The sequence below is a fragment of the Zeus faber genome (genome assembly GCF_960531495.2).
Source record: "Zeus faber genome assembly, chromosome: 1".
In the NCBI taxonomy this organism is placed as follows: domain Eukaryota; kingdom Metazoa; phylum Chordata; class Actinopteri; order Zeiformes; family Zeidae; genus Zeus; species Zeus faber.
The window spans coordinates 4425356-4497444 of NC_137193.1; the positions used below are offsets into that span (position 1 = coordinate 4425356).

Below are 72089 nucleotides of genomic sequence, written 5' to 3' on the forward strand. Positions count from 1 at the left end.
CCTTCTATGAGCCCTGATCTGAATCCTATTGATCATCTACTGAAACATGCAGTCTGGAGAAGGCACCCCCCAAACCTGAGACAGCTGGAGCAGTTTGCTCCGGATGAGTGGGCCAAACTACCTGTTGACAGGTGCAGAAGTCTCATTGAGAGCTGCAGAAATTGCTTGATTGCAGTGATTGCCTCAAAAGGTTGTGCAACAAAATATTAGGTTAAGGGTCCCAACAAAATTGTCCATGCCATTTTCATTTGTTTTATTGTGTAAACTATTCTGTTGAAACAAAAATCAAAAGCAAAGTCTAATTTATATTAAATATGGAATAAACAATGATGGATGTCAATTACTTTTGTGAATTTCAAGTTATTTTATAGAAAATTGTTGGTTCTTTTTTTTAGCTTGCATAGATGTGGCAAAACCACCTATAATGTGTTGCACTTTATACTGTAAATATTATATGATATTTGATTTGTCAATTTTGATAAATATATTGATATGATAAATGTTATACTCATTGGCTACATTTCATATTCACAACTTATATCATAGCTTATATTATTTCATATATATTTTGTCATATTGTTTATTATATATTATTTGCTCCATTCCTTTTTTGCACACATAGGCCTACAGAGACAGCACAGCGCCCACATACATTCTGCAACTGTAGTTGTGTATGTACTTTGTTGTTGTTTGTACTTAGTAGTCTAAATCATAGCTTTAAAATAAATTAATATTTATTATGTGGATTTCTTCATCCAATCTGTTATCAACACCAAATATCATTTCTCCCAGTATAAAGAGAAGACAATAAATGTGGTTTTACCACAACATCTATGGGAGCCCATCAGGATCTAGTGGAGCTCGAGCAGAAAAGGACGATGGAAGATCCCCCTCCCCCTCAGAATGTATTACCTACTAAATGATTACTAATGAAAGAATGTGGTGTCAATATAAATCAAAGTTTGCCTGGTTCCAGACCTGCTCTGTGCAGCACAACTCGGGGACTCAGTGCCGTGTCCAGTAACTCGCGTTGACCATTGTTTTCTTCTTGTAAACGAGAAACTTTCTCCTCGTATTCTGAGATGTTTTTTTCAAATAATCCTAAAATCTCCTCCACTGCCGCAGCCAGAGGACGGCTGATGTCTGCTCTCAGGGTTTCTAACCTCCACATCTTAACACCACGATGGACAAACTACTGCGGGGAACATCAACAAGCTAAAAATATAACTGCTGAAAGCAATGCATGGGATGCAGTTCAGTCAGAGCAATTGCATCAATCGCAATGACGACGCCTCAGATTCATACACTGCACACAGATACTACATTAGATGATGATGTCACAATGCACTCTGCTTCCCGACTCCCACGTTCCGCTCCATGACTTCCGGTTCCTTCGGCTCATTCTGAAAAATGTTGCTTGTTTTTTTCCTTACTCCTACAGATGTTGTTCAATGTTCATCAAACTTGGACCACAGCATGTCTGGACTGCCCTGAATACAATAAGTTAGTGTAGTGTCTGTGGGTTTCACAGTTTCTGAGCACCAGGGACTTAAAGCCGGAGATTGGCTCAAATAATAATAATAAATATAGCTGCAGGCAGCAAGGCATGGGGTCTGGGTTAGTCGCAGCAACTGCACCAATGTGATTAAAATCCAGAAAACAGAAATCAACTAACGTGCTACTACACAGCATATATTCTACTACACAACTTTATTCTCAAACAAAATATTCTTATTTCCTAATTTCGAATTTGATCTTGAAGTAGTGCTCTTTTCTTTATTCACAAAAACATTATTATTTTAATAATTGAGTAATTTCTGTAATGTATTTTACTCTTGATGGCTCGAATGCTCCTCCGCGTATATCCACTGACGGGTTTACAACAGTTAACTCTTTAGTTGTTTTTCAGACAAAAGATTGAAATGATTGACTGTTTGAATGCGGCTGATGTTCCCTGAACGAAAAGCACACGACTGCCACGACAAGATGGTTCAAATCTTAACAGATGTTGAACATGTGAGAGACCCCACACATTTATCATGATCAATTTAACAGTTTTGTTCCAATAGTGTGTGGAGTGTGGAAGCAGATAGGAAATTAACTAACCTTTTCTCTTTTATTATGTTTATCATATGCGTGGTGTATTGTGCTGTACACAACATAAGGGGATGCGTCACACTAGGGCTGTGACACCATTGTGACATATCTTTTATCACATATATATTGTGACATAAATCCCACACCAGAAGAAATTCCTAGTATATGTAAATGTGCCTGGCGAAAAAAAACATTCTGATTATGATTATATCATATTATTCGAGCACGTTTATTGAAGCAATGTTCACTGTGAAGTTGTAGAAATGACTGTTTTTCTCCTGCACTGATGTGGGGCCTCCTTAACCCTTGAATTATGTTTCAATATTTAACCAATCAATACTGTTTCAGCCAGTAATAGCCGGTGCTATAAACATCACCTTAAAAGGTGAGATAAGCATATTTAGCCTCCTGAAAAAGTTAAATGTCACATTGTCATCCTGTCACTGACTATCATTGCACGAAGTGCATTGCACTGCTGCCTCACAGCAAGAAGGTCCTGGGTTCGATTCCCATCTGGGGCGCTGTTGGCACCGTGCTCCGGGCGGGTTATCTCCTAAATAGGAGCCTTTGTGTGGAGTTTGCATGTTCTCCCCGTGCTCACTTGGGGTTTCCTCCACCTACCATCAGTAAGGACCCCCACCTAAAACATGCACCCATCATCGTCTGACCAGCGATAAACACTCGTCACCAGGTCCCTGGGCGCGTCCACGAACGCTGCCCACTGCTCCTGGCTGTGTCCCCCGGAGGAAGGACAAGCCAAGGATGGTTAAACACAGAGGCCTCATTTCACCGCCACCATCCAAAGCATGTGTGTGTGTGTGTGTGTGTGCATGTGTTGTGGAGTGGTGTGTTGTGTTATAATTAAAGATTCTTCTTTAACTTGATCTGATATTTCAGTTTGTTTATCCACATAGGAAAGGTTTCCCTTGATATTACACATTACAAAGCACAAAATTTGCACTAATTATTCATCAAACTGGCCACAATGCTCATAATGTGCATATGTTTTTATTTGCTGGCATGTTTTTTGTATCTAACACATGTAATGTTTGGCTTGCATTGGAGGACGGGGAGATTTTGCAAGTTACATTCATGATGACCAGCTGCCCCAGTGACCTCAACATTATGACAAACATCACTTCAAAGCAATATCTATGAATGTATGAATAATTTAATTTAATTTGTTTTGCTTAACAAGAAAACACATTTGAATGACTATATAAAGCATCATAAAGCACCAGGTTTGTGTTGTCCAGAATAATCCTCTCCATTGACTGTGGTATGAACAGTTCAAAGGCAGGTTTGATGTCATGAACTGGTGTAACTGACCATCTGGTACTGTGTGTCCCAGTCTGATACCGTAGACTCCAGTCTGGTACTGTAGGCCACAGTCAGGTACTGTAGACTCCAGTCTGATACTGTAGACTCCAGTCTGGTACTGTAGACCACAGTCTGGCCCTGTAGACCCCAGTGAGGTACTGTAGACTTCGGTCTGGTACTGGAGGGACTCCAGTCAGGGGATCTAGTCTTGTCAGGTCACACTTTATTTATAGAGCGCATTTCATACCAGGGCAACACAATGCGCTTTACAAAGAAATGCAAAAAAGAAAGAGAGAATGTAGTTGTCAGCCAGTCATTACAAAAGAATGCCCCTGAAACAACAGTAACAATAAAGAAACAAAAACAACAATAAAAGCGACTCCAAACACAGTGGCAGCAACAGCAACAGAAAACAACAACAACAGCAGCAACAACAGCCACAGAAACAACAACAACGGCAGCAGCAACATCGACACCAGCAGCAACAACAACAGCAGCAACGTATGCGCAAAGACGTCACCGGAAGTGGTAGCTTTCACCGGAACCGGGAAGGTTACTCAGGTTAGAGATGTTTAAGTCGAGGTATAAGGTGACGTTAAGTTGAGGTAGAAGGTAAGCGAGAGTTAAGTTTAGGTATAAGGTTAGCAGCACCAAAAACAGCACCAGCAGCAGCAGCAGCAGTGACAATACCAGCAGCAGACATACAAACAGCAGCAACAAAAGCAGCAACAGCGCACAAGCGAAGACGTCACCGGGACCTGAAGTGGTAGCTCTCACCGGAACTGGAAAAGTCACTCAGGTTAGAGATGTGAGAGATGTTGAGTTGATATTTGACAAATCCTTTTTGTACCATACAATAACCCCACCTGAGATATTTCAATTAGGCTAAAGGTTAGAGATGGTTAACTTTTGGTATAAGTTTAGGGATTGTTATGTTTAGGTATAATGTTTGAGATGATTAGGTTAAGGAATAAGGTCAGAGATGGTTAAGTTTAGGTATAAGGTTAGCAGGGGCAATGGCAACACCAGTTAAGGTATAAGGTTAGCAGCACCAACAACACCACCAGCAGCAATGACAACACTAGCGGCTACTGTACCAGCAGCAACAATAGCAGCAGCAAAAACAGCGACAGCATACAAGCGAAGACGTCACCGGAACCGGAAGTGGTAGCTCTCACCGGAACCAGAAATCTCATCTGTATTGAGTCTCAACAGTTCTCAGGGAAGCAACGCACAGCAAAGACGTCACCGGAACCGGAAGTGGCAGCCCTCACCAATTACAAATACATTCCATTTGCAGACGCTTTTATCCAAAGCGACGTACAATTGTTCAAACACCGACGGACCCAGCCATCAGGAGCAATTAGGGGTTAAGTGTCTTGCTCAAGGACACTACAGCATGCTAGCAGGAGGAGCCTGGGATCAAACCAGCAACCTTTAGATCACTAGACGACCAGCTCTACCTCCTGAGCTACCATCCCCCTCACCAGACACTGAGATTCCAACTGTGTGCACCATCCCATCTAAATCCAGTCACGGTGCATGGTAAAGTTTAGGTATATGGTTAGCAGCAGCAACGACAATACCAGCAGAAACAATAGCAGCAACAGAAAACAGCAGCAGCAATAGTAGCAGCAACAGCGCACAAGCGAAGACGTCACCGGAACCGGAAGTGGTAGCTCTCACCGGAACCAGAAATCTCCCCATCTGTATTGAGTCAACAGTGCGTACCATCTCATCTCAGCGTAGAAACGGCTGACAGACGTCAGTCAGTCAGTCATAGACTGTAGCGAACAGCAAGGTTTTTAAGCTGCTCTAAAAAGTATTCAATGTGAGGGCCTCTCTCAGGTCCCTCTGTAGTGTTCCATTTACTTGGGGCATAGATACAGAAAGCAGCTTCTCCTTCTTTAGATTTGGTACGAGGGATAGTATTAACTGTAGCCGCTGCACAGCTGATTTGGGGAGGCCGGTGAATAAGCCATTACAGTAGTCCAATATATTTGATATGAGTGCATGGATAAATTTTTTCGGAGTCTGCTTTTGACAGGAAGCCTCTTAATTTTGAAATGTTTTTTTAGATGGTAGAAGGCTGATTTTGTGATTTGATTTATATGGCTCTTAAAATTTAGATCGCCGTCAATGATTACAGCCAGATTTTTGGCTTCATTCTCACTCTCCAGGGACAGAGAACTAAGATGAGCTGCAACGTTCTGTCTTTGAGCCTTTGCACCAAAGATGAGTGTTTCTGTTTTGTCTTTGTTCAGTTGTAAAAAGTTCTTTGACATCCATGCATTAATATCATTCATACACTGAGTGTGAGGGAGTGTATGGGTCATCAGGAGATAGGAATATGTACAGTTGTGAATCATCTGCATAATTATGGTAATTTATTTTGTGTTTCTTTACAATATGTGCAAGTGGAAGCATAGAGGTTAAACAATAATGGTCCCAGAATCGAACCTTGGGGCACTCCACATACAATATCCACTTTGTTTGACACAAAACCTCCAATGGACACGAAGAACTGCCTGTCCTGTAGGTAGGTTTTGAACCAGTTTAGAACCGGGCCAGATAGGCAGACCCATTTTTGTAATCTCACTAATAAAATGTGATGGTCAACAGTGTCAAAGGCGGCACTGAGATCTAGGCGCAGAAGAACAGATTGTTTTTTTGCATCAGTGTTTATGTGCAGATCATTCAGAACTTTAATAAGTGCTGTTTCTGTGCTATGGTGAGGTCGGAAGCCTGATTGATAGGTGTCTAAAAGGCTGTTTGAGGTTAGATAGTTGTTAAGCTGAAGGTAAACTGTTTTTTCAAGTATTTTGCTGAGGAACGGCAGGTTGGAAATGGGCCTGTAGTTGGCAATAACTGTTGCATCGAGATTGCTCTTCTTCAGGAGTGGTAGACTATAGACTGTAGACTCCAGTCTGGTACTGTAGGTTCCAGTCTGGTACTGTAGATTCCAGTGATTCATTGTAACCCCAATTATGTTGACATTGTCCTCAGTTTGGGACACTTCCTCCTCTATTTCACTGTCATTATCACTGTCTAAGATTAGAGCAGCGGCTCATCTTCCTCCTCTGATTCATTTGGTTCTGAGTGACCGAGTGAGGAAATGGTGAGTGGGACCATTTTAAGTCAGTGTGTTTCCCTCTCAGACAGAAACCAAGTCAATTCCCACAGTGTGGATCTGCACCTGTCTCATGTTATGACTATGAATCATTAGAGAGAGAGAGAGAGAGAGAGAGAGAGAGAGAGGGAGACCATTATTAAAAATAAAGATAAATAATTATAATAAATTATTGTTTTTAATATTTTTATTATTATTATTATTATTATTATTTATTTCATTTATTATTTAATTTATATTTATTTAATTTAATTTCTTTCTTACTGCCCGATCCTAATTGCTACTCAATTGTCTACTTGTCATTATACATAGATTATTTTAAAAATATATGAAGGAAATGAAATCTCTCTTGATTAGCTCATGGAACATTCAAGGGCTACACTCTTCAGTTTTTGGAACAGAGAGTACAAACCCAGAGTTTATGACATGTATGGAAGGACATGACATTGTCATACTACTAGAAACATGGTGTTGGCAGGACACAGACACCCACTGTCCCCCAGGATACGCAGAAATCTTGTTACCATCCCTCAAGCAGAAAAACACCAAAAATGGTAGAGACTAGAGGTGGGGTTATTGTATGGTACAAAAAGGATTTGTCAAGCCAATTAAAACAAATCAAAAAAGCACCAACCCATATCTGGCTTAAATTAAATAAAACCAACATCAAATGTGATAATGATTTATATATATATATGTGCAGCATACAGCCCCCCCAGGAATCTCCCTACTTTAATGACAACTTTTTTGACAATCTTCAAGTAGAGATCAACCATTACAAGGCCCAGGGTAGCATTCTGCTGATGGGAGACCTGGACACCAGAAGCGGATGTGAGCCTGATGGTGGATGCTACTGGCAACAGTCACATCTTCAGACAGCCTTTCCTGTACCTCAACCCCACCACTCCCCAGAGAAACAACCCTGACCGTGTGGTCAACAAAACAGGCAAAGCGTTAGTGCATCTATGTGGCTCCTTAGGCCTGTACATGCTTAATGGTAGGATGAGAGGGGGAAGTGAGAATATACACTGGCAGAATATCTCTTTACTGTCAGAGATATGAAGCAGAGGCAGATCCTGACCAAGTACAGGCTCAGTGAGCACAGTCCAGCCATTGAAAAAGCAGACACAAAAAATCCTGGCTGCCTCAAGAGCAAAGATTCTGTGGTCAGTGTAAGACAGGTGAGATAGAGACAGAGATGCACTTTCTACTACACTGTCAACCATACCAACCCATCAGACCAGCATCATTCATCGCACTGTCTGATGAGTAAAGATGGACGTGCTCCTCGGGGAGGGAGACACAGCCCCCCTCACTGGACGTTTCCTCTTACAGTGTCATACGATGAGCTGTAACCTGCCCTCTACATACTGTTACTTTTTATTTATTTACTTTTATTGTAATTTTTCATGTTATTACTGCTATTATTATGAGGTTCATCTGTTGTTATTGTAAACAATGTTGTTGTTGAGTTATTGTATCTAATGTTGTTGTTGTTGTTGTTGTTGTTGTTGTTGTTGTTGTTGTTGAGTGCTCCTTCCCTTTAGCTTTGGCAATACTGTTATAATAACTGTCATGCCAATGAAGCTGAATTGAATTGAGAGAGAGAGAGACATCCTACCACACGCACACACAGAGTGTTCTCCTTTGTGGTCAAAGTGGCACAAGCATGAAAATGGGGTGCAAAGTGCTTATAGACACAAACAAAAACATCATGATGCCAATGTTCTGTATAGAAGTTTATGACCCCAAAGGAGGCAGAGTCACCTGACCTCAGGCTGAAACTAATACGTTGACCACCCTTAACCGGTGGGAAAACTTCCTCACAGTCACACATCAATCTAAAATTAAATACCATCCTTCAATTAAGTTCACAACGATAAACATCAAATAAACATTCCTAATATTAAGTAACCATTTACATTTCTCATTCTAGAGCAAGGAGACGCTCCCAGCAGCGCTCTTTGACCCGGAAGTAGATCACACCGCTCACTTTGCCACCGCCTCCAACACAGACACGTGACCAGAAGCTCCACGACAACAACAACAATGGCGGAGCGGCTTCAACTCTCCACCTTTTCTGTACGAGAGCGAATATCTGTGGCGGTGGGAGAGCTTCTGTTCCTGTGCGACAAGGTGAAGGTGGGAGAAGAAGTGAGAGACGCGCTGAGCGACAAGGTGATAGCGGCAGGAGGAGACGTTTACAGAGAGTTTGAACGCTCTGTGGTGAACTGGGAGAGCAGACGGAGGCGCTCGGAGCAGGAGATCCGGAGGCTGTACAGAGTGCTGGCTTCCATCCTGAGACCCGGAGTCCAGCTGAGCAGAGCAGGTCTGGACCCTTATAATATATTTTAAAATAGCTTATATCATATCTATCATATGGCAATTAAAAATAAACATGGAGCCATATAAAAAACGTCTTTTCTCAATGGCAGCAATCTTGGTGCTATGTACACTCTGCACTCTGAAAGCATGAGGGAAATTCGAGATATATGTATGAAATGTTATATATGTACAGTCATATGAAATAATTTCTATATGTTGACTGCAGCAAGATGGCAGCACTATTAATGTGTCACGGCTAGTCTAGGACCCTGCCCAAATATCACGATACACGATTTTATCATCGTTCGTCATTGTATTGTCGTTGCCGGTGGGTGCAGTGACGGAGAAAATGGTCCCTATCACGCACGGTTGTGCACAGCATTTTTTGGTTTCATTAAATAAAAATAAATACACTTGTATTTGTTTTATTCTTTGGAGAGACTGTGAACCTTTGGGTGGGTCTCGGAGAAGGGCTCGCAAGGTAAGCGTTGACGTAGCGTGCGCGTGGAAAGGATCTCCCGTTCACCAGTCCATCGGTGTGCATTACAATAACAGGATAAAACATATGGACGCTTACCCTCACTTAACAACCGAGTTCTGTTGCTAATACCAGGTCTTTAAGCCAATGGGTCGATAAGCCAGGAGCAGCGTTATTTCACGGTAAGGAGGCGCGGCGACTGCGAACGCTAGTGTAGTGAATACTGACAGACTGTGGGAACGAGACTGAGACTGAGAACGGTGATGAGATGAGATGCTTGACGCTGAGACGCCGCCCACGCAGATCACGGTATTGTACGCATCGTGCAATACAGAAAGGTCAGAGAGTTGGTTGTAAGTCCAAACGGTTGTTCATGCAAACTTGTCACCTTTCGGCGAAATTCACCATTTTTAAACCAAAATTGGCCACCCACGTGATTCGTGGAAATCCGATGCGAAAACATTGAGGGGGGGCGGAGGGGGAGTTTCAGTCCATCTGTATGTAAATCTTTTAAAATGCCCTGCTGTCACCTGGCTTCGAGAAAATCAACGAGGGCTCGGACTTGGACATACAAGCTGTGTCCCATTTCAGGGGCTGCATTTTAAGACCGAATGCGTCACACCGGAGCGACGAAGTGCTGTCCCATTCCGGAGGCTCCTTCAAATGAGGTCTAGAGATGAAGCCTTGTTTCCCCCCCAATTTTAAGGCTTCAACATTTGCAGGTAACATACGTTTCGTAGCCCTGAAAAAGTCAGATGAGTGACGGAGGGGACGCAAGTTTAGTTCTCAAGCGCCTCAATCCTCCAATTAATTAGGAAAGTGATGATATCAATGTAAGTAAAAGTTTTTTTGATTAGTAAAATTTCGTTGTGTTCAGTAAAGTGACATCAATTTGGTGAGCTCCAGTGACACGGACCCTCAGGGTGAATTAGGCACATAGAATTTGGCGTAGGGCGCCATGGAGGTCAGAAGCGGCTCTGTTGGCAGCTGACCACTACGTCCACTGCACACTTAATTCACGCCACACAACTCAACGTCATGCACTGAGTTGGCGATGCATGCCGGCAAGCACCCACACAACTTCCCGGAATTGTCTAGTTTAGCAATATTGTTCTTGGAGAGTATTACGTTTTTAATTAGTTATGTACCTAGTGGGGCTGCGTTTTGCACTTAATAAATTCATAATTTGTTCTTATTTTTGCGCAGTCTTGTAATTCTTTTAACTTGTGATCAAGTCAACCCTAAACTAATCCTAAAAGTAATCACAAATGAATATTTGGTAACTTACTTTTCAAAAGGGAAACGGCCCCAGAGCATTACCCCAGAATCCCCTAGTGGGTCTGTGTTTTTCTCCGCTCACGCATCCTTCTCACCTTTTTCACCCCTCAACAGTTTGCATGCCTGTTGTTAAACAGGTAGATCGTTAAGTGAGGTGTGTGTGTGTGTGTGTGTGTGTGTGTGTGTGTGTGTGTGTGTGTGTGTGTGTGTGTGTGTGTGTGTGTGTGTGTGTGTGTGTGTGTGTGTGTGTGTGTGTGTGTGTGTGTGTCTATATATATACAGTATATATATATACACATACACATATATACACTGCATGTGTAAACATATATATATACTGTATATATATATATATATATATATATTTAAATTTGTAATTTAATTACGGAAATTAATCAATACAAATCAGTACATTTATTGAGTATTTGAACTCCATCCCTGGGATTGGACAACATGCTACGACCTGTAGCACTCACTCAACATCCATTGATACTCAGTGCACTGAGCGCAGCGGTACTTTATTATCCATCGACGCTGCATTGCTGAGGTAAAATGGGAAGTGGGGGAGTAATGAGCACAAAAATGAGACTGTAATGTTGACATATAAAACATTGGTAATAGAGATGCACCAATTGATCGGCTGCTTTTCAGCTTGATCGGCCGTGACTGGCAACCGATCTATCAGATATATTTTAAAATTTTGTGCACACCTGATGCTGTGCTCATGTTCTCGTAAAAATGCTCCTACTTTATGTATATACTATATATATTCTCAAACCTAAGTACTTGCGTAGTTGATGCTCAAAAAAAGAGAGAAAATGTCGGCTGTTTATTGGATAAATATTCCATCACCTGACAATATTCCAAAATTGGGCAGACTGTGTATCCATCGCTGTCACTGCAGCGGAGCATCTGCTCTGGTTGTTCATAGTGCACCAGCACTGATCGTGATGAAAAGTTTGACTCTTTTTAGAGACTCGATTCTGGACGAGTCACTCAGTAAAACGAGTCGTTCTATTTTATTCAGTTTGTTTAATCCACAGTGAATTCCAGTGAGCAAGAGTGAGAAGAGTGAAAAGAGTCGGTCATTTATAATTATTACTTTTTTATTGCAATGACTGCAATTAACACTGCAATCAGTCACCGTTCCATGTTGTCATTTTTTTATTGGAACTTAGGGACAGTTTCATGTTCTATTAAGTTCATAATGAATAATGAACATTTATAAACACAGTGTCAAAATCAGCAATCTGACTATTGTGGGAACTGTATGTTGCTGTGGAAGTGAGTATGTGCAGCTGTCCTCTCAGGTGAGCGTGATCAGATCACACAATGTATTTGTTATTGACGTACAGCAGATAAACCCAATGAGACCAAATGAAGAATTAAGAAAATGTTCTAATCTAATCACAGATATAAACTGAAAATTATCGTAAGACAATATAAACGTTAAATAGTCAATGTTTTATTATGAACTGAATGAAAATCAGAATCGGTCGAAATTGGAATCAGCAGGTCAGAGCCGCAAAGATTCCATGTTACACTATTGTAGTACTCAAAATATTTTCCCAGGGACGGCAGGTCTGTTTCACTGTCTGTTTGTCAGCGTTGCTCCAGAGCTCCAGCAGCTCTGTCTGTAAAGAGGAGCTTCCCCCTGAGCAGCAGGAGTGGAGCCCCAGTCCATGATGTAGAGTGCGCTCAGTGGTCCCAGCTTCATCAAAACCAAACTGAGGTGAAGAGAGAGGCAGAACCTGTTGCCTGCACCTCAACTGAACAGATGGAAACAGAAGCTGATGGAGAGGACTGTGGAGTGTCAGAAGCAGCCAGTAGCTCAGATCCAGCTGGTGCTGAGCAGCTCTTCTCAAACTGACACTGAAGACAGTGATGAAGGTTTGAAGGAGACCAGACAACCTCAGTCAGGTAAGTTTTTATGTTTTATCCTACCAAGCTGTTGACCAGATGAATGTCAACAGGTAGTAACTTCATCAATTGTTGATTCCCCATTTAATAAAAATAAGGAAAATTATACGAGCACTACTGATATTCACAATACTAATTAAACTTTATTGACATTTATAGATTGTTGAAATCATTGAGTGTTTATTAAAACCTTGTGACTTTCTACTATAAAGGGTTTCTCATGTTAGGTGGGTTTGTACAGATTCTTTATTCAGTTAGTTTGAAATGTAACAGGAGCAGATTTGAGTTTCATTAAATGAGATTTGCATTTTGAAAATAGTACATTTTATAAAGTAATGGACTCTACACAAATATTGCTATGTTCACAGGAACTACATTTCACATCATGCATTTCTGAAACTGACTATTGTAGGCGGCACGGCGGAGGGAAGGAACTGTGGATGAATGGTGAGAGCAGGACAGAAATGTCAAATCTTTGGGACTTGTGGCGTAAGCCACGCAGCCTGGCTGCTCACACTTCTCTCATGGTCGACTGTTTCTACCAAAAGTGACACAACTATAACTATAATACCTGATAATAAGCAGCATCGGTTATATAGACGGGGCTCCTCCTTCGGGAAAGTACCGTGTGTGCCAAATGTACATTTACGTAAAAGTTACACACCAACCCTTGAGGATAAAAAGAGAAATTCAAGGACCTGGACAACAAGGTACAATATGTAGAAAATAAAACCTCAGACTTTATTATTTTAAAGAACATTCGGGGGGAAAAGGGGGATCTGGTGAAATCAGAAAATGAATTAACTTAAATAAATTGATATAAATGGATGGAATAACCAAACTGAAAAAGTGCACAGCACAGCAGTCTAGGAAAGATAAAGCAGATATTCCTTATCTGCTGGAAACACACCTCGCTAAAAAATAACATGACCAGTTGGAAATGATATTCACCCCAAACGTCTTCTGCTCATCACATAGTTCTGCAGGAAGAAGAGTGGCTATTTTAACAACTTAAAAGCTATCTCTCTATAAACACAAAACTGCAATAGACAATGATGGTTGATATGTCTTAGTCTTAGGGGAAAAAGAGAATACCCAAAAGTCAAATACTAGGGCTCCATCCCGGCAGGATGAAACCCTATTGTTGTTTTTCAGATTTTTATTATTATTCTTCTCCTTTCGTCAGTTTCATCCATACCGATCCACATACGGAGCAGGAATTAAGGAAAAACAGATGAGATTTGACTGGAATAGCTGAACGCCGTGCACTGCCGACACGGCAATGTTCAAAACTTGCAGTGGGGTGGTTGAGCGAGATGAGTTTGCGGTAAAAGACGCTTTGACATCATCATCCAACTTGTTATACGTATATGCAGGTTGTGGCTACGAAGGCACATTCTCACTTTCTCTATAATTCACTAAACACAAGCAATAAATCATTCTATACTATGAACAAACACAACACTGGATACAGTCAACATATAAACTGCTCTTTCCCGGAGGCCAGGCCTACTTGTGATGATGAGATGAGATTAATTGATGCATGAATTGATATCTTTTAACATATCATTATCTAACTATTGAATTGTCAAAAGAAAAACTTTGAATCACAGTAGAATATTAACTCATTGATTAAACCTCAAGCCTTGTAATTGTTCGAATCTGAAAATTGAAAATATTTGAAAAATATGCAGTGTTTCAGCAGAAATGTATTATTTTTTTAATCAAAATTTTGCCCACATACATCCACATAAGTCGTATATGTTCACATACGCAGAGTGTATGTAAAAAGTTAAATAAATTTTAAAAAAGACGCAGTATTCTGGAAGACCGTCTCGCTCCCTGCTTTCGGGAAATCTGACTACGCCACGATCTCGCTGGTTCCTGTTTACAGGCCTCTGATCGCGTGAGAACTGGTGGTGATGAGGGAAGTGAAGCGGTGGACGGACCAATCAGAGGCTGCGCTTCAGGACGCACTCGCTGAGGTAGACTGCGACATGTTCCAATCAAGATCAAGTGACGTCAGCGAGTTTACAGATGTAGTGGTGAGCTTTGTGACTACGGTAACAGATAGCATCGTTCCCACGGTGAAAGTTCGGATATTTCCAAACCAGAAACCGTGGGTTGATAAATCCATCCGCTGCGCTCTGAATGCTAGCACGGTCCCTTAAAATGACGGTCTTGTATCCGGAAATATGGACAATTACAAAGCGGCGTCGTACAATTTGCGGAGGGCGGTGGAGGACGCTAAACGGGCGTACAGAGAGACTGTTGAGCTACAGATGGAGCGGGGGGACACAAGAAGCTTGTGGCAGGGGCTGCGGATGATAACAATCTACATGAGCAGCCCCTCCCCAGCCACGAGTGTGGACGCCTCCCTCGCCAACGAACTGAACTCCTTTTATGCGCGGTCTGAGTCTGGCAACAGCACCGCTAGCTCGCCGGCTAATTGGAGTTACACCGCTGGGGATGAGCGCGCACTCTCAGTGTCCGTGCACGAGGTCAGGAGGGCTTTGATCCCGCACCTTGGACCTGTTGCAGTTCGCATTCCCGCAGAACAGATCCACGGATGACGCGGTCTCCCAGGTACTGCACACCACGCTCACGCACCTGGATGGCCGGAAGGGGGCCTATGTGAAAATGCTGTTGATCGATTACAGTTCAGCTTTGAACACCATAGTCCCCACCAGACTGGCTGTCAAGCTGAAGGAGCTCTGACTGAATACTCCGCTGTGTGCCTGGATCCTGGACTTCCTCTCAGCCCGGACCCAGGTGGTCAGGGTGGGGAAGCACATGTCCAGCTCCCTTACCCTAAACACAGGATCCCCCCAGGGCTGCGTCCTCAGCCTCCTACAGTATTTCCTGTACACACATGACTGTGTGGCCAGGTCCAGCTCCAACTCCAAACCTGTCACTCTGGTGCCAGGACAACAGCCTCCACCTGAACGTCAGCAAAACTAAGGCGCTGATTGTGGACTTTAGGCGAGGATCACAATCGAGGACGCACGTGCCCTTGGTGATTAATGGGACTTCTGTGGACAGGGTGAGCGGCTTCAAGTACCTGGGAGTCTACATCACAGAGGATTTAGCATGGACTTTGCAAACAGACACTCTGGTGAGAAAGGCGAGGCAGCGTCTTTACCACCTCAGGCAGCTGAGGAAATTCCGGGTCTCGTGAGGATCCTCAAGTCCTTCAACTCCTGAGCAGTGGAGAGCACCCTGACAGGCAACATCACTGCCTGGTTTGGGAACTGTACTGCTCAGGACAGGCGGGCCCTGTAGAGGGTGGTGCGTTCAGCTGAACGTACCACTGGAACTACCCTCCCCCCCTTGCAGGAGCTATACACCAGGAGGTGTAGTAGCAGAGCCCGCAGGATCATGAAGGATCCTCATCACCCCAACCACGGACTGTTCCAGCTGCTGCGGTCAGGCAAGCGCCTCCGCAGTCACACAGCGAGAACAGAGAGACTGAGACTGAGTTTCTTCCCCGAAGCCATGAGAACTGAGAACCCTTCATCTATTCTATTTTATTTTATTTTATTCTATATATTTTTGTTTTATTCTATCGTATTCCACTTACTGCATTACGTTTTAGGAATCAGTTAGTTGGTCTAGTAGAAATTCTTAGATAGCTACTTCAGTCTAGGACATATTTTGTGTAATCACCGGGTGCGTTGCATTGACATTTCACTGCATAATGTATGAAAGTCTGTACGTATATGTATGTGACGAATAACCCTCTTGAATCTGTAGTACAACTCGTCGTACGCTTTTTCCTTTGCCTTTGCCTCTTCTCTTGTCGCTTTGCTCCGCATCAGTTTGTACTCCTTGTCTACTTTTTTCATCTCTCTGACTTTCCCATTTCTTCTTCGCCAACCTCTTCTGTTCTGTGCTCTCCTGTACTTCCTCATTCCACCTCCAAGAGTCCTTGTCTTCCTTCCTCTTCCCACATGATACACCGAGTACATTCTTGGCCGTCTCCCTCACCACTTCTGCAGTTGTTTCCCAGTCATCTGGTACCCGTTCATTCCCACCTATCGCCTGCCTTACCTCTTCCCTAAAATGCATGCAACACTCCTCCTTTTTCAACTTCCACCATTTATCTTTGGCTCTTCTTTCACTCTCTTCCTCTTCCTGGCCTCCAGAATCATCATACAGATCCAATGCTGCCTAGCAACACACTCCCCGACCACCACCTTACAGTCACTAATCCCTTTCAGGTTGCACCTCCTGCATAAGATGTAGTCCATCTGGGTGCACCTTCCTCCACTCTTGTATGTCACCCTGTGTTCCTCCCTCTTCTTGAAATACATATTTACAACAGCCAATTCCATCCTTTTGGTGAAATCCACCAGCATCTGATCTACTCTTACGACCACTCCCTCTCCCTTGGGGACGCTTTCCACCACTACATCCAACTCACTAAAGAATTCTTCTTTCTCTTCCATCTCACACCCAACTTGGGGAGCATATGCACTGACCACATTCATTATCACCCCATCAATTTCCAGTTTCATGCTCATCACTGTCCGACACTCTCGTCACCTCCAAAACACTCTTGACATATTCTTCCTTCAAGACCATCCCGACCCCATTTCTCCTGCAATCCACTCCATGGTAGAACAGTTTGTACCTCGCTGTGATACTCCTGGCCTTACTCCCCTTGCACCTGGTCTCTTGTACACATAGTACATCTACCTTCCTTCTCTCCATCATGTCAGCCAGCTCTCTCTTTTTACCCTTCATAGTGCCAACGTTCAAAGTTCCTACTCTCAACTCTACTCGCCTACCCATTTTTCCTCTCCTGCTGTCTCCGGCCACGCCTTCCCCCTCTTCTTCTTCTTCGGCCGACAGTAGCACAATTTCCGCTGGCACTCTGTTGGCTAATGGCATCAGTGGCGTCGTTGCGCCTCGAACGATCCGGTATAGAAATCAGATTTGTTGTCCGCATGTTTGATTTAGTATGGTTTTATGCTGGATGCCCTCCTGACACAACCCTCTCTATTCATCCGGGCTTGGGGCCGGCACTGATGATACACTGGCTTGTGCACCCCCAGTGGCTAGATTAAATAATTTTTAACCATTAATGATACCAAAACAATGATTTATTCCGTGCAATGTATCGCATTTGTATATTTATGTATCTTAAATATCTGACCATTTCTGTTTTATATTTTTGGTTATTTGTATATATTTGACAAATTCGGGACTGTTAATGTTTTTATTTTTTAATGCTTATGGTCTGTACTGAAGGGGCTACATCTCCTTCATAGAAGTTACAAAGCTACAGTAACTCCCATTATTGTATGTAATGTAGTCGTGGTGATGCCAGGAGAAGTGGTTAGAAGTAATAATTAATGGTGTTAAAACATCAACATCAACATTAAGTATTTAATGTTAATTTAAAAATTCTTATCTCACTTTGCTTTCTTGGTCGTAGCGTTCAGTGCAGCTCTTCCGTCACTCAAACTACTTTTCTTTCGTCACCTCTGCATCGAAATCAAATAACAAGTCATGAATCCACACTGCGTTGCCTTCTACACTTTGGAGGCTTGTGCTCCTCCATGAGTGACTTTGTGCGTCGTGGCTGAAGATGTTGTTCAGTTGTTGAGGCTTCATCAATCCCTTCTGCAAACAAATATTCCTTCCAGGGAAATAATGAAAAGTATTGAGATGAATGAGATGAACTGTGATACACACACACACACACACACACACACACACACACACACATACACTGTGCCACACCCCTTTTCAGATCGTTTACTGCCATTTTGTGTCTCCCTGCACTGTCCTGAAATGTCTGTTCCCTATTCAACATTCAATGTTAATAATACTGATACTTTTAGCTTCCTGTCACTTCCTCCATTGGGCTGAAGCAGAAACAAAAATATAAAAGAATATTCTTATAAGTCTATTTAGTTTTTTTTATTCCCTATTCCATCTTTCACTTAATGTGTGAACAAGTTAAAACATTTTACTTTATTCTCAAATTGTTTTATTCTCTAAATATACCATGCGTTTAATTTCAACATTTCAACTTTAAGCGCTGAATTTTGTTTATATTCTCGCAATACAATAATATTAACGTTTTAGTAACCGCCCTGATACTCTTCTATAGATAAGTCTCATGGAAAGCTCCAAAAAATTCAACGTTTGGAAAAACCACGCTCCATGAACCCCTGCTTCCTGTAAATGACACTTCTTGCCCAGATTAACGCATCAACTCTCTGCCCGCTCCGTGTTGCCACCCGTGGCCAGCCAATAGAATTCAAGGATGGAGTTATTGCAAGCGGTTTATTATAAATATTAAAGACAGGGATTGGAACTCCACTGGCAGATTAACTCTGTCTTGGAAAAATCGTAGTTGTATATAGAGACAATCCTTTTAATTTGAATTATCAAAGGTGTTCATATGACGGCTGAAAAGACTTTGGTAATTAGGAAGATTTTATTAAAAAGGAAGAATTCCAGAACAAGAGACAAAATAATTTGACCATATAAGTTGTTTTTGTCCAACCCAGTTTCCATTGATAAAATTGGAAATAGGAAATTGGTTTTAATCAAAAAAACATGATATACAATACAAAATACAAAGTATACTACTAACTACTGACAACAAACCATGACATTTTTTAAAAGCACCACATAAAGTATTCACATAAAAGGAAAAGCAAAACGGAACCGCTATTTTATTTCTTGCAATTGAATGATTGAGAGACACTTTTATACATTAGGAAACTATGATTTACACTTTCCTTCATTTTTCCTTTTTTTAATTTTCCAAACCAAAAGTAAGTGCAATATGTCGTATATATTGTATATATTTTAATATCTTTACTATTGCCTGTGATTGGTAATGTGTTGTTAATGAATGAATGAATAACAAGCTGTTAGTTCCCAGTTTAAAGGTGATAAGTGAGGGCGTCTTTTCTTCACGTGGAACATATTTCAACCTAAAGACGGAGGAACAGCCACAACACGGGAAGAAACACACTTTTAATACATTATTTAAAAGATTAAATGCAACATTAAACTCAAATCTCCCAAAATATTCAGGCTTTAGTATATCAAATAACTCAACTGTCCAGCAAGAGATTCAGTGTTTTACAAAAACTGAAAAAGGGAAGTTTCTTTGTAAAGTACATTTCATACAAAAAGGCAATTTAATAAAAGATTATATATAAATTAAAAAATATACCATGTATACTAATATATATATATATATATATATAATATATACTCAATTTCATTTTTTTGGGTCATCAATTTAGAATGTTTATTTCTCTCAAATGATTCATCTTGAACTACTCCAAACATCTCTTGGTAAATTCTTCTCAAAATAATCCTGAACATATCAATAAACTCTACCTACCTAGAATTTAAATAAGCCCAGAAATAACAAACAAAAAAAAAAGGTCAAACGCTTTCCGTGTCGCTCAGAGCTCTATGTTCCCAAAGCATCGACACAGAGGGAGCTGTTTGCTCTCTTTACAAACCTTCCCGTCGACCATGGATCAAGGTATTTCATGTTTTTCCAGACGCCCGTCTCTTCCTTGAAGGAATGCAGAAGGACGGCCTCTCACCACAAACTTCCTCATGCCACTTGGTTCTATGCAGTGAAACTTCTACGCTTCAGCGTGCATCAAGCCGCTGTGACGGGTTGCAAAATAGCGTGAAACTTGGTTGCAGTCATCTGAAGTGTTCATGCAACAGCCAATCAAAACGCTGATATCCCACCACATGACCACCTGCCCTCACGGACTTGTCAGGGAATGACCTCGCTGCTGACCAAGAGAAATGACCGACGGACAGTGATGGAGCCCAGAAAAAGAAATCACCCTGAGCCAAGATTTTCACCTTTGACACTAAAAACAATAGGGTCTTAAAAAAAAAAAAGCTGAACCAACTTCGTCCCCTGTTGTTTGAAAAGTTGTGTCACCGTAAAGTAGCGTGAACCACGTGCAACTTGCAAGTCACAATCACCAACTTACCTGTAGAGTTCCACCGTGTGACGTCGACCAAAAGGGTTTCAAAGCGACGCAGATGAGTAACAGTGACTGAGCAGAGGCGACTGAGAACAAACGATGGAGAATAGAGGACGTTAGAAAAGCGGAGGAACAGGACGCTGCAGCTGTGATGTTGTGAGGCCACGTGGAAGAGACTTACTTTGAGTCAGGCGGTGGATTGAGTTTCTCAGAAAGCTCATAGCTGTTGTCTGAACCTGAGAGGAGCAACAGTCTGTTAGAGTGTGTGTGTGTGTCTGTAATGAACAGCATATTAAACTAGAACTTGTCAGGTGTACGGTCTAGTGGGAAGGAGCATTATTTAACATTAAAGTCTTTGCATTCACTGCTTTTCTGTTGAATCATCTGAGCCTCAATTTCTCCCACAAGACTTGGTGCAACAGGAAGTTAAATTAATATCACATTCCACTTACCAGGTGGTGGATGGTTTGCTGAAACAAAGGGTAAAAAAACAAAAAACGTTGATTAACATTAATTAATATGAGAATAACATTTTTTCCACTCCGCGTTCACTTTGAGAACCTCATCCCTTCCTTTCCTGCTTTCCAGAACAGAGACGATCAGATTCAACAAATCCAAAAGGATTTCATCGTCTCATGTTGTTTCTCTGCTTTCACTGTGGCCTGATGAGTCCAAGTCTGAAACTAATAACAGTGAAATGTTATATTTCACCACCAGTCCTCCATACCAAATCGCAATATTGGTCTTAAAGAATCACAGTTCCATTATTTTACAGAATCGTTCAGCTCTAGTATGTACACACCAACCCGTCTTCGGCTTGTGGCACTTAAGTTATGCCACCGATTCAGTCGTAGCAAACAAATCTTTGAAATGACGGGAGTCAGAAGAGTCATTTGTTCATTTCCTTCACAATTCGATAACTGCTGCCAAGCTCACAGGTGTTCACTGAGTCCGAATCTAGATTTGTGCACGAAAAGAGCAGTGAGTCACGCACTGTGCCTCAAGCTGCCCAGAAATGAGCCCAACAAGCTCCTAAAGTTTCCATTCAGTGAGTGGGCGAGAGAGAGAGCGAGAGAGAGAGAGAACCTACGACTGACAAAGTGAAATTAATCACTGAGGATTAAATGTGTGGCACGGTGGCGCAGTGCATTGCACTGCTGCCTCACAGCAAGAAGGGGCGCTGTTGGCACCGTGCTCCAGAAGAAAGAAGAAACAGTCTTTATTTATTTATCACGCAACACACCACACTATAACACATGCTTGCACACACACACACATGCTTTGATGGTGCTGGTGAAATGGTTCCTCTGCATTGACCCATCCTGGCTTGTCCTTCCTCCGGGGCCACAGCCAGGAGCAGTGGGCAGCGTACGTGGACGCGCCCGGGGACCAGGTGATAAGTGTCCATCGCTGGTCAGACGATGATGGGTGCATGTTTTTGAGGGGGGTCCTTACTGACGTGAGGTGGAGGAAACCCCACGTGAGCACGGGGAGAACATGCAAACTCCACACAGAAAGGCTCCTATTTGGGAGATTACCCACCGGAGCACGGTGCCAACAGCGCCCCAGGCGGGAATCGAACGCAGGACCTTCTTGCTGTGAGGCAGCAGTGCAGCGACTCCAGCGGGTTATCTCCCAAATAGGAGCCTTTCTGTGTGGAGTTTGCATGTTCTCCCCATGTTCACATGGGGTTTCCTCCACCTACCATCAGTAAGGACCCCCACCAAAAACATGCACACATCACCATCGTCTGACCAGCGATGGACACCTGGTACCAGGTCAAATAAAGACTCTTAATATAAATGAATGTGGACAAAGGTCAAGGCCTTTGGCGTCATCCATATTGGAGGGGTTTCCTCCATATAACATGGGTCAGGACCCCCACCAAAAACATGGAAAAAGATCGTCGTCTGACCGGCGAGGGACGTTTGGAATTGGTCTCCAGGCGCGTTGCTGTCTGCTGCCCACTGCTCCTGGTGCTGCCCACAGAGGAACGCATTCGTAGCATGTATGTGTGTGTTGGTTGCTGTCACAACATGGGTGCATGTGTTGTGCTGTGTGATGAATAAAGATTCTTCTTCTTGAATGTGACTGATTTACACCCTGCATTCCACCAAAAGAACCTGAGTTAAATGATTCCTGTGAGAATTCCTTTCCATTCAGAGCTGAACTGAGTGAGTAACTCCTCAAAACCGACTCTCACTGTTCCACTCAGACAGTTTCAAACAGAGTGGGGAGCCATGTTGTTCACATGTCCTTTTCTTAGAACCTGTTCAAACACATGAACAGTAGATTTCAGTGAAGACACAGACAAGGTGTTTGGCTCGGTGGCGTCTGGGGGCCCAGAGTCACTTGTCGCTCTCTAACTTGTGGGAGGAAGTGGTCCGCGGGGCGCCAGGTGCTGGAGGTCTGTTTCCAGCGTTTGATGCTCACCTCTCTCATTCTTCTTCTTCTTCTTGTACAGTGCAACTCCAGCGGCAACAAGGACCATGACGACAACAACAACAGCCGCCACGACGCCGATGGCCACGCCCACACTGGAGGCTTTAGCTTCAACAAAACATCAGGGAAGGAGGTTAGAACACTCTGACACAAAGTCCTACATCAGCAGAAAGAAAAGTGACTTTATATTTGGTATTTAAAGTGTGTTTCACAACATTCTTCTCCTTCATTTATTAATGTGTTGTTTTTCAACCTTAATGTTTAGGAACAAGCCTGGTTTCCATCTGAGTCATTTAACAATTTCATGTTTTGCGTCATCACATGTCGTTCCACGCTCAGGGTCATGTGATCTGACCGTGGTCGTCACGACAACGTAAATGTGATTTAAAACTCATTTCGGCCTCCGACAGATCGTGGGCGTAGCCGCACTTTCGCTCCGTCACTTCTCCAAAATGGAGTCGTTACTCGACCATTTGTCTTCCCGCAGGAGTGTCTGGATGACTTTAGGGAGGCTGAGCTGAAGAGGAGCTCAGGGCTCAGTTGGAGGCTCAGGCTACTTTCCCAGCGACGCCTGATGTCACTACTCAGAGTCACATGTGGGGCGTGTCTCTCCTCCTCCGTCACTTCCCTCCCGCATCTCACCCCGGTTGCTCCTGATCCGCCCCGGCTCCAGCGGGGTGATGATGTCATCCCGGAGGCCGTGGAGCTGAAGCTTGCAGGCGTACCTCCCCCAGTCCTCGGGCTGCACCGACGCCAGGCTCAGCTCGGCACTGATCTGGAAGGTTCCGTCGGGGTTGGGGAGCAGCTCTCCGTGCTCCACCTCCTCATGGAGCTCCTCTCTGTCTCTGCTCCAGAACACCATCACTCTGTCAGGATAGAAACCTGTAGCGTGGCAGGTGACCGGAGAGGAGGGGCTCTTCTGGAGGAGGGACACTGATGGAGGGACTGGGCGGGAGGGATAGAAAAAGAGAGGGAGGGAGATGGAGGAAGGATATGGAGGGTAAGGGAAGAGGAATTGATAGAGAGATAAAGAGGGAGGGTGTTACAAACGGGGCTAGGACGGACCCAAACACACGTCATAGAGACGGGAGGCAGACCGGGTAAACGAAGGATGTTTATTTGACGACGCAGTGGAGGTGACCGGAGAGATCGGGTAAGAATGGAGCAGGGCAGGACAGGGATGATGACGAGCGGGAAGGAGGGGTCCAGGATACGGGTGGAGAGAAAGGGAACAGGGCTGGAAGGACAGACTTGATTGAGGAGAGGAGACAACAGGTTAGGGCAAGACGAACACAAGGAGACATAAGCTGGGAACTAAGAACTTGGAAGCAGCCTGGAGCAGTACAAACTTTGGTAAGTTAGCGACCGTCTGGCCATGGGTGACTGGGGAGCTGGAGAATAAATACTGCATTGATGAAAAAGGTAATAGATCCCAGGTGTGTGGAATTGGCCGAAGTGGCGCTGGGCCGTGGGCTTAACGGAGGGATGGGGAGAGAGAATGGAGCAAGATGGAGAGAAAATATGTAGAAAAATGTCTTGGGTGATCAGATCACAGGTGGACAGCTCTAAGTACGTCTGTTTACACCTGGCATTAGATTGCGTCTCAAGTCAACACTAGTGATCGGATCTCACTTCCCTGCTCCATGCAAAAACACACGTAATTCCTGTCACAGACATCATTTCCATCTGCAAAGACCTTGGTGCGAAGGCAAAATCAAAACAATGCAGACTGGGTCTATTCCTTGTTCACGTTTACAGGTTCTCCTCACTTAACGACCCAGTTCCGTTCCTAGGACCTGGTCTTTAAGTGAATTGGTCGATAAACAAGGACCCGTGTTATTTCATGTAAAGGGGGCGTGGCCATTGGGAACGCGAGTGTAGGGAATACTGACAGACTGCGAGAACGAGACTGAGAACGGCGATGCGCGATGAGAAGCTTGACGCTGAGACGCTGTGCACGCACGCCGCGGTCTCTCCAACAATCTTGCGACGATGATGAGATTCTTTGCTTTGCTCAGCTGCACTTCTTCACCGCTTCATGTCCAGTTTGAGTGCTCAACCGCAGTCAGAGAACGGCTGTGAGATATCCAAGGAGTCGTCTGGATGATGGTCATGACGGGAGATCCAGAAGGGCCAACACGAGATCTAGAACAAATTTAGGTGAGGACCTACTGATTGTGCCCATTAGGTATGATCGTAGGAAAAAGCTTTGAGTAAGCTTATATATTGTATCAATCTAGACCATCGTTGAAGAAGCCCCCCCCCCCCCCCCCCCAGAGAGACATATTGCCAGCCGCGTGCCGCTCATGCTAGGAAGGGCAGCGGATATATTGGTCTGGGACCGCGGGTTAAGTGGCCAATTTTGCAATTTGCAATTATTATTATTATTTTTTAATCAATAATCGTCGACACTATTGAATATATAATTATTAAACTATAGGTATATTGATTACTCTTGACCCCTCTGTAGCAAAGCCCTGAGGAGAAGAAAGTAGAATAGTACTCTTGTTCGCTCTGTAGCAAAGCTTTGAGGGTTGGTGAGGAACATCTGGCGTTGATGTAATAAAATAAAATCAATTAATAACTAAAGCAAAATTGATAATAATAATAAGTAAAGCCACCTGTTGGTCGTGCGTTGTATTGGGACACAGGTTAGGAAATAAAGACAACACTCTCAAGTGATTCAAAAAATATAAATAAAAATACTAATAAATTAAATAAAACATATAGCTTAGCTATATGTTTTATTTGTGACCGCCTGGCGGATGGATCACTCTGGAGCATGTATGGATGAGATGAGTTCAGAGAGATTTTATCAGTGTCTTAGGGTATGTTTCGCTACCTAGCTGATAAAAATTGGAATGAAACGATCGAATGCATAAACGCGAGATAAGCGTGGTATTTGTGTTGTACATAACAAGTCAAAGTAGTTTTACACATGAGTCCTTGGTGTAAAAGTAGCATTATAATGTGAATATCTGGTAGGATTGCTGGGAAGACTTTATGCACTTATCCAGTTTGGCCAACATCAAGCTGAATTACTTGGGACATTTTCTGAACAACGAACAAAGTTCTGTTATGTGAAATGAAAAGCAAGCATTGACTCCTGCTGCTCCTCCCCTCCACTGACGAACATGAAGTGTTTGGCCTCCAAGTACACTGAACGCACAATTGAAAAAAGGTGTTGTGCACAGTTGAGGAGCCGAAGCAACACGTCATTGCGACATTGCAGAAGACAAAACATCATACTAAATGACTGTAATCAGAATGTTTTTCTACTCCAACTGAGAGCTGTGGAATGATTGATCACCTTGAGTCCTGCTGGAAATAGCACCTGTGTGATCAGCATGGAGGTTGCTTCTGTATGTGTTCACAGTCATTAATTTATGAATCTGTTGATAGTACACAGATTATTAAATGTTCCCTTAGTAAAACTACATTATAGTTAGAATATAGTCAAATTTAATAATTTTCCAAAGTTTAGGAAAAGGTTTGAATAGTAAGTAAATTAAAATTTTAAGTAGAAACAGAATTAGGCATAGATTATACACGAAAGTGATTGCCTCATTGATTTGCAAATAATATTTGAGCCGTTGAGACATTGAGATGTTGAAACGTGAAGATGATTTTCTAATTAGGTTTATCCTTACTTATAGAATGTGTTAGTCATGTTTTTTGTTATTATTAAGTGATAACAATTGCTTAATCTGCAGAGCATTATGTATTTTCGGAGTCTCTCCATGTTCGTCTATTTCATAATTTGATTCATGATTTTTGTTTTCTAGTTAGAATTGTAAAATGGCTTCACACGGTTTCAAGAGGTTTATTTGTCACATACATATACATTATTTAATACATATATCAAGTGAAATGTCTTTGCAACGCACCCGGAGGTAAGGACTGTCAATGCTGAACTCATCAGGGGTAAATAAATAAATAAGGTAAATAAATGTCTTTAATACAGTTTGTTTTTCCTGTAGCGGACAGATTAACCTCACCGACCACCGCAGGAGCAATTCTCCAGCAGACTCTACCTGTTCTCTGCAGAGTGTTCTTCCCGTAGGTCAAATACTTCTTCAGCCACCAAGTGCACTCCTCTCTTTGGTGGTACTTGATGTGTTTCAAATATATTTCCACGGTGTCCCATCTCTCTTTGGTGAAGAAAGCCTTTGGTGATGGACCAATCCATGACATTGTCTCCCAGTCAAACACTATCAAGTCTTCTCCATCGTAACCAAAATGAGAAAAACTATCAACGGTGTCAGTCTCATCATCCCACTCACAGCCATATATGCTCTGAAAAGTGTGGCGACCTGAGAGAGAGAAGCAAACACGGTAGTAAACAGAGAGAGAGCCCTGCACGGTCCAACTCTCCTGGACACACACACACACACATTAGCACACAATTTAGTACGGAAAGTTAGTAGGTGAGCATTTTTTAGGATGTACTCCATTGTGTACTCTAGCACGATTTGATCAAATTTTCTATTTATTTCGATTTGAGGCAGAAGCACCATTGAATTGTTGATCTGTTTATTGTTGTGTGATGTAAACATTTAATGAGCGACATCTAGTGTGTTTGTGTGTGTGTGGCAGTGTTAACATCAGTTATTGATATAAAGAGTGTGTTTACATGGGTGTGTGTGTGTGTTTTAATGAGTCAGAATCAGAATCGATAAAACAATTTAGAGGTAAATAAATAATAAACATACCTCCAGTTTGGTTAAAGTGCTTCTTCAAAACGTCAATGTAGTCTTTGAACATATGTTGGACATCCTTTAAGATTCCAGTGTTCCTCTCCCAGTATTGTGGATCATCTGCTGTAACTTTGTCCATCCAGTCCTGTTTGGGTATAACTCTCTGGGTGTTGCTGTCATAGTGAGTTATTTTAACATCGTCAACCATCCCAACAGACACAAACTCTGGGAAGTTTGGAACTCCAGAGGACGCCGTGTGGAAATACTTCAGTGAGTGCAACACTGTTGGAGGGACAGACAAGGTGACATCACATTTATATCAACTTTGTTCTTTACATCAACGTTCCCTGTAAAGCTTTATTTATTTATGTGGCAAATTAAACATTATTAAACGGTTTTGTAAAAACTATAAGTGGCAGAATTTGTCTTTTCAGCCTAGTCCAGATGTGGCGACTGAAATCAAGACCATGTTAAAAGCAACCACATCATCATTCAGGTTACAGTAATGTTTGAACGAAAACAGAAATGTCACAGAAACACATTGATGCAGCTTCATCATCTGTGGCATTAAAGTCTCTTTATTCAAATTTGGGATTTTTCTTTTAAAATAAGACTTGAAATAAAATGAGAAGATAATGTAGAAAAGTGGACAGAAAAGTATTATATAATGAAGAATTACCATGGTAACTGACATCTTACACCAAAACAAAGTTCAATTTGTACTGTTTCAGCTCAAGAACAAGTGGACTCATCTAGTTCAGCACTTTCAAGTGTTTTCCTTCATCTTTGAAGCATCTCGTCATTTCTTGAATGATCTCTTCAATCATCCATCTCACTGGCTTCAGCTGTCAACAGCTGTGAGCACAGCGCCCCCTGCGGCTGCACTTAGTATCGCAGCGACGCTCCAGATCCGCACATAATGAAAGTGAAAGGACTTTGCACTTTGTCCAAGAGACTTTCACACGAACAAGTTGAAATTTGATAAACGGGATAAAAGCGTCGATATAATAACAAGTGTAAAGGCTTTTGGTGTTGAGAGGGTGTAGTGATCAGGGTTGAAAGCCAGTTGGATGTGTTGGATGTGCAGTGTATACGCAGGCAGCTCAACACAGCCAGAGACACATGAACAACCAGACGAAGGAAGGAGAGATTTTCAGCAGGATCTTACCTGGAGACGCAACATCACACAAGACGAGCAAGGAGAAGATAAACTGCTTCATTTTGAATCCTCCCAGCAACAGCTGCTCCTGTGGCACCTGTGACGTCCTGATAAACACTGAACTGTTGCTGCTCCGAGGCTTCCTCGGTCTGACCAGTGTGGAAGCACTCACAGCTTCTACTTACAGCCAATAGGAATTCAATACAGCCGTGACGTCACAGGTTCCTAGGTGGAATGGATGGCTGAGGGTTGTTCCTTGAAAGGAAATGAACAGAAAGAAAGAAATGAAGAGAGAAATAAAGAAAGAAAGAAAGAAAGAAAGAAAGAAATGAAGAAAGAAAGAGAGAAAGACTGGATCCTCTCCATAGAAACAGTGCATTTGTACAGTATTCTGATGTGACTTGGTACGTTCAGTGCAGCTCTACAGTCACTCAAACTACTTTTCTGTCGTCTCCTCTGCATCCAAATGAAACAAGTCATGAATCCACACTGCGTTGCCTTCTACACTTTGGAGGCTTGTGCTCCTCCATGAGTGACTTTGTGCCTCGTGGTTGAAGATGTTGTTCAGTTGTTGAGGCTTCATCAATCCCTTCTGCAAACACATCTTCCTTCCAGGGAAATAATGAAAAGTATTGAGATGAATCTGATGAACTGTGATCAGCTGAGTTCAACTTTATTACATTTCACTGCATATATGTATGAAAGTATATATATGTAAGTGACGAATAAAAATCTTGAATCTTGAATGACCTTTTCATTGAAGTCAACTTTGCTAATTTGGGAAAGTGACTTTGTGTGCCACACCCCTTTTCAGATCGTTTACTGCCATTTTGTGTCTCCCTGCACTGTCCTGAAATGTCTGTTCCTTATTCAACATTCAATGTTAATAATACTGATACTTTTAGCCTCCTGTCACTTCCTCCATTGGGCTGAAACAGAAACAAAAATATAAAAGAATATTCTTAAAAGTCTATTTCGTTTTTTTTATTCCCTATTCCATCTTTCATTTAATGTGTGAACAAGTTAAAACATTTTACTTAATTCTCAAATTGTTTTATTCTCTAAATATACCATGCGTTTAATTTAAACTTAAATCTCTGAATTTTGTTTATATTCTCGCAATACAATAATATTAACGTTTTAGTAACCGCCCTGATACTCTTCTATAGATAAGTCTCATGGAAAGTTCCAAAAAATTCAACGTTTGGAAAAACCACGCTCCATGAACCCCTGCTTCCTGTAAATGACACTTCTTGCCCAGATTAACGCATCAACTCTCTGCCCGCTCCGTGTTGCCACCCGTGGCCAGCCAATAGAATTCAAGGATGGAGTTATTGCAAGCGGTTTATTATAAATATTAAAGACAGGGATTGGAACTCCACTGGCAGATTAACTCTGTCTTGGAAAAATCGTAGTTGTATATAGAGACAATCCTTTTAATTTGAATTATCAAAGGTGTTCATATGACGGCTGAAAAGACTTTGGTAATTAGGAAGATTTTATTAAAAAGGAAGAATTCCAGAACAAGAGACAAAATAATTTGACCATATAAGTTGTTTTTGTCCATCCCAGTTTCCACTAATAAAATTGGAAATAGGAAATTGATTTTAATAATAAAAACAGATGATATAGAATACGAAATATAAAGTATACTACTAACTACTGACAACAACCCATAACATTTTTTAAAAGCACCACATAAAGTATTCACATAAAAGGAAAAGCAAAACGGAACTGCTTTTCTTCACGTGGAACATATTTCAACCTAAAGACGGAGGAACAGCTACAACATGGGAATAAAACACACTTTTAATACATCATTTAAAAGGTTAAACGCAACATTAAACTCAAATCCAACCCAAAATATTCAGGCTTTAGTATATCAAATAACTCAACTGTCCAGCAAGAGATTGTGTTTTACAAAAACTGGAAAAGGGAAGTTTCTTTGTAAAGTACATTTTATACAAAAAGGGAATTTAATAAAAGATTATATATAAATTCAAAAATATACCATGTATACTAATATATATATATATATATATATATATATATATATATATATATATATATATATATATATATATATATATATATAATATATATATATATATATATATATATATATATATATATATATATATATATATATATATATATATATATATATAATATATATATATATATATATATAATATATACTCAATTTCATTTTTTTGGGGTCATCAAACAAACTTAAAAAAAAAAAGGTCGAGCGCTTTCCTTGTTGCTCAGAGCTCTATGTTCCCAAAGCATCGACACAGAGGGAGCTGCTTGCTCTCTTTACAAACCTTCTCGTCGACCATGGATCAAGGTATTTCATGTTTTTCCAGACGCCCGTCTCTTCCTTGAAGGAATGCAGAAGGACGGCCTCTCACCACAAACTTCCTCATGCCACTTGGTTCTATGCAGTGAAACTTCTACGCTTCAGCGTGCATCAAGCTGCTGTGACGGGTTGCAAAATAGCATGAAACTTGGTTGCAGTCATCTGAAGTGTTCATGCAACAGCCAATCAAAACGCTGATATCCCACCACATGACCACCTGCCCTCACGGACTTGTCAGGGAATGACCTCGCTGCTGACCAAGAGAAATGACCGACGAACAGTTATGGAGCCCAGAAAAAGAAATCACCCTGAGCCAAGATTTTCACCTTTGACACTAAAAACAATAGGGTCTTAAAAAAAAAAAAAGCTGAACCAATTTCGTCTCCTGTTGTTTGAAAAGTTGTGTCACCGTAAAGTAGCGTGAACCACGTGCAACTTGCAAGTCACAATCACCAACTTTCCTGTGGAGTTCCACCGTGTGACGCCGACCAAAAGGGTCTCAAAGCGACGCAGATGAGTAACAGTGACTGAGCAGAGGCGACTGAGAACAAACGATGGAGAATAGAGGACGTTAGAAAAGCGGAGGAACAGGACGCTGCAGCTGTGATGTTGTGAGGCCACGTGGACGAGACTTACTTTGAGCTCAGTTCTCTGCAGGAACATCAGGCGGTGGATTGAGTTTCTCAGAAAGCTCATAGCTGTTGTCTGAACCTGAGAGAGGAGCAACAGTCTGTTAGAGTGTGTGTGTGTGTCTGTGATGAACAGTATATTAAACTAGAACTTGTCAGGTGTACGGTCTAGTGGGAAGGAGCATTATTTAACATTAAAGTCTTTGCATTCACTGCTTTTCTGTTGAATCATCTGAGCCTCAATTTCTCCCACAAGACTTGGTGCAACAGGAAGTTAAATTAATATCACATTCCACTTACCAGGTGGTGGATGGTTTGCTGAAACAAAGGGTAAAAAAACAAAAAACGTTGATTAACATTAATTAATATGAGAATAACATTTTTTCCACTCCGCGTTCACTTTGAGAACCTCATCCCTTCCTTTCCTGCTTTCCAGAACAGAGACGATCACGACCTACGACTGACAAACTGAAATGAATCACTGAGGATTAAACGTGTGGCACGGTGGCGCAGTTCATTGCACTGCTGCCTCACAGCAAGAAGGGGCGCTGTTGGCACCGTGCTCCAGCGGGTTTTCTCCCAAATAGGAGCCTTTCTGTGTGGAGTTCGCATGTTCTCCCTGTGCTCACATGGGGTTTCCTCCACCTACCATCAGTAAGGACCCCCACCAAAAACATGCACCCATCATCGTCTGACCAGCGATGGACACCTGGTACCAGGTCAAATAAAGACTCTTAATATAAATGAATGTGGACAAAAGGTCAAGGCATTTGGCGTCATCCATATTGGAGGGGTTTCCTCCATATAACATGGGTAAGGACCCCCACCAAAAACATGGAAAAAGATCGTCGTCTGACCGGCGAGGGACGTTTGGAATTGGTCTCCAGGCGCGTTGCTGTCTGCTGCCCACTGCTCCTGGTGCTGCCCACAGAGGAACGCATTCGTAGCATGTATGTGTGTGTTGGTTGCTGTCACAACATGGGTGCATGTGTTGTGCTGTGTGATGAATAAAGATTCTTCTTCTTGAATGTGACTGATTTACACCCTGCATTCCACCAAAAGAACCTGAGTTAAATGATTCCTGTGAGAATTCCTTTCCATTCAGAGCTGAACTGAGTTACTTACTCAGTTCCGTGGGGGTTAAACGCAGAGGAACAGAGGAGCAGATGAACCATTTCACCGGCCACCATCCAAAGCATGTGCGTGTGTGCAAGCATGAGTTGTAGTGTTGTGTAACAAATAAAGACTGTTTCTTCTTCTAACTCGTCAAAAACGACTCTCACTGTTCCACTCAGACAGTTTCAAACAGAGTGGGGAGCCATGTTGTTCACATGTCCTTTACTTAGAACCTGTTCAAACACATGAACAGTAGATTTCAGTGAAGACACACACAAGGTGTTTGGCTCGGTGGCGTCTGGGGGCCCAGAGTCACTTGTCGCTCTCTAACTTGTGGGAGGAAGTGGCCCGCGGGGCGCCAGGTGCTGGAGGTCTGTTTCCAGCGTTTGATGCTCACCTCTCTCATTCTTCTTCTTCTTCTTGTACAGTGCGACTCCAGCGGCAACAAGGACCATGACGACAACAACAACAGCCGCCACGACGCCGACGGCCACGCCCACACTGGAGGCTTTAGCTTCAACAAAACATCAGGGAAGGAGGGTTAGAACACTCTGACACAAAGTCCTACATCAGCAGAAAGAAAAGTGACTTAATATTTGGTATTTAAAGTGTGTTTCACAACATTCTTCTCCTTCATTTATTAATGTGTTGTTTTTCAACCTTAATGTTTAGGAACAAGCCTGGTTTCCATCGGAGTCATTTAACAATTTCATGTTTTGCGTCATCACGTGTCGTTTCACGCTCAGGGTCACGTGATCTGACCGCGGTCGTCACGACAACGTAAATGCGATCGAAAACTCATTTCGGCCTCCGACAGATCGTGGGCGTAGCCGCACTCTCGCTCCGTCACTTCTCCAAAATGGAGTTGTTACCCGACCATTTGTCTTCCCGCAGGAGTGTCTGGATGACTTTAGGGAGGCTGAGCTGAAGAGGAGCTCAGGGCTCAGATGGAGGCTCAGGCTACTTTCCCAGCGACGCCTGATGTCACTACTCAGAGTCACATGTGGGGCGTGTCTCTCCTCCTCCGTCACTTCCCTCCCGCATCTCACCCCGGTTGCTCCTGATCCGCCCCGGCTCCAGCGGGGTGATGATGTCATCCCGGAGGCCGTGGAGCTGAAGCTTGCAGGCGTACCTCCCCCAGTCCTCGGGCCGCACCGACGCCAGGCTCAGCTCGGCACTGATCTGGAAGGTTCCGTCGGGGTTGGGGAGCAGCTCTCCGTGCTCCACCTCCTCATGGAGCTCCTCTCCGTCTCTGGTCCAGAACACCATCACTCTGTCAGGGTAGAAACCTGTAGCGTGGCAGGCGACCGGAGAGGAGGGGCTCTTCTGGAGGAGGGACACTGATGGAGGGACTGGGGGGGAGGAAAAAGAGAGGGAGGGAGATGGACGGTGAGGGAAGGTGGGCAGAGAGGGAGGGAATCGGGATTGATAGAGATAAAGAGGGAGGGATGGGGAGAGAGAATGGGGCAAGACAGAAAGAAAATGTGTAGAAAAAGAGAATTTAAAAGATTGTGGCTCTACATCAGGGCATGTGACTATATCGGGTCATGTGACTACATCAGGTCAGGGCACTTGTGAGAGAAAAATGCAGATGATAAATTCTTGAATGATGTTTCAAATGGTCTATATAGGACAATAGTTTTTTTCATATGTTACATAGCTCTTAAAATACATTGCCTTGGGGTTTTACTTCCAAGGGGGCATAGTCCTGTAAATAACAAGCTGACCAATCGTTCACAACTGTTTTAGTCGTTATCTCTGTTTTTCTAGCTCGTAAAAAGGCCACACTCATTGTATGCTTTCCTGGCACTGATAGTTCAATGCTTTTCTTTGTTAAAACATGTTCTCAGCTGTAACTAAAGGCAACAGTGAAACACATGGCTAGTCTCAGAATGGGACACAACCTTATGTCTCTAAAGGCCCCTTCAAGTGAAATAGAGCCAGACTGATCAAGACCACTGCTTTGAAGCAGCTCTAAATCTTTCTCTTTATTCTGCAGAATAAATGTCTTTAATACTCAGTTTGTTTTCCTGTAGCGGACAGATTAACCTCACCGACCACGCAGAAGCAATTCTCCAGCAGACTCTACCTGTTCTCTGCAGAGTGTTCTTCCCGTAGATCAAATACTTCTTCAGCCACCAAGTGCACTCCTCTCTTTGGTGGTACTTGATGTGTTTCAAATATATTTCCACGGTGTCCCATCTCTCTTTGGTGAAGAAAGCCTTTGGTGATGGACCAATCCATGACATTTTCTCCCAGTCAAACACTATCAAGTCTTCTCCATCGTAACCAAAAGGAGAAAAACTATCAACGGTGTCAGTCTCATCATCCCACTCACAGCCATATATGCTCTGAAAAGTGTGGAGACCTGAGAGAGAGAAGCAAACACGGTAGTAAACAGAGAGAGAGCCCTGCACGGTCCACTTCTCCTGGACACACACACACACACACACACACACAGTTTAGTCCGGCAAGTTAGTAGGTGAGCATTTTTTAGGATGTACTCCATTGTGTACTCTAGCACGATTTGATCAAATTTTCTATTTATTTCCATTTGAAAAGGCAGAAGCACCATTGAATTGTTGATCTGTTGTGTGATGTGTTTGTTTAAATGTGTGTGTGTGTGTGTGTGTGTGTGTGTGTGTGTGCATCAGCGACATCTAGTATGTGGGTGTGTGACAGTGTTAACATAAGTTGTTGATATAAAGAGTGTGTCTGTGTGTGTGTTACATGGGTGTGTGTGTGTGTGTGTGTGTGTGTGTGTGTGTGTGTGTGTGTGTGTGTGTGTGTGTGTGTGTGTGTGTGTGTGTGTGTGTGTGTGTGTGTCTCTTAATGAGTCAGAATCAGAATCTATAAAACAATTGAGGTAAATAAATAATAAACATACCTCCAGTTTGGTTAAAGTGCTTCTTCAAAACTTCAATGTAGTCTTTGAACATATGTTGGACATCCTTTAAACTTCCAGTCTGTCTCTCCCAGTATTGTGGCTCATCTGTTTTGACCTTGTCCATCCAGTCCTGTTTGGGTTGTGCTCTCTGGGTGTTGCTGTCATAGTAGTCAATCTGCAATTCATCAACCATCCCAACAGCCACAAACTCTGGGAAGTTTGGAACTCCAGAGGACGCCGTGAGGAAATACTTCAGTGAGTGCAACACTGTTGGAGGGACAGACAAGGTGACATCACATTTATATCAACTTTGTTGTTGACGTCAACGTTCCCTGTGGAGCCGAGTATTTTAAAGTTGATTTATTTATGTGGCCAATTCAACATTATTCAACAGGTTTGTAAAAATAAAAATGGCAGAATTATTTCTGAAAGGAAAATAAAACGTTGTTGTCGTAAAGAAACATGTTGAGAGGACAAGCTGTCCTGTCCTGAAACCCTCCCTGCTTTGATGATGGGATGGAAACGTCACACAAACACATTGAGCTTATTTTGACGCAGCTCAGTCATCTGTGGCATTAAAGTCTCTTTGTTCAAATTTTGGGCTTTTTCTTTTAAGATAAGATGAGAAGATAATATAGAAAAGTATTATAGGATGAAGAGTTACCATGGTAACTGACATCTTACACCAAAACAAAGTTCCATTTGTATCGTTTCAGCTCAAGAACAAGTGGAGTCGGCAAAAGCTGTGATGGGGCTTGATTTGAGGCGTCATGACAGTGACAGGTGCTTGATCATCTAGTTCAGCACTTTCAAGTGTTTTCCTTCATCTTTGAAGCATCTCGTCATTTCTTGAATGATCTCTTCAATCATCCATCTCACTGGCTTCAGCTGTCAACAGCTGTGAGCACAGCGCCCCCTGCGGCTGCACTTAGTATCGCAGCGACGCTCCAGATCCGCACATAATGAAAGTGAAAGGACTTTGCACTTTGTCCAAGAGACTTTCACACGAACAAGTTGAAATTTGATAAACGGGATAAAAGCGTCGATATAATAACAAGTGTAAAGGCTTTTGGTGTTGAGAGGGTGTAGTGATCAGGGTTGAAAGCCAGTTGGATGTGTTGGATGTGCAGTGTATACGCAGGCAGCTCAACACAGCCAGAGACACATGAACAACCAGACGAAGGAAGGAGAGATTTTCAGCAGGATCTTACCTGGAGATGCAACATCACACAAGACGAGCAACGAGAAGATAAACTGCTTCATTTTGAATCCTCCCAGCAACAGCTGCTCCTGTGGCACCTGTGACGTCCTGATAAACACTGAACTGATGCTGCTCCGAGGCTTCCTCGGTCTGACCAGTGTGGAAGCACTCACTCCCTTTAGGGAGGAGACATTAGGAATTCAAGGCGGCCGTGACGTCACCGGTTCCTAGGTGGAACGGATGGCTGAGGGTTGTTCCTTGAAAGGAAATGAACAGAAAGAAAGAAATGAAGAGAGAAAGAAAGAAAGAAAGAAAGACTGGATCCTCTCCATAGAAACAGTGCATTTGTACAGTATTCTGATGTGACTTGGTACGTTCAGTGCAGCTCTACAGTCACTCAAACTACTTTTCTGTCGTCTCCTCTGCATCCAAATGAAACAAGTCATGAATCCACACTGCGTTGCCTTCTACACTTTGGAGGCTTGTGCTCCTCCATGAGTGACTTTGTGCGTCGTGGTTGAAGATGTTGTTCAGTTGTTGAGGCTTCATCAATCCCTTCTGCAAACACATCTTCCTTCCAGGGAAATAATGAAAAGTATTGAGTTGAATCTGATGAACTGGGATCAGCTGAGTTCAACTTTATTACATTTCATTGCATATATGTATGAAAGTATATATATGTAAGTGACGAATAAAAATCTTGAATCTTGAATGACCTTTTCATTGAAGTCAACTTTGCTAATTTGGGAAAGTGACTTTAACACACACACAGACACACACACACACATACACTGTGCCACACCCCTTTTCAGATCGTTTACTGCCATTTTGTGTCTCCCTGCACTGTCCTGAAATGTCTCTTCCTTTTTCAACATTCAATGTTAATAATACTGATACTTTTAGCCTCCTGTCACTTCCTCCATTGGGCTGAAACAGAAACAAAAATATAAAAGAATATTCTTAAAAGTCTATTTCGTTTTTTTTATTCCCTATTCCATCTTTCACTTAATGTGTGAACAAGTTAAAACATTTTACTTAATTCTCAAATTGTTTTATTCTCTAAATATACCATGCGTTTAATTTCAACTTAAATCTCTGAATTTTGTTTATATTCTCGCAATACAATAATATTAACGTTTTAGTAACCGCCCTGATACTCTTCTATAGATAAGTCTCATGGAAAGTTCCAAAAAATTCAACGTTTGGAAAAACCACGCTCCATGAACCCCTGCTTCCTGTAAATGACACTTCTTGCCCAGATTAACGCATCAACTCTCTGCCCGCTCCGTGTTGCCACCCGTGGCCAGCCAATAGAATTCAAGGATGGAGTTATTGCAAGCGGTTTATTATAAATATTAAAGACAGGGATTGGAACTCCACTGGCAGATTAACTCTGTCTTGGAAAAATCGTAGTTGTATACAGAAACAATCCTTTTAATTTGAATTATCAAAGGTGTTCATATGACGGCTGAAAAGACTTTGGTAATTAGGAAGATTTTATTAAAAAGGAAGAATTCCAGAACAAGAGACAAAATAATTTGACCATATAAGTTGTTTTTGTCCATCCCAGTTTCCACTAATAAAATTGGAAATAGGAAATTGATTTTAATCATAAAAACAGATGATATACAATACTAAATATAAAGTATACTACTAACTACTGACAACAAATCATAACATTTTTTAAAAGCACCACATAAAGTATTCACATAAAAGGAAAAGCAAAACGGAACCGCTATTTTATTTCTTGCAATTGAATGATTGAGAGACACCTTTATACATTAGGAAACTATGATTTACACTTTCCTTCATTTTTCCTTTTTTTTAATTTTCCAAACCAAAAGTAAGTGCAATATGTTGTATATATTGTATATATTTTAATATTTTTACTATTGCCTGTGATTGGTAATGTGTTGTTAACGAATGAATGAATAACAAGCTGTTAATTCCCAGTTTAAAGGTGAGAAGTGAGGGCGTCTTTTCTTCACGTGGAACATATTTCAACCTAAAGACGGAGGAACAGCCACAACAAGGGAATAAACACACTTTTAATACATCATTTAAAAGGTTAAACGCAACATTAAACTCAAATCTAACCCAAAATATTCAGGCTTTAGTATATCAAATAACTCAACTGTCCAGCAAGAGATTGTGTTTTACAAAAACTGAAAAAGGGAAGTTTCTTTGTAAAGTACATTTTATACAAAAAGGCAATTTAATAAAAGATTATATAGAAATTCAAAAATATACCATGTATACTAATATATATATATATATATATATATATATATATATATATATATATATATATATAATATATACTCAATTTCATTTTTTTGGGGTCATCAAACAAACTTGAAAAAAAAAAGGTCGAGCGCTTTCCTTGTTGCTCTATGTTTCCAAAGCATCGACACAGAGGGAGCTGTTTGCTCTCTTTACAAACCTTCTCGTCGACCATGGATCAAGGTATTTCATGTTTTTCCAGACGCCCGTCTCTTCCTTGAAGGAATGCAGAAGGACGGCCTCTCACCACAAACTTCCTCATGCCACTTGGTTCTATGCAGTGAAACTTCTACGCTTCAGCGTGCATCAAGCCGCTGTGACGGGTTGCAAAATAGCGTGAAACTTGGTTGCAGTCATCTGAAGTGTTCATGCAACAGCCAATCAAAACGCTGATATCCCACCACATGACCACCTGCCCTCACGGACTTGTCAGGGAATGACCTCGCTGCTGACCAAGAGAAATGACCGACGGACAGTGATGGAGCCCAGAAAAAGAAATCACCCTGAGCCAAGATTTTCACGTTTGACACTAAAAACAATAGGGTCTTAAAAAAAATAAAAAGCTGAATCAACTTCGTCTCCTGTTGTTTGAAAAGTTGTGTCACCGTAAAGTAGCGTGAACCACGTGCAACTTGCAAGTCACAATCACCAACTTTCCTGTGGAGTTCCACCGTGTGACGCCGACCAAAAGGGTCTCAAAGCGACGCAGATGAGTAACAGTGACTGAGCAGAGGCGACTGAGAACAAACGATGGAGAATAGAGGACGTTAGAAAAGCGGAGGAACAGGACGCTGCAGCTGTGATGTTGTGAGGCCACGTGGACGAGACTTACTTTGAGTTCAGTTCTCTGCAGGAACATCAGGCGGTGGATTGAGTTTCTCAGAAAGCTCAGAGCTGTTGTCTGAACCTGAGAGAGGAGCAACAGTCTGTTAGAGTGTGTGTGTGTGTGTGTGATGAACAGTATATTCAACTAGAACTTGTCAGGTGTACGGTCTAGTGGGAAGGAGCATTATTTAACATTAAAGTCTTTGCATTCACTGCTTTTCTGTTGAATCATCTGAGCCTCAATTTCTCCCACAAGACTTGGTGCAACAGGAAGTTAAATTAATATCACATTCCACTTACCAGGTGGTGGATGGTTTGCTGAAACAAAGGGTAAAAAAACAAAAAACGTTGATTAACATTAATTAATATGTGAATAACATTTTTTCCAGTCTGCGTTCACTTTGAGAACCTCATCCCTTCCTTTCCTGCTTTCCAGAACAGAGACGATCAGATTCAACAAATCCAAAAGGATTTCATCGTCTCATGTTGTTTCTCTGCTTTCACTGTGGCTTGGTGAGTCCAAGTCTGAAACTAATAACAGTGAAATGTTATATTTCACCACCAGTCCTCCATACTAAATCGCAATATTGGTCTTAAAGAATCACAGTTCCATTATTTTACAGAATCGTTCAGCTCTAGTATGTACACACCAACCCGTCTTCGGCTTGTGGCACTTAAGTTATGCCACCGATTCAGTCGTAGCAAACAAATCTTTGAAATGACGGGAGTCAGAAGAGTCATTTGTTCATTTCCTTCACAATTCGATAACTGCTGCCAAGCTCACAGGTGTTCACTGAGTCCGAATCTAGATTTGTGCACGAAAAGAGCAGTGAGTCACGCACTGTGCCTCAAGCTGCCCAGAAATGAGCCCAACAAGCTCCTAAACTTTCCATTCAGTGAGTGGGCGAGAGAGAGAGAGAGAGAGAGAGAGAACCTACGACTGACAAACTGAAATTAATCACTGAGGATTAAATGTGTGGCACGGTGGCGCAGTGCATTGCACTGCTGCCTCACAGCAAGAAGGGGCGCTGTTGGCACCGTGCTCCAGAAGAAAGAAGAAACAGTCTTTATTTATTTATCACGCAACACACCACACTATAACACATGCTTGCACACACACACACATGCTTTGATGGTGCCGGTGTAATGGATTCTCTGCTTTTGACCCATCCTGGCTTGTCCTTCCTCCGGGGGCACAGCCAGGAGCAGTGGGCAGCGTACGTGGACGCGCCCGGGGACCAGGTGATAAGTGTCCATCGCTGGTCAGACGATGATGGGTGCATGTTTTTGAGGGGGGTCCTTACTGACGTGAGGTGGAGGAAACCCCATGTGAGCACGGGGAGAACATGCAAACTCCACACAGAAAGGCTCCTATTTGGGAGATAACCCACCGGAGCACGGTGCCAACAGCGCCCCAGGCGGGAATCGAACGCAGGACCTTCTTGCTGTGAGGCAGCAGTGCAGCGACTCCAGCGGGTTATCTCCCAAATAGGAGTCACATTCAAGGAGGCAATAGGAGCCTTTCTGTGTGGAGTTCGCATGTTCTCCCTGTGCTCACATGGGGTTTCCTCCACCTACCATCAGTAAGGACCCCCACCAAAAACATGCACCCATCATCGTCTGACCAGCGATGGACACCTGGTACCAGGTCAAATAAAGACTCTTAATATAAATGAATGTGGACAAAGGTCAAGGCCTTTGGCGTCATCCATATTGGAGGGGTTTCCTCCATATAACATGGGTCAGGACCCCCACCAAAAACATGGAAAAAGATCTTCGTCTGACCGGCGAGGGACGTTTGGAATTGGTCTCCAGGCGCGTTGCTGTCTGCTGCCCACTGCTCCTGGTGCTGCCCACAGAGGAACGCATTCGTAGCATGTATGTGTGTGTTGGTTGCTGTCACAACATGGGTGCATGTGTTGTGCTGTGTGATGAATAAAGATTCTTCTTCTTGAATGTGACTGATTTACACCCTGCATTCCACCAAAAGAACCTGAGTTAAATGATTCCTATGAGAATTCCTTTCCATTCAGAGCTGAACTGAGTGAGTAACTCCTCAAAAACGACTCTCACTGTTCCACTCAGACAGTTTCAAACAGAGTGGGGAGCGATGTTGTTCACATGTCCTTTTCTTAGAACCTGTTCAAACACATGAACAGTAGATTTCAGTGAAGACACAGACAAGGTGTTTGGCTCGGTGGCGTCTGGGGGCCCAGAGTCACTTGTCTCTCTCTAACTTGTGGGAGGAAGTGGTCCGCGGGGCGCCAGGTGCTGGAGGTCTGTTTCCAGCGTTTGATGCTCACCTCTCTCATTCTTCTTCTTCTTGTACAGTGCGACTCCAGCGGCAACAAGGACCATGACGACAACAACAACAGCCGCCACGACGCCGATGGCCACGCCCACACTGGAGGCTTTAGCTTCAACAAAACATCAGGGAAGGAGGTTAGAACACTCTGACACAAAGTCCTACATCAGCAGAAAGAAAAGTGACTTTATATTTGGTATTTAAAGTGTGTTTCACAACATTCTTCTCCTTCATTTATTAATGTGTTGCTTTCAACCTTAATGTTTAGGAACAAGCCTGGTTTCCATCTGAGTCATTTAACAATTTCATGTTTTGCGTCATCACATGTCGTTCCACGCTCAGGGTAATGTGATCTGACCGTGGTCGTCACGACAACGTAAATGTGATTTAAAACTCATTTCGGCCTCCGACAGATCGTGGGCGTAGCCGCACTATCGCTCCATCACTTCTCCAAAATGGAGTCGTTACTCGACCATTTGTCTTCCCGCAGGAGTGTCTGGATGACTTTAGGGAGGCTGAGCTGAAGAGGAGCTCAGGGCTCAGTTGGAGGCTCAGGCTACTTTCCCAGCGACGCCTGATGTCACTACTCAGAGTCACATGTGGGGCGTGTCTCTCCTCCTCCGTCACTTCCCTCCCGCATCTCACCCCGGTTGCTCCTGATCCGCCCCGGCTCCAGCGGGGTGATGATGTCATCCCGGAGGCCGTGGAGCTGAAGCTTGCAGGCGTACCTCCCCCAGTCCTCGGGCCGCACCGACGCCAGGCTCAGCTCGGCACTGATCTGGAAGGTTCCGTCGGGGTTGGGGAGCAGCTCTCCGTGCTCCACCTCCTCATGGAGCTCCTCTCTGTCTCTGCTCCAGAACACCATCACTCTGTCAGGGTAGAAACCTGTAGCGTGGCAGGCGACCGGAGAGGAGGGGCTCTTCTGGAGGAGGGACACTGATGGAGGGACTGGGCGGGAGGGATAGAAAAAGAGAGGGAGGGAGATGGAGGAAGGATATGGAGGGTAAGGGAAGAGGAATTGATAGAGAGATAAAGAGGGAGGGTGTTACAAACGGGGCTAGGACGGACCCAAACACACGTCATAGAGACGGGAGGCAGACCGGGTAAACGAAGGATGTTTATTTGACGACGCAGTGGAGGTGACCGGAGAGATCGGGTAAGAATGGAGCAGGGCAGGACAGGGATGATGACGAGCGGGAAGGAGGGGTCCAGGATACGGGTGGAGAGAAAGGGAACAGGGCTGGAAGGACAGACTTGATTGAGGAGAGGAGACAACAGGTTAGGGCAAGACGAACACAAGGAGACATAAGCTGGGAACTAAGAACTTGGAAGCAGCCTGGAGCAGTACAAACTTTGGTAAGTTAGCGACCGTCTGGCCATGGGTGACTGGGGAGCTGGAGAATAAATACTGCATTGATGAAAAAGGTAATAGATCCCAGGTGTGTGGAATTGGCCGAAGTGGCGCTGGGCCGTGGGCTTAACGGAGGGATGGGGAGAGAGAATGGAGCAAGATGGAGAGAAAATATGTAGAAAAATGTCTTGGGTGATCAGATCACAGGTGGACAGCTCTAAGTACGTCTGTTTACACCTGGCATTAGATTGCGTCTCAAGTCAACACTAGTGATCGGATCTCACTTCCCTGCTCCATGCAAAAACACACGTAATTCCTGTCACAGACATCATTTCCATCTGCAAAGACCTTGGTGCGAAGGCAAAATCAAAACAATGCAGACTGGGTCTATTCCTTGTTCACGTTTACAGGTTCTCCTCACTTAACGACCCAGTTCCGTTCCTAGGACCTGGTCTTTAAGTGAATTGGTCGATAAACAAGGACCCGTGTTATTTCATGTAAAGGGGGCGTGGCCATTGGGAACGCGAGTGTAGGGAATACTGACAGACTGCGAGAACGAGACTGAGAACGGCGATGCGCGATGAGAAGCTTGACGCTGAGACGCTGTGCACGCACGCCGCGGTCTCTCCAACAATCTTGCGACGATGATGAGATTCTTTGCTTTGCTCAGCTGCACTTCTTCACCGCTTCATGTCCAGTTTGAGTGCTCAACCGCAGTCAGAGAACGGCTGTGAGATATCCAAGGAGTCGTCTGGATGATGGTCATGACGGGAGATCCAGAAGGGCCAACACGAGATCTAGAACAAATTTAGGTGAGGACCTACTGATTGTGCCCATTAGGTATGATCGTAGGAAAAAGCTTTGAGTAAGCTTATATATTGTATCAATCTAGACCATCGTTGAAGAAGCCCCCCCCCCCCCCCCCAGAGAGACATATTGCCAGCCGCGTGCCGCTCATGCTAGGAAGGGCAGCGGATATATTGGTCTGGGACCGCGGGTTAAGTGGCCAATTTTGCAATTTGCAATTATTATTATTATTTTTTAATCAATAATCGTCGACACTATTGAATATATAATTATTAAACTATAGGTATATTGATTACTCTTGACCCCTCTGTAGCAAAGCCCTGAGGAGAAGAAAGTAGAATAGTACTCTTGTTCGCTCTGTAGCAAAGCTTTGAGGGTTGGTGAGGAACATCTGGCGTTGATGTAATAAAATAAAATCAATTAATAACTAAAGCAAAATTGATAATAATAATAAGTAAAGCCACCTGTTGGTCGTGCGTTGTATTGGGACACAGGTTAGGAAATAAAGACAACACTCTCAAGTGATTCAAAAAATATAAATAAAAATACTAATAAATTAAATAAAACATATAGCTTAGCTATATGTTTTATTTGTGACCGCCTGGCGGATGGATCACTCTGGAGCATGTATGGATGAGATGAGTTCAGAGAGATTTTATCAGTGTCTTAGGGTATGTTTCGCTACCTAGCTGATAAAAATTGGAATGAAACGATCGAATGCATAAACGCGAGATAAGCGTGGTATTTGTGTTGTACATAACAAGTCAAAGTAGTTTTACACATGAGTCCTTGGTGTAAAAGTAGCATTATAATGTGAATATCTGGTAGGATTGCTGGGAAGACTTTATGCACTTATCCAGTTTGGCCAACATCAAGCTGAATTACTTGGGACATTTTCTGAACAACGAACAAAGTTCTGTTATGTGAAATGAAAAGCAAGCATTGACTCCTGCTGCTCCTCCCCTCCACTGACGAACATGAAGTGTTTGGCCTCCAAGTACACTGAACGCACAATTGAAAAAAGGTGTTGTGCACAGTTGAGGAGCCGAAGCAACACGTCATTGCGACATTGCAGAAGACAAAACATCATACTAAATGACTGTAATCAGAATGTTTTTCTACTCCAACTGAGAGCTGTGGAATGATTGATCACCTTGAGTCCTGCTGGAAATAGCACCTGTGTGATCAGCATGGAGGTTGCTTCTGTATGTGTTCACAGTCATTAATTTATGAATCTGTTGATAGTACACAGATTATTAAATGTTCCCTTAGTAAAACTACATTATAGTTAGAATATAGTCAAATTTAATAATTTTCCAAAGTTTAGGAAAAGGTTTGAATAGTAAGTAAATTAAAATTTTAAGTAGAAACAGAATTAGGCATAGATTATACACGAAAGTGATTGCCTCATTGATTTGCAAATAATATTTGAGCCGTTGAGACATTGAGATGTTGAAACGTGAAGATGATTTTCTAATTAGGTTTATCCTTACTTATAGAATGTGTTAGTCATGTTTTTTGTTATTATTAAGTGATAACAATTGCTTAATCTGCAGAGCATTATGTATTTTCGGAGTCTCTCCATGTTCGTCTATTTCATAATTTGATTCATGATTTTTGTTTTCTAGTTAGAATTGTAAAATGGCTTCACACGGTTTCAAGAGGTTTATTTGTCACATACATATACATTATTTAATACATATATCAAGTGAAATGTCTTTGCAACGCACCCGGAGGTAAGGACTGTCAATGCTGAACTCATCAGGGGTAAATAAATAAATAAGGTAAATAAATGTCTTTAATACAGTTTGTTTTTCCTGTAGCGGACAGATTAACCTCACCGACCACCGCAGGAGCAATTCTCCAGCAGACTCTACCTGTTCTCTGCAGAGTGTTCTTCCCGTAGGTCAAATACTTCTTCAGCCACCAAGTGCACTCCTCTCTTTGGTGGTACTTGATGTGTTTCAAATATATTTCCACGGTGTCCCATCTCTCTTTGGTGAAGAAAGCCTTTGGTGATGGACCAATCCATGACATTGTCTCCCAGTCAAACACTATCAAGTCTTCTCCATCGTAACCAAAATGAGAAAAACTATCAACGGTGTCAGTCTCATCATCCCACTCACAGCCATATATGCTCTGAAAAGTGTGGAGACCTGAGAGAGAGAAGCAAACACGGTAGTAAACAGAGAGAGAGCCCTGCACGGTCCAACTCTCCTGGACACACACACACACACATTAGCACACAATTTAGTACGGAAAGTTAGTAGGTGAGCATTTTTTAGGATGTACTCCATTGTGTACTCTAGCACGATTTGATCAAATTTTCTATTTATTTCGATTTGAGGCAGAAGCACCATTGAATTGTTGATCTGTTTATTGTTGTGTGATGTAAACATTTAATGAGCGACATCTAGTGTGTTTGTGTGTGTGTGGCAGTGTTAACATCAGTTATTGATATAAAGAGTGTGTTTACATGGGTGTGTGTGTGTGTTTTAATGAGTCAGAATCAGAATCGATAAAACAATTTAGAGGTAAATAAATAATAAACATACCTCCAGTTTGGTTAAAGTGCTTCTTCAAAACGTCAATGTAGTCTTTGAACATATGTTGGACATCCTTTAAGATTCCAGTGTTCCTCTCCCAGTATTGTGGATCATCTGCTGTAACTTTGTCCATCCAGTCCTGTTTGGGTATAACTCTCTGGGTGTTGCTGTCATAGTGAGTTATTTTAACATCGTCAACCATCCCAACAGACACAAACTCTGGGAAGTTTGGAACTCCAGAGGACGCCGTGTGGAAATACTTCAGTGAGTGCAACACTGTTGGAGGGACAGACAAGGTGACATCACATTTATATCAACTTTGTTCTTTACATCAACGTTCCCTGTAAAGCTTTATTTATTTATGTGGCAAATTAAACATTATTAAACGGTTTTGTAAAAACTATAAGTGGCAGAATTTGTCTTTTCAGCCTAGTCCAGATGTGGCGACTGAAATCAAGACCATGTTAAAAGCAACCACATCATCATTCAGGTTACAGTAATGTTTGAACGAAAACAGAAATGTCACAGAAACACATTGATGCAGCTTCATCATCTGTGGCATTAAAGTCTCTTTATTCAAATTTGGGATTTTTCTTTTAAAATAAGACTTGAAATAAAATGAGAAGATAATGTAGAAAAGTGGACAGAAAAGTATTATATAATGAAGAATTACCATGGTAACTGACATCTTACACCAAAACAAAGTTCAATTTGTACTGTTTCAGCTCAAGAACAAGTGGACTCATCTAGTTCAGCACTTTCAAGTGTTTTCCTTCATCTTTGAAGCATCTCGTCATTTCTTGAATGATCTCTTCAATCATCCATCTCACTGGCTTCAGCTGTCAACAGCTGTGAGCACAGCGCCCCCTGCGGCTGCACTTAGTATCGCAACGACGCTCCAGATCCGCACATAATGAAAGTGAAAGGACTTTGCACTTTGTCCAAGAGACTTTCACACGAACAAGTTGAAATTTGATAAACGGGATAAAAGCGTCGATATAATAACAAGTGTAAAGGCTTTTGGTGTTGAGAGGGTGTAGTGATCAGGGTTGAAAGCCAGTTGGATGTGTTGGATGTGCAGTGTATACGCAGGCAGCTCAACACAGCCAGAGACACATGAACAACCAGACGAAGGAAGGAGAGATTTTCAGCAGGATCTTACCTGGAGATGCAACATCACACAAGACGAGCAAGGAGAAGATAAACTGCTTCATTTTGAATCCTCCCAGCAACAGCTGCTCCTGTGGCACCTGTGACGTCCTGATAAACACTGAACTGATGCTGCTCCGAGGCTTCCTCGGTCTGACCAGTGTGGAAGCGCTCACCCCCTTTAGGGAGGAGACATTAGGAATTCAAGGCGGCCGTGACGTCACCGGTTCCTAGGTGGAACGGATGGCTGAGGGTTGTTCCTTGAAAGGAAATGAACAGAAAGAAAGAAATGAAGAGAGAAATAAAGAAAGAAAGAAAGAAAGAAAGAAATGAAGATAGAAATAAAGAAAGACTGGATCCTCTCCATAGAAACAGTGCATTTGTACAGTATTCTGATGTGACTTGGTACGTTCAGTGCAGCTCTACAGTCACTCAAACTACTTTTCTGTCGTCTCCTCTGCATCCAAATGAAACAACAAGTCATGAATCCACACTGCGTTGCCTTCTACACTTTGGAGGCTTGTGCTCCTCCATGAGTGACTTTGTGCGTCGTGGTTGAAGATGTTGTTCAGTTGTTGAGGCTTCATCAATCCCTTCTGCAAACACATCTTCCTTCCAGGGAAATAATGAAAAGTATTGAGTTGAATCTGATGAACTGGGATCAGCTGAGTTCAACTTTATTACATTTCATTGCATATATGTATGAAAGTATATATATGTAAGTGACGAATAAAAATCTTGAATCTTGAATGACCTTTTCATTGAAGTCAACTTTGCTAATTTGGGAAAGTGACTTTAACACACACACAGACACACACACACACATACACTGTGCCACACCCCTTTTCAGATCGTTTACTGCCATTTTGTGTCTCCCTGCACTGTCCTGAAATGTCTCTTCCTTTTTCAACATTCAATGTTAATAATACTGATACTTTTAGCCTCCTGTCACTTCCTCCATTGGGCTGAAACAGAAACAAAAATATAAAAGAATATTCTTAAAAGTCTATTTCGTTTTTTTTATTCCCTATTCCATCTTTCATTTAATGTGTGAACAAGTTAAAACATTTTACTTAATTCTCAAATTGTTTTATTCTCTAAATATACCATGCGTTTAATTTCAACTTAAATCTCTGAATTTTGTTTATATTCTCGCAATACAATAATATTAACGTTTTAGTAACCGCCCTGATACTCTTCTATAGATAAGTCTCATGGAAAGTTCCAAAAAATTTAACTTTTGGAAAAACCACGCTCCATGAACCCCTGCTTCCTGTAAATGACACTTCTTGCCCAGATTAACGCATCAACTCTCTGCCCGCTCCGTGTTGCCACCCGTGGCCAGCCAATAGATTTCAAGGATGGAGTTATTGCAAGCGGTTTATTATAAATATTAAAGACAGGGATTGGAACTCCACTGGCAGATTAACTCTGTCTTGGAAAAATCGTAGTTGTATATAGAGACAATCCTTTTAATTTGAATTATCAAAGGTGTTCATATGACGGCTGAAAAGACTTTGGTAATTAGGAAGATTTTATTAAAAAGGAAGAATTCCAGAACAAGAGACAAAATAATTTGACCATATAAGTTGTTTTTGTCCATCCCAGTTTCCACTAATAAAATTGGAAATAGGAAATTGATTTTAATCATAAAAACAGATGATATACAATACAAAATATAAAGTATACTACTAACTACTGACAACAAATCATAACATTTTTTAAAAGCACCACATAAAGTATTCACATAAAAGGAAAAGCAAAACGGAACCGCTATTTTATTTCTTGCAATTGAATGATTGAGAGACACCTTTATACATTAGGAAACTATGATTTACACTTTCCTTCATTTTTCCTTTTTTTAATTTTCCAAACCAAAAGTAAGTGCAATATGTTGTATATATTGTATATATTTTAATATTTTTACTATTGCCTGTGATTGGTAATGTGTTGTTAACGAATGAATGAATAACAAGCTGTTAATTCCCAGTTTAAAGGTGAGAAGTGAGGGTGTCTTTTCTTCACGTGGAACATATTTCAACCTAAAGACGGAGGAACAGCCACAACAAGGGAATAAACACACTTTTAATACATCATTTAAAAGGTTAAACGCAACATTAAACTCAAATCTAACCCAAAATATTCAGGCTTTAGTATATCAAATAACTCAACTGTCCAGCAAGAGATTGTGTTTTACAAAAACTGAAAAAGGGAAGTTTCTTTGTAAAGTACATTTTATACAAAAAGGCAATTTAATAAAAGATTATATAGAAATTCAAAAATATACCATGTATACTAATATATATATATATATAATATATACTCAATTTCATTTTTTTGGGGTCATCAAACAAACTTGAAAAAAAAAAGGTCGAGCGCTTTCCTTGTTGCTCTATGTTTCCAAAGCATCGACACAGAGAGAGCTGTTTGCTCTCTTTACAAACCTTCTCGTCGACCATGGATCAAGGTATTTCATGTTTTTCCAGACGCCCGTGTCTTCCTTGAAGGAATGCAGAAGGACGGCCTCTCACCACAAACTTCCTCATGCCACTTGGTTCTATGCAGTGAAACTTCTACGCTTCAGCGTGCATCAAGCCGCTGTGACGGGTTGCAAAATAGCATGAAACTTGGTTGCAGTCATCTGAAGTGTTCATGCAACAGCCAATCAAAACGCTGATATCCCACCTCATGACCACCTGCCCTCACGGACTTGTCAGGGAATGACCTCGCTGCTGACCAAGAGAAATGACCGACGAACAGTGATGGAGCCCAGAAAAAAAAATCACCCTGAGCCAAGATTTTCACCTTTGACACTAAAAACAATAGGGTCTTAAAAAAAATAAAAAGCTGAATCAACTTCGTCTCCTGTTGTTTGAAAAGTTGTGTCACCGTAAAGTAGCGTGAACCACGTGCAACTTGCAAGTCACAATAACCAACTTTCCTGTGGAGTTCCACCGTGTGACGCCGACCAAAAGGGTTTCAAAGCGACGCAGATGAGTAACAGTGACTGAGCAGAGGCGACTGAGAACAAACGATGGAGAATAGAGGACGTTAGAAAAGCGGAGGAACAGGACGCTGCAGCTGTGATGTTGTGAGGCCACGTGGACGAGACTGACTTTGAGCTCAGTTCTCTGCAGGAACATCAGGCGGTGGATTGAGTTTCTCAGAAAGCTCAGAGCTGTTGTCTGAACCTGAGAGAGGAGCAACAGTCTGTTAGAGTGTGTGTGTGTGTCTGTGATGAACAGTATATTCAACTAGAACTTGTCAGGTGTACGGTCTAGTGGGAAGGAGCATTATTTAACATTAAAGTCTTTGCATTCACTGCTTTTCTGTTGAATCATCTGAGCCTCAATTTCTCCCACAAGACTTGGTGCAACAGGAAGTTAAATTAATATCACATTCCACTTACCAGGTGGTGGATGGTTTGCTGAAACAAAGGGTAAAAAAACAAAAAACGTTGATTAACATTAATTAATATGTGAATAACATTTTTTCCAGTCTGCGTTCACTTTGAGAACCTCATCCCTTCCTTTCCTGCTTTCCAGAACAGAGACGATCAGATTCAACAAATCCAAAAGGATTTCATCGTCTCATGTTGTTTCTCTGCTTTCACTGTGGCTTGGTGAGTCCAAGTCTGAAACTAATAACAGTGAAATGTTATATTTCACCACCAGTCCTCCATACCAAATCGCAATATTGGTCTTAAAGAATCGCAGTTCCATTATTTTACAGAATCGTTCAGCTCTAGTATGTACACACCAACCCGTCTTCGGCTTGTGGCACTTAAGTTATGCCACCGATTCAGTCGTAGCAAACAAATCTTTGAAATGACGGGAGTCAGAAGAGTCATTTGTTCATTTCCTTCACAATTCGATAACTGCTGCCAAGCTCACAGGTGTTCACTGAGTCCGAATCTAGATTTGTGCACGAAAAGAGCAGTGAGTCACGCACTGTGCCTCAAGCTGCCCAGAAATGAGCCCAACAAGCTCCTAAAGTTTCCATTCAGTGAGTGGGCGAGAGAGAGAGAGAGAGAGAGAGAGAGAACCTACGACTGACAAACTGAAATGAATCACTGAGGATTAAATGTGTGGCACGGTGGCGCAGTTCATTGCACTGCTGCCTCACAGCAAGAAGGGGCGCTGTTGGCACCGTGCTCCGGCGGGTTATCTCCCAAATAGGAGCCTTTCTGTGTGGAGTTTGCATGTTCTCCCCGTGCTCACATGGGGTTTCCTCCACCTCCCATCAGTAAGGACCCCCACCAAAAACATGCACACATCATCGTCTGACCAGCGATGGACACCTGGTACCAGGTCAAAAAAAGACTCTTAATATAAATGAATGTGGACAAAAGGTCAAGGCATTTGGCGTCATCCATATTGGAGGGGTTTCCTCCATATAACATGGGTAAGGACCCCCACCAAAAACATGGAAAAAGATCGTCGTCTGACTGGCGAGGGACGTTTGGAATTGGTCTCCAGGCGCGTTGCTGTCTGCTGCCCACTGCTCCTGGTGCTGCCCACAGAGGAACGCATTCGTAGCATGTATGTGTGTGTTGGTTGCTGTCACAACATGGGTGCATGTGTTGTGCTGTGTGATGAATAAAGATTCTTCTTCTTGAAGGTGACTGATTTACACCCTGCATTCCACCAAAAGAACCTGAGTTAAATGATTCCTGTGAGAATTCCTTTCCATTCAGAGCTGAACTGAGTAAGTAACTCGTCTAAACCGACTCTCACTGTTCCACTCAGACGCTTTCAAACAGAGTGGGGAGCCATGTTGTTCACATGTCCTTTACTTAGAACAACAACACATGAACAGTAGATTTCAGTGAAGACACAGACAAGGTGTTTGGCTCGGTGGCGTCTGGGGGCCCAGAGTCACTTGTCTCTCTCTAACTTGTGGGAGGAAGTGGTCCGCGGGGCGCCAGGTGCTGGAGGTCTGTTTCCAGCGTTTGATGCTCACCTCTCTCATTCTTCTTCTTCTTGTACAGTGCGACTCCAGCAGCAACAAGGACCATGACGACAACAACAACAGCCGCCACGACGCCGACGGCCACGCCCACACTGGAGGCTTTAGCTTCAACAAAACATCAGGGAAGGAGGGTTAGAACACTCTGACACAAAGTCCTACATCAGCAGAAAGAAAAGTGACTTTATATTTGGTATTTAAAGTGTGTTTCACAACATTCTTCTCCTTCATTTATTAATGTGTTGCTTTCAACCTTAATGTTTAGGAACAAGCCTGGTTTCCATCTGAGTCATTTAACAATTTAATGTTTTGTGTCATCACGTGTCGTTTCACACTCAGGGTCACGTGATCTGACCGCGGTCGTCACGACAACGTAAATGCGATCGAAAACTCATTTCGGCCTCCGACAGATCGTGGGCGTAGCCGCACTCTCGCTCCGTCACTTCTCCAAAATGGAGTTGTTACTCGACCATTTGTCTTCCCGCAGGAGTGTCTGGATGACTTTAGGGAGGCTGAGCTGAAGAGGGGCTCAGGGCTCAGATGGAGGCTCAGGCTACTTTCCCAGTGACGCCTGATGTCACTACTCAGAGTCACATGTGGGGCGTGTCTCTCCTCCTCCGTCACTTCCCTCCCGCATCTCACCCCGGTTGCTCCTGATCCGCCCCGGCTCCAGCGGGGTGATGATGTCATCCCGGAGGCCGTGGAGCTGAAGCACGCAGGCGTACCTCCCCCAGTCCTCGGGCCGCACCGACGCCAGGCTCAGCTCGGCACTGATCTGGAAGGTTCCGTCGGGGTTGGGGAGCAGCTCTCCGTGCTCCACCTCCTCATGGAGCTCCTCTCCGTCTCTGGTCCAGAACACCATCACTCTGTCAGGGTAGAAACCTGTAGCGTGGCAGGCGACCGGAGAGGAGGGGCTCTTCTGGAGGAGGGACACAGATGGAGGGACTGGGGGGGAGGAAAAAGAGAGGGAGGGAGATGGACGGTGAGGGAAGGTGGGCAGAGAGGGAGGGAATCGGGATTGATAGAGATAAAGAGGGAGGGATGGGGAGAGAGAATGGGGCAAGACAGAAAGAAAATGTGTAGAAAAAGAGAAATTAAAAGATTGTGGCTCTACATCAGGTCATGTGACTCTATATCGGGTCATGTGACTACATCAGGTCAGGGCACTTGTGAGAGAAAAATGCAGATGATAAATTCTTGAATGATGTTTCAAATGGTCTATATAGGACAATAGTTTTTTTCGTATGTTACATAGCTCTTAAAATACATTGCCTTAGGGTTTTACTTCCAAGGGGGCATAGTCCTGTAAATAACAAGCTGACCAATCGTTCACAACTGTTTTAGTCGTTATCTCTGTTTTTCTAGCTCGTAAAAAGGCCACACTCATTGTATGCTTTCCTGGCACTGATAGTGTTCAATGCTTTTCTTTGTTAAAACATGTTCTCAGCTGTAACTGAAGGCAACAGTGAAACACATGGCTAGTCTCAGAATGGGACACAACCTCATGTCTCTAAAGGCCCCTTCAAGTGAAATAGAGCCAGACTGATCAAGACCACTGCTTTGAAGCAGCTCTAAATCTTTCTCTTTATTCTGCAGAATAAATATCTTTAATACTCATTTTGTTTTCCTGTAGCGGACAGATTAACCTCACCGACCACCGTAGGAGCAATTCTCCAGCAGACTCTACCTGTTCTCTGCAGAGTGTTCTCCCCGTAGATCAAATACTTCTTCAGCCACCAAGTGCACTCCTCTCTTTGGTGGTACTTGATGTGTTTCAAATATATTTCCACGGTGTCCCATCTCTCTTTGGTGAAGAAAGCCTTTGGTGATGGACCAATCCATGACATTGTCTCCCAGTCAAACACTATCAAGTCTTCTCCATCGTAACCAAAATGAGAAAAACTATCAACGGTGTCAGTCTCATCATCCCACTCACAGCCATATATGCTCTGAAAAGTGTGGAGACCTGAGAGAGAGAAGCAGACACTGTAGTAAACAGAGAGAGAGCCCTGCACGGTCCACTTCTCCTGGACACACACACACACACACGCACACACAGTTTAGTCCGGCAAGTTAGTAGGTGAGCATTTTTTAGGATGTACTCCATTGTGTACTCTAGCACAATTTGATCAAATTTTCTATTTATTTCCATTTGAAAAGGCAGAAGCACCATTGAATTGTTGATCTGTTGTGTGATGTGTTTGTTTAAATGTGTGTGTGTGTGTGTGTGTGTGTGTGTGTGTGCATCAGCGACATCTAGTATGTGGGTGTGTGACAGTGTTAACATAAGTTGTTGATATAAAGAGTGTGTCTGTGTGTGTGTGTTACATGGGTGTGTGTGTGTGTGTGTGTGTGTGTGTGTGTGTGTGTGTGTGTGTGTGTGTGTGTGTGTGTGTGTGTCTCTTAATGAGTCAGAATCAGAATCTATAAAACAATTGAGGTAAATAAATAATAAACATACCTCCAGTTTGGTTAAAGTGCTTCTTCAAAACTTCAATGTAGTCTTTGAACATATGTTGGACATCCTTTAAGTTTCCAGTCTCTCTCTCCCAGTATTGTGGATCATCTGTTTTGACCTTGTCCATCCAGTCCTGTTTGGGTTGTGCTCTCTGGGTGTTGCTGTCATAGTAGTCAATCTGCAATTCATCAACCATCCCAACAGCCACAAACTCTGGGAAGTTTGGAACTCCAGAGGACGCCGTGAGGAAATACTTCAGTGAGTGCAACACTGTTGGAGGGACAGACAAGGTGACATCACATTTATATCAACTTTGTTGTTGACGTCAACGTTCCCTGTGGAGCCGAGTATTTTAAAGTTGATTTATTTATGTGGCCAATTCAACATTATTCAACAGGTTTGTAAAAATAAAAATGGCAGAATTATTTCTGAAAGGAAAATAAAACGTTGTTGTCGTAAAGAAACATGTTGAGAGGACAAGCTGTCCTGTCCTGAAACCCTCCCTGCTTTGATGATGGGATGGAAACGTCACACAAACACATTGAGCTTTTTTTGACGCAGCTCAGTCATCTGTGGCATTAAAGTCTCTTTGTTCAAATTTTGGGCTTTTTCTTTTAAGATAAGATGAGAAGATAATATAGAAAAGTATTATAGGATGAAGAGTTACCATGGTAACTGACATCTTACACCAAAACAAAGTTCCATTTGTATCGTTTCAGCTCAAGAACAAGTGGAGTCGGCAAAAGCTGTGATGGGGCTTGATTTGAGGCGTCATGACAGTGACAGGTGCTTGATCATCTAGTTCAGCACTTTCAAGTGTTTTCCTTCATCTTTGAAGCATCTCGTCATTTCTTGAATGATCTCTTCAATCATCCATCTCACTGGCTTCAGCTGTCAACAGCTGTGAGCACAGCGCCCCCTGCGGCTGCACTTAGTATCGCAGCGACGCTCCAGATCCGCACATAATGAAAGTGAAAGGACTTTGCACTTTGTCCAAGAGACTTTTACATGAAAAAGTTGACGTTTGATAAATTGGGTGAAAGCGTCGATATAATAACAAGTGTAAAGGCTTTTGGTGTTGAGAGGGTGTAGTGATCAGGGTTGAAAGCCAGTTGGATGTGTTGGATGTGCAGTGTATACGCAGGCAGCTCAACACAGCCAGAGACACATGAACAACCAGACGAAGGAAGGAGAGATTTTCAGCAGGATCTTGCCTGGAGATGCAACATCACACAAGACGAGCAAGGACAAGATAAACTGCTTCATTTTGAATCCTCCCAGCAACAGCTGCTCCTGTGGCACCTGTGACGTCTTGATAAACACTGAACTGATGCTGCTCCGAGGCTTCCTCGGTCTGACCAGTGTGGAAGCACTCACCCCCTTTAGGGAGGAGACATTAGGAATTCAATACTGCTGTGACATTTCACTGCATATATGTATGAACATATGTATGTGTATGTGACAAATAAACCTCTTGAATCTTGAATCTTGAATCTTGAATTTAATATATCATGATCTCAGACTAGATTTCGGTTGTAATATTTTCAACACTGTTTTTAGCATTTGGTTTCAGACAAGATAACACTCTATTAATCACCCGGTGGAAATTAAGGAGATAGACATATATATTATTGTTTATATTATTATATAAATGATTAGATATATGGTGTACGGCAGCATAATCCCCAAAATCGAATATATCGTATCGTGTTTTTTTAAATATTGCTCTGTATTGCAGTTACTTTTCCACACCTCATCCCTCCCCTGCCTCCTCCCACCTCCAGCAGCAGCTGCCCGGTGCTGGAGTGCTGCTTCCTCCCGGAGAATACGGGCGGAGGCTTCGCCGCGGCCATGAAGCAGGAGAGATCCCTGCTGCACGTCAGGACGGACGCACACAGGCCGCACAGAGAGCCACTGGAGCAGCTTCCTCAGACATACACCCAGAGAACGTTTACCTCATCAGCGCTCAGTCTGGGAAAAGAGTCATTCCATGACGCCAGGGCCGTTTGGCTGCTCCACATTTAACGCTCTATAAAACACCGTCATCTGCCATCATGTCTGCCAAGCTCCAAACTATTCATTAAACCTTCCTTATGAACATACTACATGAGAAAACTTTGTTTAAAGTCCATAGTAATATGTTTATTTATTTATAACTTTTTAAAAGACCACTGTTTATTTTCATGTCCGTACATCGTTGTGGAAGTTGCATCGCAAATATTACAGAATAAAAGTATTATGTAGTAACCGTCAAAACTTTGTTATTTTCAGAAGTGAAACAGACGTTTCCTGGTCCTCACAGCACATATTAATACAATTAAAATATCATCATTTATTTTGACGGTGCTGAAGTGGAGAGAGTCTCCCGCTTCAAGTTCCTCGGTGTGTCCATCAGTGGCAACCGGAGGCGGCAATAAAAACTGCCCAAAAGTGCCTGTTCTTCCTGAGTAGACTCAAGAAGTTTGGCATGTCCGTCAGGACTCTCACCGGCTTCTACTGATGCACCATTGAGAGCATTCTTACCGGCTGCATCACCGCCTGGTGCGGCAGCTGCTCCGCCGCCGATCGCCAGGCGCTCCAGAGGGCGGTGAAGACAGCGGAGCGCATCATCGGCCGCCGCCTCCCCTCCGTGCAAGGCATCTACCGCACACGACGCCTCAGGAAAGCACGGAAAACCATAAAGGACGACAGCCACCAAGGCTACGGACTGTTCACGCTGCTACCATCTGGTGAACGGCCTACCAGCGACGACCAGCATCACCAACAGTTCTTACCCTCAGGCCATCAGGCTTCTCAACCTGCAACATCTGTATTCACCTATGTATATTAAATGTACATCACCACAATTACATGTACACGTCCAGCGGCACTGCTTCACTTTATATTTATATCTATGTCTTGTGCAATAGACGGACCTATTTCTGTTGGAACTGCTACAATGTTCCAATTATTTTAGTTTCCGTTTTAGGATTATTATTATTATTAATATTATTATTTTTCTTATTTTAATTTTATGTACATACACTGTGACCTCTTGCCCGTATTTGTAACATCGACTCTTACTTTTTTTTTAAAATATATTTGACTCTTATTTTATTTTAAAAAACCATTTCCTCCTTATAGTTGCCTTGTTATTTGATCTTTTTATGCCCACCACACAGTTGTTGCCTGTCATGCCCCAAGAATTTCATTGTACCGAATGACCTTGTGTTGTACTGTACACTCGACAAATAAAACACTTTGTACTTTGAACGTTGAACTATTTGTGTCCCTCAGTTTTGCTTCCCCCGTCACATCAACTTACTTTCCCTCCGAAACAATCAAACTGTTGCTTTAAGTCAGAGCTTCTCAGTTATTTTCTCTTACACCCCCCCTCGGAAGAAGTAAACATTTCGCGCCCCCCAACTCTCCGCCGCGACTGTAAATAGTATCATTTGTCTATAAAATGGTTATAAGTCACCTCTGCATAACATTGTACCCTTATTAACATGAAAGAAAACAAAAAAGAAAAAAGAAAGAAATATGGATCAACTGACAACTGTAGTTTAGTTTCTTGATGGGTGTGATGTGCTGAAGAATGAAGGAGTGACCGCTGACACTGACTTGAATAAAATAATAGTTTTATTACACAAATCAGCATCAAACCAGACTTGCCATGGATGTCCTGGGAGAGACCCGAGCCGGATGGGATCTCTGCCAAGTGACGCTCTGTATTCGCTTTTAAAGCTGTACAAAGATAACATACCACATCTGGTTCCAATCCATAGGTGCCGCTCAGCCTATGTCCTGTCATAAATCGAAACTTTTCCTCCTCTGGTCGAGCTGGAGGAATAAACAAAATTCCTCTCCCATAGGACCTCTAAACAGAACCTTGACGTTCTCGTTCTTGAGCAATAAATCTAATAATAACATAGTTAATATTATGACTGCACTATATCTCAGCTTTGGGAGCTCAGTGACCTATTCACCTCAAACCTTCCAGACACCTCATATTCCCCCCTTCGAGACTACACAAAGTCTCGACAGAGAGAAGAGTAATTAAACATACGATGTTAATTGGCTTAATAGAAATCACTTAATAACAAACACAATTGGTTATAATATACCCCTCTGACCATGCTTAGTCATAGCAATACAGCAAATTTGTGGAGTGTGAGAGCGAAAAACCCATCTGGCAGCTTCCTTTCTTAGAACATCCATCAATCAATCAAGACAGGAAAATTCTCTCACGGTCCCTCTGCCCCAGGCAACCACCTAAGGTACTCCAAATCAATTAACAGAAAAAGACGAAGGGTTTAGACTACTGTATAGGATGTTACATATAAATGCATACATTAAGAGCCTCAGAAATAAATAAAAAATTTGTCCAAAGTCAGGCTGGTCGACCCATCGGACCTTCCAGTGGACCTTTCCCTGCCTAACACCAATGTCCCTCAAAAACCGCAAAAAAAGAAAATACCTGAGGTCCCAATGTATTCACTTCATCCTACTACAGACAGCTCAAAGAAAACAATAGCAAATCAAAGTAATATGTCTTGCTAAAAATATCTAGCGTAGAGTACAGGATATTCATCAATAATACAGGTTACATTGTAGTAAACAAACCCCAATATTATAAAAACATTCAGGACACACATGTATGTATTAAACTGTTGCTTTTTAACACCATCAACTTTTAATGATATTTCACTCGACACTCCTGATCATGATGTCTTCATTCAGGGTCCGCTGTCCATTTTCGTCCTCCATTTTCGAGTGTCCATGTTTGAATGTTCAAGTCCATTAGGCTGTTAGGATCTCTGGACACAGCCATCCTCTGACTGGTCCTGAAAGAAAGAATCACCAGCCAGTATCTTGCACAAACATCAAATACAGTATAATAATTTCACTTTCGCATTATACTTTAACATTATTCCAATATATGATTAACTTTTTCCTTTCCCCCCTTTGTCCATGTATTTCCCTTGTTAACAATAGTGTTGAGTAAATGATGGAATCAGATATTCAAAATGGGATATTCTCTACTAGTGTTAGCTCCTAACTACACACCTCTACCCAATTCAGACCTGTATGCTGACAGATTTTAACAATGCGATTTTTCAGCACACCATTCATTTTTTCACAAACTCCTTGGCTTTGTGGATGATAAACAGCTCCTAAACGTTGTTTAATTCCCAATTTTTGCACAATTAATATTACTGTTCTATTCACGAACTCTTTCCCATTATCTGAGGATATCCGATCTGGAAGTCCCCACCTGCTTATGACCTCATGACACAAGAACTTGGCAACCGACTGAGCATCTTTACGCTTGGTTGGACATGCCTCAGGCCACCGTGAAAATCTATCCACGACGACTAGCATGTATCTTTTACCTCCTATTGGTCTTATCATGTCAACAAAATCCACAACCAACTCACGCATAGGACCTGTCGGAGTTGGAATGTGACCAGGTGGACTCAACACACCCCTCCAAACGTTATTTTTAAGACAGATTGTGCATCTGCCTATGACATAATCAATTTGCTCAAGCAAGTACGGTGCCCAAAAACCATACTCTTTCGTGATCTTTCTCCTTACCTCCCCCCTTGCAACATGGGCTAACCCATGTGCTTCCTGAATCATCAGACCTAGTAGGTCAGGGGGTGCTACCATCAGTCCTTCATGATTTCTCCACAGACCAGCAGAATCTTGTGTGGCCCCTCGGTCCAACCATAATTGTTTATCTATGGCTGACGCCGCTTCTTGCATCGCGATCACATCTCTGAGCGTGATTTTATCTTCCAAATCCACTTCATGAGTGACCAGAAGAACCTTGCCTGCTTTGTTTGCTCCTGTAACTGCTTTAGCAGCCTCATCAGCCGCTTTGTTACCTTGTGTGACCCTTGACGTGTCTATTTTGTGTGCTGCACACTTAGCTACAGCTATTTCCTTTGGTTTCATCATTGCATGCAACAATTTCATTATTTGGGCATGATGCTGTATCGGAGAACCATCGGTTTTCTTAAATCCTCGATTTTTCCACACTGATCCAAATAAATGACACACATTATGTGCATATGCCGAATCTGTATATATTGTCACTCGCTTGCCTTCGGCCAATAGACAAGCTTCAGTCAGGCCCACAAGCTCGGCAAGCTGTGCAGAAGCAGGTTGTGGTATTACTTCTGCTTTCTCAACAACAAATTCAGTTCCCTGGGCTTTGACTACTGCATAACCAGCACTCAATGTGTCTCCTATTCGATAGCAGGACCCGTCAGTCCAATACTCCACATCTGACACATGCAGTGGGAAAGCTTGCAAGTCTGATCTGAGCTTTGCATATCTCTCTACTTCCTGAATACAATCATGTGGCTCTCCATCCCCTGGTGTTGGTAAATTATCAGCTGGATTTACCGTGACGCACCTTACTAAGGTGACATCTTCCTGCTCTAAGAGCCTATGATAGTCTCTTAGCCTAGACATAGTCAATGTACATTTACCGAAGTTCAAAAGATTTCTGAGACTATGATGGGTAAGAATTGTCACTGGGTAACCCATAGTTACTGATGATGCTTTCTCATACATTAGATAAACTCCCACCATTGCTCTGTAGCACAGTGGTAGCCCCGATTCTACTTCTGAATAGGCAGTAGAATAATACGACACAGGTTGAGGACTTGTCCCTGTACCTGTTGGCTGACAAAGAACTGCACATGCATATTTGCCTCCAGTGGACGTGGCCACATACAGCAAAAAGTTCTTAGAGTAGTCTGGCAGCGCTAGCGCTGGAGCTTCTTGTAGCCTCTGCTTGATCGTTTCAAATGCCATAAGACCTTCTTGGGTCCAGGTGAGGTTACAATGGAGTTGAGCATTCCCAGTCTCTTTTATCATGGCTCTCAAAGGCCCTGTTAGGCAGGCATAATCTTCTACCCAGGCTGAAGAATATCCCGCAATGCCAAGAAATGTCATCATCTCTCTGACTGTCCTAGGCTTTGGTGCCGTTCGAATGGCTTCCAAATGACTCTCAGAGATGCTTCTGTGTCCATGGGTTATTGTTTGACCCAAATAAACAACTTTTTCTTGACAATACTGTAGCTTCTTCTGAGAGGCCTTGTGTCCTTTGTCTGCCAATAGCTGTAACAGTTTGATTGAATCCTCATGGCATGTTTCCTTATCCGGTGAACAGATGACGATGTCGTCCACATACTGAATGACAGTACTTTTCAAGATCTGATCAATCCCAGCCAAGTCATCCTGCAATACTTTATTGAAAATGTGAGGGCTATGTTTGAATCCTTGAGGGAGCCTCTTGTACTTGAAGGTTTGTCCTTTGTATGTGAATCCAAACAATCCTTGACTTTCTTCGCTCAGTGGAACACTGAAAAATGCTCCACACAAATCCAACACTGTGAAGTGTGTAGCCTCTGGAGGAATTTGGGCTAACAAGGTATGTGGATCTGGTACATCTGCTGGAAAATCCTGCACCACTTCTTTATCGCTCTTAAATCATGTACCAAGCGATAGGACTCATCTGGTTTCTTTAAAGGCAATATAGGTGTATTGCTCTGAGGATCCAAACATATTTCCACTACACCTGCTTTTAACAGTCCTTCAATTTGTGGTTCAATCCCTTTGATTGCCTCCTCCTTTAGTGGATATTGGTTCTTCCAAGGAGGTTTGGTTCCTGGTCTCAGTTCAACTCTCACCGGTTGGGCTGACTTCACAAGTCCGATGTCCGTACTATGTCGTCACCACAAACATTCTGGAATTTGTTGCAGCATCTCCTCTCTCATGCTGTCTGAGTCCAATTTAGCGCTGAACATTGACTCATGTCATCTGTATCACTTGTGGTTGTCCTTGTCCTTGAGCTGAAATCATGATTTTCATGAACTTCTGTTCTTCACTTATCCAGATAGCAAGATTCTCCTTTATTGGTGAAAAAATGGCTTCCTCAGCTTCTGCCATCATTTCTCCTATTTGCTTCTGCTCAAATCCTTCAGCCACCATTAAAGTCACATGTGGCACACTTTTCACAATGTCAAACTCTTTCTCAAGATATTCATTGATGTTTATCTTCATAGCTGCTCCTTGTGGTCCCACAATTATGCAACATGAGGTCAGCTGAACATGCTTCGGTTGACTACTCAACCATTCTTCTGGATCCAATTGGTCAGTTTTCTTGAAATATTTCAACGTGCAGTGATGTGGATACTCAGGGGGCTTAGCATCAGGCATATTTGCCACAATGAACTTCTCCCACATCTTGGCTGGCTCTAATAGCTCTGGACTAAGATTTCCAATCCAATATACTGAAGAAGTCTCGGTCTCTGGTGCGCTAAATAATTGGTGTTAGACATCAGGTGGCACATCCACCAGACAGCCGTCCGGTGTACACCGTATTGTACAATTTAGTTTGCACATAGCATCTCTTCCCAAGAGTGCAATGGGCGTATGTTCTGACACCAAAATAGGTAGTGTGATTTTCCGATTTCTACAGCAGAGCTCAATTGGTTTTGTGAGAGGAATCAGCTGTTTCACACCCTCAAACCCGATTGTCCGTACCAATTGGTCAGACATGGGGAGATGTATAGCATCTTCAGGCCGAACACAGGTGAAAGCTGCTCCGCGATCTGCCATTACTTCCAATGACTTATCATTTATTTTCACCTCTATTTTTGGATCTCGCTCCGGCCCTGATACTACCAGCTGACACCTCCCTTTCGAGTCTTCTGGGCACCCCTAGAAACCAGGTTCTGGACCCCTGTAAGGGTTCGCTGGTCCCCTGGGTGGCTGTGGTTGTCCTCTGTAGCCTCCTCTGAAGCCTCCTCTGAAGCCTCCTCTGAAGCCTCCTCTGAAGCCTCCTCTGAACCTGTAGCAGTCACGTACAAAATGACCTTGTTGTCCACAATTATGACACGCTCCTTGAGACTGTTGGAAATTTCCTCCTCTTCCTCTTCCTAAATTTCCTTGGCCTCTTCCTCTCCATGTTTGTGGTTGGTCAAAAACTGGCTGTGGAAAGGAGACAGTGAAGACCACAGGTGGTAGTACCTGAATCTGTCCTTGCTGTGGTTGTGGTGGTAATTGATTTAGTTGTGACTGGCTCTGCATAACCACAGCTTGTTTCTTTTTCTTCTTCTTATTATCCACCAACTGTATTTGGTTGACTTTTCTGAGAGTCTCCTGATCCTGTTCCTTCTTCTTTGTACTGTTGGAGCTCGGGTACATCTTCATGGTTGTTTTAGCCTTGCCCATCTCTATTATTTGTTCATCCTCACCTTTGAAGAGATAGTTGCCCTCCTGTGTAATCACTGGGAGCTGGGGATGAGCATCAGTGCACTTCACCACCTTCTCATAAGGCGGGGGCTTCTGTAAAGATGCTGTATGTGAGAAGTGGTGGTAATCTTCTCCATCAATTTTTCTGTTTCCTTTTCATTTTTCTTTATTTCTTGTCTACTTTGTTCTCTTTTTTCCTTTGCAGCTTCGAACCATGTCTGTCCCTCCTTTGCAAACAGTTGCAGAACGCCAAGTTCTGTTTGTCTTTTCTCCGTGCGTCTCTTTCCTTTATTGCCTTTCTTTTGATTTACTTTATATGTGGACACAAGCACCTGCATTGTTTTAATCACATCCGGGTTAAGAGTTCCTTCAACTGGCCATGGTTGTTCAATGTCCGGCCAACGCTTGCTCCATTTTCCTGATATTTTTGCAATATCTTTAATAAGGGGATTGTTCTTTTGCACTACATCAATAGGAGTGATTACTTTTGTAATTTTAGTATCCATTTTTGACATCCTAATGACTCTCTTATTTTCTTTTATTGTAAATCAAATTGAATTATTTAAAAAATGTCTTTATAAAGCACTGTGTAATCACACTCAACCAACAACAGCTGAATTTGCCAACCCCAAAGGAGACCAATCGCTTCCCACTTGTGAAAGCCAATTCACTTGTTCACTATCATTCACACTCATTTATGTTCAATTATCAAAATGATATCAGTGTTCATTCTCAAAACAGCATAGATAAATCATACCCAGATAATGAAACCAATATTCACAGAACTCAACAGTATTTAAATCAAATCAGCTTTTCCACATGATCAATCAATCAATCAGTCAATAATACCCTATTAATTAGGCAAATGCCTTAATTGGTCAGTCCGTTGCCAAGTCTCTCACTAAATAATTGCAAATGCAATGTATGAAAAAGAACTACTACAAACCCATATGTGAAAACAAGCTAAACACATTTATTATAACTAATATTTATAGGTATATAGGTAAATGCAGGTGAGGTCTGTTGAAAGAGTTTGTGGATAAAACCGTACTGGCCTTTAATTGATTTGGATGGATTCAGGATTCCAGAACGTTGTCATCCGCAAGCCTCAGTGTCTGTGAAGATCTGCCAGATGTCTTGTCATCTGCCCTATGGATGATTCAGTTCAGACTCATTCCATCTTCTCTGTCTTTCCCCCAGCTTTCACTCAGCTTTCACTCAGCATAGTAAAAGAGAGGAAGAAAGAAAGAAGAAAAAGAACAACAGAAGAGTTCAATGCCTTAGGCTCACTCTAAATTCTTATACACACTGTGATACAATTCAGTGTGACATACATTATCAGCTTTTTTATTTTGCGCACACTTGAAATAAAGCAATGGTTACTTTTAATCATGCAATGCATTTAAAGTCCAAAGAGTATATTAGTCAATCTGATATCACCTTTAATTAGTTATTTTTATTCTATTTATCTATTTATTTTTATTTTATTTAATTATTTTTATTCTATTTATCTATTTAATTGTATTTTATCCTTTTTATTCTTTCTTCTAACTACTGAGAGAAAAGAGTAGAGAGGGGGGCTCACCAGCCCCTCTTGTCAGGAGGAGTTAACTAAATTCCACTCTTGTGTGAAGCACCACCCCTTGCTCCACCTCTTATGTTTAGCAAAGACTTCCAGTATGGACTGGTCGTCAGCGAGTGAACATCCTGTTTTGGCTCCCGTAGGGACAGCCCAGCTCAATGCAGTTACACGCACTCGTAAATCAAAGCTGTTTTCTCTCAGCAGTCGAAACACAAAACCTCTTTTCTTGCATCAAGAACCAGAGTCTCCCTTCACCCCAACAAGACCATCTGCTCTTTTAACCAGACAGGATTCACAGAAATCACCGCCACACACACCCCAAGCACAAAAAAGAAAAAGAAAAAACCCACACGCCAATCAAACAAATCACAAATCCTCCTTCCAATTCAGAGCAGGAGATTTTCTTTTCTTTTCTGGATGTGTACATGTATGTGTAGGCAGACTGTGGCTCTAGTCCTTCAGAAGGCTCATTTTGTTATCAAATATATAAAGTCCTGTAAAGGTTCATATCCTTTATCAAATGCACAAACGTCCTTGGAAAAAAGGCTCATATATATTGATCAAACGTCCTTAGAGAAAAAGGCTCATATATATTTATCAAAAGTCCTTAAAGAAAGGCTCATATATTTTTATCAACTTTACAAAGTCCGTATACAGGCTCATATATATTTATCACTAAAGGGGCAAGAAATGTTTTTCTTTATGTATTATTCAACTGCTCACCACATATATATACCTATTTAATAACACATATATTCTATATCACATACACATACACAAAACATTACACAAAGCTCTTCTACCTCTGCAGCCGCGGCACTTTCACACTCACACACACAAAAAGAAAAAAAAAGAAAAAGATATGTCTGACCAGCAGAACATCTAATCCCCCAGAGACTTTAACAGCGCTTAGCTTTATGTTTTACGTCGACTCATTTATACTTTTCTAATTTCATCAAAATTTTACTTTGGCCAGACTTTTAAAATTTTACTTTGGCCACACTTTTAACAAATTCTTTTTAATCAGATTCTCTCATCATGCATGTTCACTAGTTCTCCAGAGCAGGTTCTGCCCTGTTTTTCCTCACTTTTCTGTACAAACTTTATTTTTTCATCTTTTGAGCCTTTAACTTGTAACTGTTTTTATTTCACTTTATCCTTTTCATCTTACTTTAGCTCAAACCTTATTTTTCATCTTTAGCCTTTAACTTGTAACTCTTTTTATTTGCATCTTACTTTAGGCTTTTAACTTTTATCTCTTTTTTCACTTTACTTTCTTCTTTTTCATCTTTATTCATATAATTTTATTTTGAGTCAATTCCCCTGGCCAGGGTTATTTCCTCTTGTTTTTTCCTACCTAGATTTGACTATATTATATCTTCATTCGGCCAACTTTCACACAGCATTTAATGTACACATGTCTTACTGTTTAACGAGATACGGGCCCTGTCTTCGTTTATCTTGCATGGTTATTTAAATAACTTTTGGCTACTAGTTCTGCCATTCTACAATTACTTTTTATTTCTACTTTCTCAACATCTTTGAAGCCTTTAACTTTTACTTTTAACTTCATTTTTCATTTCTCTCATCCCTATTCTCTATTTCAACTTTTAACTTTTAGCTTTTATTTCTCTCATCTCTATTCTCTATTTCCACTCTTAACTTTTATTTCTCTCGTCTCTATTCTCTATTTCAACTTTTAACCTTTAACTTTTATTTCTCTCGTCTCTATTCTCTATTTCAACTTAATTCTCTTTTTCTTCACTTATTATTCTCTTATTCCCCTTATTTACGTCTTTTACATCTTAATTAACCCCAATTTAGACGGAAACTCACTTCACACATCAACACATCATCTCCATCCCCGCATAATCTCAGTGTAGTCTCCCTGCCAAAAACATACTGCTCCTAGCCCACATAACAGCTCAATTTTGTGAGAGGTCACTCACCCTGAGAGCAGCAGTTCGCTGGAGCAGGCAGCATCGGCAGATGAGGCCCAACAGATCCTGTTCGTGACGCCACTTTGTAGTTTAGTTTCTTGATGGGTGTGATGTGCTGAAGAATGAAGGAGTGACCGCTGACACTGACTTGAATAAAATAATAGTTTTATTACACAAATCAGCATCAAACCAGACTTGCCATGGATGTCCTGGGAGAGACCCGAGCCGGATGGGATCTCTGCCAAGTGACGCTCTGTATTCGCTTTTAAAGCTGTACAAAGATAACATACCACATCTGGTTCCAATCCATAGGTGCCGCTCAGCCTATGTCCTGTCATAAATCGAAACTTTTCCTCCTCTGGTCGAGCTGGAGGAATAAACAAAATTCCTCTCCCATAGGACCTCTAAACAGAACCTTGACGTTCTCGTTCTTGAGCAATAAATCTAATAATAACATAGTTAATATTATGACTGCACTATATCTCAGCTTTGGGAGCTCAGTGACCTATTCACCTCAAACCTTCCAGACACCTCACAACAAAGAATAACTTTATTAACATTGTTTTTTAGTCTGTAACAGAAAAGACTTAAATTGCATCAAATTCCCTGAAATTAAAAAAAAAATTCAATCCCTATTTAAACTGTAAACATTTTTTGACCATTTGATGCTGAAAAATACAATTAAATATAATCAATAAATAATAATTAATTCAAATTGATCAGCAACATTAGCTCAGGAGCACAATATATAAAACACTTTGAACCATCTGATACTGAAAAATAAAATTAAATATAATCAATAAATAATAATAAATTAAAATTGATAAAACACTTTGACCTATAAAACAAAAATGAATAAAACAATTTGTGATTTTTTTTTAATCAAAATGAGGAAGTCGGGATTAATGGCTCCAATGAGCACGTTTTGCAGTGCACAGCTTTTGGAAGCGGGTTTGAAGCATGATACTGCAACTCTCAGCTCCGGCTCAATGTTTGGCTGGGACCTGTACTTGGTCTTCAGTGCAGCAACAGCAGAGAAGCCAGTCTCACAAAGATAAGATGTTGCAAAAGGAAGAAGAATGCCCACGGCCCTCTGCCCTGAGAGTGGATACTGCCTCTCTACACTCAGTGTCTGTGACGTGAACCTCAGTCTCAATGTGGAGCCAGACGTCATGTCGATGAACTGGTCCTCCTCTGCAGAGCTGAAACCAGTTGGAGCTGGTGCATTGAAAGGCTCTCTCACCCAGTCATATTGGGAACTGTTTTCAGGGAAGTACTTTTTAAATAATCCCATCAGTGATGAAATATGCTCCTCAATATATGGAATCACTGAGGTGGCATCATGGTCAGTAGTGTCAACAAATTCAAGCAGGTTCTGGAATGAATCAGTATTTCCTTCATCAAGTCGCCTGCCCCACACTGCAAGCTTTCCAGTGAAAGAGCTGATCTTGTCTGTGACCTGAGGGAGGTGTTTATCTTTCCCTTGAAGCTGTAGATTTAGTTCATTTAGCTTTCCAGATATGTCACTCAGGTAGTGTCACTTTTGCCAGGAAGTTCTCGTCACTAGATTTTTCTGTGAGCTCTTACTTGTGCTCCTGCTCCAAAAACATTCTTATCTGCTCTCTGAGCTCAGAAACCCGGGACAAGACTTTTCCTGGTGACAGCCGCCTCGCTTCACTGTGAAACAGCACAGCTTGATGTTCAGCTCCATCTCCTCACAGATCGCAGAGAAGACTCTTGTTTTTAGTGGCCTGGTCTTTACAAAATTGACTACACCTACAATGTCAGTCATAACCTCACTTCATTCAGAGGAAAGGTGCCTTGATGCCAGTGCTTCTCCGTGTATAACACAGTGTGTCCACTCAGCGTTAGGTGAGGCCTTCTTGATGAGCGCCCCGAGTGCTTTTCTCATCCCTGCCATGGTCTGTGCACCATCACTGCAAACACCGACGCAGTTCTCCCACTTCAGCCCGTTCTCAGTCAGGAAGCAGGTCCAGCATTTTGAACAGCTCTTCAGCTGTGGCTCCATCTCTGACATATTGACAAAAAAGTAGATCCTCACACAGAGAGTTTGTCACGTCAAAACGTACATAAGCGATAAACAAACAAACAGTCTTTGTTGCTGTCAGTTGCTTCATCGAGCTGTGAGGCAAAATGTTTGTCTTTGAGTTGATCTACCAGCTGTTCTTAAAGATCGTTAGCCATGTCATTCATACGTCTGGCGACAGTGTCATTGGACGGAGGATGGTTTTTATTTTTGCAGCACTTGCGTGGTCCAGCATGACAGAGACCATGTCTAATGCTGCAGGTGGTACCAGCTCCTCTGCTGTGCAGTGGGGGTTTTTAGCACTGAGCAGTTTGTTTCGCCACCTTACATGATGCTAACAGTGCTCGCTGCTTCACTGAAGTAGAGTTCACAAGGCACAAGGCACGTTCGGCACGTAAACGCTGAAAAAACTCAAGCGGCTTATCAGCGTGATTGGGGTGTAATGTCTTTAAGTGACGCCTTCATTTATTTGGCTTCATGTTGTCCGCTGCCTACTTTTTTAGACACAGTAAACATTGCGCTCTTTCCTCGTCTCCACCGTAGTCGCAGTGAAGCTAAGCTCTACGTACGCTTCGTCATATTTCCTCGTCTTAGCTTTGGGGAGAATTACGTTTGTCTCGTTATCTCCGTCTCTCTCCGCCTTTCTTTTCATCCCTGTTAAATATTTTTCCATTGTGTTCCTTAAGGGTTTGTTATCTGCACTTCATATCTCCTGCTCTGTGCTGTGTGCTCTTGTTCGGTGAAAAAACCCCTCCATGCGGCAAAAAAAGCATGTTCCCCGGAGTCACAGCACCCCCCCTTGGCATCGCTCCGAGCCCCCTAAGGGGGGCGCGCCCCACTATTTGAGAAACCTCTTTTTTCACTTAAAGTTTAAGTGAATAAAGAGGAAGTGACGTCATTGAAGCCTTCAGAGGAGCTCCATTCAAAACCTGTTCAATTAAGATATTATTTATTACCCATAATTTAATGTTTTATAATATTTGATGAGGTCTGTCAAGCATAACCTTTCCACGTCGTCACTGAAAATAGAGGAAACAGTTTTAAAATAAATTCTTTGTGATATTTTTGAAAAATGATGTCATTTAGTTCTAATTATTAACTATAATAGAGTATGTGTTTTGTGTGGCGACATTTAAGGTAGTAATGCATGTAGGATAAAAAATAATGCTGCTTTTGAAAACAACCTTCCTTCAGGCAGATTTCAGCATTTTTTCATGGGTTGGTTTTCCTAGAATTAAGACTATATTTCTCTGCTACATGTACAGCTGGTTTAGGGATTGTGTTGTGTAGTATTTGTGTTTTTATTTCATTTTTAAAAGCTCCGGAGTACTTAAAAGTGTGTGGCAGCTCAAATATTCAAGCTATTATTGAAGTCCGTTATCAACATTCAGAACCTTCTTATTTTCACACATTCTGCTTTTTCCAAAACATAAGACATACATCTGGCACACACAGTACTTTACCAAAGGAGGAGCCCCGCCTATATAACCGACTCTTTTCTCCTGATGATCACACTTTCGGCAGGCTGCCTTGTTGTATGCTGT

General features: G+C 42.3%; 3 protein-coding genes across 3 annotated transcripts; all 3 read right to left on the reverse strand.

The window, feature by feature from the left end:
* Nucleotides 1-20833: 20833 nt before the first annotated feature.
* Nucleotides 20834-28978, reverse strand: LOC307242189 (major histocompatibility complex class I-related gene protein-like; the record flags this gene model as incomplete). The annotated part of the gene is made up of 7 exons (XM_080016531.1): nucleotides 28844-28978; nucleotides 27691-27957; nucleotides 27013-27291; nucleotides 23621-23923; nucleotides 22970-23086; nucleotides 20989-21006; nucleotides 20834-20856 (listed from the first exon to the last, which is right to left on the reverse strand). The coding sequence occupies exons 1-7, from the start codon at nucleotides 28893-28895 to the stop codon at nucleotides 20834-20836; spliced, it is 1059 nt and encodes a 352-aa protein (XP_079872657.1). The 5' UTR covers nucleotides 28896-28978.
* Nucleotides 28979-31832: 2854 nt separating this feature from the next.
* Nucleotides 31833-48433, reverse strand: LOC307242198 (uncharacterized protein). Its single transcript, XM_080016543.1, has 11 exons — nucleotides 48309-48433; nucleotides 47156-47422; nucleotides 46478-46756; nucleotides 43088-43390; nucleotides 42441-42554; nucleotides 35829-36095; nucleotides 35031-35309; nucleotides 33991-34293; nucleotides 33339-33455; nucleotides 32126-32143; nucleotides 31833-31907 (listed from the first exon to the last, which is right to left on the reverse strand). Exons 1-11 carry the CDS (start codon nucleotides 48358-48360, stop codon nucleotides 31840-31842), a joined length of 2067 nt encoding a protein of 688 aa, XP_079872669.1. The 5' UTR covers nucleotides 48361-48433; the 3' UTR covers nucleotides 31833-31839.
* A 3708-nt stretch (nucleotides 48434-52141) lies between these two features.
* LOC307242204 (major histocompatibility complex class I-related gene protein-like) lies at nucleotides 52142-56001 on the reverse strand (the record flags this gene model as incomplete). The annotated part of the gene is made up of 5 exons (XM_080016558.1): nucleotides 52142-52209; nucleotides 53258-53371; nucleotides 53906-54208; nucleotides 54951-55212; nucleotides 55840-56001. Coding segments are annotated over 5 exons (909 nt in total), but the record flags the coding sequence as incomplete, so codon positions are not given.
* Between the last annotated feature and the right edge of the window lie 16088 nt (nucleotides 56002-72089).

Excerpts from the sequence above, each read along its gene's own strand:
- LOC307242198 (XM_080016543.1), bottom strand. The coding sequence starts at position 48,360 with ATGAAGCAGTTTATCTTCTCCTTGCTCGTCTTGTGTGATGTTGCATCT. Across the intron at positions 47,423-48,308 it reads GTGTGATGTTGCATCTCCAG|TGTTGCACTCACTGAAGTAT; the intron begins GTAAGATCCTGC and ends TCCCTCCAACAG. Across the intron at positions 33,456-33,990 it reads GCGGATCAGGAGCAACCGGG|CTAAAGCCTCCAGTGTGGGC; the intron begins GTGAGATGCGGG and ends GTTTTGTTGAAG.